Genomic DNA, 68,154 nt, shown 5'->3' with positions numbered 1-68,154 from the left:
CGTTCATGCTAGGCATGCTCCGAGACGTCATCACGGCTACTAGCATGGCTAACAGTATGAACGGGACTCACTACCCATTCTAAGAGACTCCAGGGTTAAATGCAGGGCCCAGCGACTCCTGCGTTGATTTGCTACTGACTGGAGGGAAAAGCACCACCTAGGAAACTGCCACCAACTGCAGTGGCTAGATTTTCCTTGGCGATCCCCCATCCAAACACCAGCCAAGCCCAGCTCTGCTCAGCACAAGGAACCCCTCTCTACTACCGCTGCCGCCGAAAAGGGCGACTCTCACTGTAGTTCCGCTGCACAGATACTTTCAGTGTAGAAGGGGCAAACCCCAGGCTCTGAGTCCTGCAGCAGTGCCTAGAACCAGGAGCCGCACCCTCCACAGACACACCTGGAAATCTGGGAGAACAGAAATCCCTCCTGCCCTGCCCCAAAATACATTACAAATCTCGCAGAAATGTTTTCATGAATTTCACTGGATTCTGGGACAAAATTCCCTTTTTGTGGAAAATTTCCTCCCCGTTCTCCATGCCGACCGTCTCCAGTCCCCATTCATTCCCTCCCTGGAGCTGTTCACAGTAGTTCAGTAGAGCTAAATGTTCTGTTCCTGTCTTATCCCTGACTGTCCCCATTACAGCTGTAATATGCCCCTGCTCACAAGATCTCCATGCCGGAGCAAGAGAGCAGAGAGCCACATTCCCAGCCCCAGCCTCTGCTTGCAGCACAGTCCCCTAACTAGGTTCAATAATGCTTTGTGCTTCCACAGCGTTTTCATCCCGGCATCTCAAAGCTCTTTCCAAAGGCAGGTAGGAATTAGTATCCTCCCCTTTTACAGGCAGGGAAAGTGAGTTTCCCTTTCATGTGCATATGGTGCATTTCATCCAACAGTATTTCATACCACTGTGTGCAGCATGATGGAAATGCAGCCACCTCTGGGGTATAGGGCAGCAGACAGACAGAGAGCTGGCATTCAGCCAGGGTTGGGGGGGAGTTCTGCTCAAGGAAACCATTGGAACAGTGCTGGGAATTCTTTCATGCCCACACAGAGCAGACGGGACCTTGGTTTTCAAAGTCTCTGATGAGCCTTTGCATTGCACCCACCACCAGCCTCCTTCCTATGGGGCAGAGGGTACGTTACAAGTGTCTCAAAGGAGCCAGACTGTACAGGGACCCAGCTGCCTCTAGTCTCCTCTCCTCTTTCTCTGGCACCATCCCCGAGACCTGCCTGAGCATCACAGCAGCCCAGGGCAGGGTCCCCCCATGCTTCTAGGAGACCAACAGACAGGAAACGAGGCTGCTGCTGTATGGTTCACGGAGACATCTGCTGGCCAGCGAGGGTAGCAGCTACTGACAGGACAGGCCGGTATCTTGGGGGACGGTAACAACCCTCCACCCAAGGAAAGGGGGGAGTGAAGAGGAAACTAGATCCTGAAGCAGGTCACAGGGCCCTTTATGTCCCAGAGGCTCTGATAGCGCCGCCACCCAACAGAATCACTTAAAACTCAACCCCTTGACCCCAAAGTCCCTCCACTCTTAACTGTGCCAGAACTCCGGGACATGCCCCGTTTTGAATATAGTGAAAAAGCTCGTTCTCCCCCTGAGACAATGTATGGGATTTGCTTCTCCCATGCTTTGCGGGGGAACTGAGAGAAGAATAAAGTGTGAGTTACCTTTAAAGGTGCGTACAGTCTGCGCGGTGTCCTCTGTGCGCTGGGTATGCACAGGCGGCTGGCAGGACTGTGTGTGTGGCAAACAGGACCTCAGTCACCAGGTCTGGCTCGAAGCTGAAATGAACACAGATGATTTTATCAAATCAGTCCCTTGAATAAAGCATGGTGCCCTGCCAAGGCATCCTTTGGGCCTCAGTGTCACTGGGGTCTGGGTCTAGCACTGGTTAGTTAGCAGCTGGCAGAGAGCCAGCAGAGGGCACAATACCTTAGTTATTGTGGGTCCCACAAATATAAACCTTTTTGGAAAGAAAAAGAAAGAGCTTAATCATGGAAAGGGACGAGGGTATATTTTACACACACCCCAAACGTTTAGACTCTGCTGGACTTCCCCTGCCCTGTTGTAACAATTTGAGGCCTAAAACTCACCCCCCTTTAAACGTCCGTGTCAAACCCCAGCCCAGCTGTTGTCAGTGACCCCTGAGTACTAGACACGAGCCCAGCCCCGCTCACCTGGTACACAAGAGAGGCTCCAGCACCTAGAGCCGTGGAGAGACGCCAAGGCTGGGAGCTGGGTTTGCCAGGGCAACCAGGTTAGAGCAGGCTGTGTTGTGCCAAGGGCAGTGAGTTAACCTCAGCCTCCTGGTGGCAGACTGTAGCACAAAGGGGCTTGAGGGACCCAGGAGACACATTGGACATACCAGGCAGCTGGGAGAGCAGTCCAGGGAAACAGGCAGCTCAGAGGCAGAGGGGTTGGAGCCTTTCCCTGGGTGCCGACTGAAATCAGCCCCGTGACAGCATGGATTGGAGGTCGCTTATGTTGCCATCGAGCACCCGTCTAGCAGCCGGTGTTCTCAGTCCACCCCTGCAGTTAGTTCTTGCTGGCAGAGAGGTCTGGATGGACTGGGCTGTGGGGAGGGCCCAGCTGTCCTGCTTCCCCGGTTCTCAGTGTCTCCTGCAGCATGCAGCCACTCTCCCAGAAAGCAGCAGATGGGGAGGGTAAGAGACTTACCCACGATCACACCATTGGAGCTTGGACTAGCATCGACCTCGTGGAGGCCATGGCTGAGATCCTGGTGTCACGGAGTCACCGGGCGATGCTCTGGAACTGCTCCCCACCAAGCCAGTCAGGACTTCGGGGAGCCTCCTCTCTCTTGGAGCAGACTTGTTCAGGGCAAGAAGCTCACACAGCTTCACCTCCTGGGTCTCTCCTTGGAGCATTCAGCATCCTCTGCCCCTCCGTGCGCTTCCCACAGCGAGTCCACCCCAGCGGGGTCCTGGGGAAGCCACCGGGTCCTGCACCCCCACTTTGCAGTCAGACGTGACTCTTAGCCAGCCAGTAAAACAGAGGTTTATTCGATGACAGGAACAGGGTCTAAAACAGAGCTTATAGGTACAGCGAACCGGACCCCTCGGCTGGGTCCATTCTGGGGGGGGGGTAGTGAGCCAGACCCCCAAGGTCTGCCCTCCACCCTTGACCCCAGCCAGCTCCAGACTAACAACCCCTCCCAGCCCCTCCTCTCTCCTCAGCCCCTTTCCCGGGCCAGGAGGTCACCTGATCCCTTTGTCTCCAACACCTTCAGCTGGCACCTTTGCAGGGGAGGGGCCCAGGCCATCAGTTGCTAGGAGACAGAGTGTCAGGCATTTAGGTGCACTGGCCCTTTGCTCTGCCAGATACTTAAGAACTGCCATGGGGACACTGAGGCACCAACACAGTATTCAGAGAAAACATTAAGAACATTCCCAGTTCATCACACCTGGCTAAACTGAAATCTATAGCAAAGTTCCTTCCCATTGACTGCAGTGGGGCCAGGACTTCACCCCAAGCCACTGAGTACCACACTCCCCTTCCTTGGCTAGCTAGTAGGGCAGCGTTGTTGTGCCTTCTGGGCTAAGCACTTCACTGAGAACTTCAACCGCTGTGATCCTTCTATGGGGACGTCTGACTTGACTGGTCAGGGTATCAGCAGATCAGGATGGGGGTAGCCTGGCACACCTGGCTGTGGTACAGGTCTGGGACTGGGATTCATGACACCTGGGTGGGGGCAAGTCAGCTAACCCCCAGCAGTAAACTCTTCATGTTTAATGTCCCCAAAGAGCACTGAGACCCATGAGGGGAAGACGCCGTAGGTTTAATGGGGTTATTTGCTCTCCTCCGAAGCATCGGCAGACCAGACCCGATGGCTTGAGCAGCTCCTTGCATGTTCATCCTTCCAAAGGGGCTCAGGACACCCCTAAATCCATTATCGTTGAGGTGGCAAGGGCCTCCCAGCTCCACCTTCCAGAACCAACGGCCTATGAATGTCAACTTCAGCATCCGGTGAAAGTTGTCTCCATGGCAACAGGGCGGTGGCGCCGGCCTATGACTCATGGTAAACGAGCCGTCCCCTGAGCCAACTGCAGAGAGGCTCCAGGAAGAATTGAAAAACTCGCCCCTGCTGCAGATAAAACCCATGTGGAAATAATAGAGCCATTCAAATCCCTTTAGAACTGCTCCGAAATTCATGGCTGGATTAGGCCGGGCAGCTGGTCTCTTGTCTGTATCCAGTATTAGAAAGTTATTACACCAGCTGGGGAATTACAGGATTGGGTGAACTGCAGGGCAGCTCACGCCTCTGAGCAACGTCCCCTAATCCCACTGCATTTACATAGTAAATAAATCTGAGCACAACAACAACAACGAGAGACTCGAGATCCAAATACACCCCTCTGCCCCGGAAGCCTTGTCTCCAAGGCGCCCGAAGGAATTAACACCCAATTTTCTTGTTTTCATCTTCTCCTCTGCTCTCCAAGCAGCTGTTACCAAGGTGACAGCAGGACCAAACACATAACCAGAGGGATGAAGGTCCCTGCTTGGTTGGATCTAACGTTTGCTAGGGATAGGTCCAGACCACATCCCCGCTACATTTTGAGGGAGCTTGGATCCAGATCAAGCCTCCAGCATCTGAATACTCCAAAACTTCATTTTTTTGGAGGGAGAAAGGGTAGATTCAAAATGTTGCATCCTGCTCCATGTTATAATAAGCCAACCCAAAGTTCTGTTTTTTTCTGTAGTGTCCCCAATTCAGTTATTTCCTCTTCCTTTTATATTTCTAGCCCCTCAGTTATTCCTTTCTCCTCATGTGCCTTGCATCTCCCCTGGACTTCACACAGATCCTTTCCCATCATCAATTCCTTCTGGGAGAAAGAAGAGAAACGGGTCTTTAGATACTTGGAATTAAATCAACCATTTCTCAAACTTCCACTCACCATGCTCTCCACAAAGCCCAGTTGAGCCCTGTGAGTTAGCCTCTTGATGGCTCAATTTCTGATCTCACACTGGATTAAATCCAGAGTGACTCCAGATTACACCATTCCAACCAAAAGCAGAACTTGCCCCTAAATTTGTAAGCAGCAAAGAGTCCTGTGGCACCTTATAGACTAACAGTCTGTTAGTCTATAAGGTGCCACAGGACTCTTTGCTGCTTTTACAGATCCAGACTAACATGGCTACCCCTCTGATAAATTTGGAAGGGTGCTAGTTAGGTCCAACCTACATTTTAGAGCTGATCCGCACCATGACAAAGCATAAGGCACATCTCTGTTCTGAACTCCTAGTGTGCTGGATGTTGGGCAACGACTGAAAACTGAGGCCCAAGTGATCCCGTCCGGTCAGTTTGAAAAAGCTTTTGTGCCATGATCAGCTGCAGAGATCTGCCAGCCAGAAGGGCCCATTAGGATCATCTCACCTGAGCTCCTGAAAAGCACAGGCCTGAGACTCTCCCCTAGGGATTCCTGCACCCAGCCCCTCATTGCTGGCTGAGCCGGACATGTCTTTTAGAGACATCCAGTCTCAGTGTAACAGCTCATATTAAAACTCTGTGATCGCCTTTGAGTGGAGAGAGATGGCCCAGCTATCAGTCACCAGCCTCAGGCGTGGAGGGCTGGGCACGGCCCCCCTGCTTCTGGAAGTGCTACAAACAAGCAAGTGGGCTGGATGCTGTAAGCAAGGCAGGGAGACGGGCAGGGAGTTGGTAAAGTGGGGAGACGGTGACAGGAGCAGCAGCTCCCTGGATCCCCTCCTGACATCCCCCCAGCTCCAGGTGTGCAGGGAGGGGGCACGCAGGCAGACACAGCAGGACCTACAGCCAGAGCCGATTGTACTATGACAGCAGGTTCCCGGAGCAGCGTGGCTGGGCGGCTTTGCATGGTGACTGAGCAGCAGGCTTTCGGCCTGGTTTTCAGCCCCAAAGGGCACTGGGTTACTCTCAGTGCAGCAGCCACCATGACTAAATCCCTCCCCTGCTCACTGCCCCATGAATGCTATGCTACCTCTCTGTGCCTATGATGTGCCCACTTTCCCAGTGGGCATCAGTGTCTCCGGGGTGCCCAGCCTCGTGCTCGGTCCCAGCTGCCATGGTCACATACAGCCCAGTATCCAGGATTGCTCAACCTCAGAGCAATGGGAGGTAGACTCCTGTGTGTGCCGTCCGCACCCCTGGGTTCACCTGAGCATCCTAGCAGCAGCTCAGTTTACTCCAGGTTTGTTAGCAACAGAAAGTTTCCAAGCCCACCTTAGGGATGTTGCTTTAGCAACCGCTGTGATCGGCTGAATGCAGGATCAGAATTCTGCCCCAGCAATGGAGCCTTTGAGAGGTCATGTGCTGCATGCTCACAGCTCCTTTGCTGCACCATCTCTGCGCAGCGCTGGCCCTGCCCCAGACGATCAGAGCACAGGGAAAGTAGCTGCAGATCACTCCTCTTTGCAGGGCACTCAGTCACCAGGCAGGAATATGGGGGGTGGAGGGGGGTTGGCAGGAAAGGAGGTGCAGGAGGGGAGCTGAAAGAGAAGGCTGGCAGGCTGGAAAGGCAGCGTAGAAGCGTAGGGAGAACAGAAGAGAAGGACTGAGGAGAGAGAAGGGGGTGGAGAAACACAGAGACGAGGCCTTCAGGAGAGAAAGCCATTGGGATCAAAAAGGCTCTCTGCGGCTCCAAACTTGGGGCCAGGCCCTGCTGTCACCCCACTATGCTGGGGCTTCCCTGCTCAGAGCTATGGGCCATCTGTCCCTGTGCAGGCTCCAGGAGCAATGAGCATCATGTGCCATTCAAGGGCAGGGAGCTGGGGAAGGTGCTACCAGCACCAAATCAGGCCAAAACGCAGCCCAGTACAGCCAGCAACCCTGCGGCCTGCCCTGGTTATGCTAGAACATTGCTTCTAAGGGAGGCCTGGAGAGCTAGCGAGCTAGAGCACGGGGCTGCAGGCAGGACTCCTGGTTCTAGTCTGAGCTCAGGGAGGGGAACGTTGCCTAGCAGTTGGGGGGGAAGGGGGACTGTGCATCAGGAGGCCTGGGTTCTATTCCCAGCTCTGCCCTTTGCAATGTGGTTCCTACGGAGAGGCTGTGCTTGGTCAGTAACTGCTGGGTCACCAGGCAAGCTCCAGGGGAAGGCTATGGATTTTGAGGGAGCTGCCTTTGATTTGACGGCACAACAGGAAGCTGCGGATGTGCCCGTGAAGCTACAAGCTGTCAGTGAAACTCCACGGCCAAGGGAGATTCTTATCCCTGTCAGCCTGGCTGGGCTCTCCGGAGAGAACTGGCCCTGGGAAGCCCAGCAAGGGGGCTGCCGGATGGCCTGGAGGCTGGACCAGCCATCACGCCCAGAAGCCTGGAGCTGGATTCTCCTCTCAGGGGCCCAAGCCTGAGTTTACACCAGTGTCTCCGAGGGGGCAGAGTCTGATGCTGCAGGCCTGCCCTGCCCATGAACCGCAGGAGACAGCGTCTCTCCGCTCTGCCCTGCCAGCCAAGATGGGCCCTTGCTGAACCGCCAGGCTGGGGTCATGCTCTGCCTGGCAGCCCCAGCACACCACACTCCCCAGCGCTGCGACTGACGGCTCCTCCACATGCTCCCATCTCCTCAGACCCGCTGACACACACAGCCACACATCCTCTCTCTTCCTCTGACTCAGACACTGCTCAGCTCCACGCTTATGCGGAGCCAGCCTCTCACAAGCTTCTGCTGGCTGGGAAACGCCAGGCAGATGCTGGGCTAGCTGGCCACTGCAACAGGTAAACAGCTCTCTCTCCATTGCCCCCTCCTCGCTGCCCTGCCTGCTCCCCGCAGCCCTGCTCCCTCCCATTTCACACCCTTCAATTCAGCGGGTGCTGCTAAGCACTTTGGAGAAGAAAAATAACTCCAGCTCCTGCCGGCAGCCAAACCCCGGCACGAGCTGGCACCCTCTGTGTCCCAGCCAGCCAGAGAGAAGAGGTGCCCATTCCAGTTTGGATACCGTCGGAGCAAGATCTGTCATCCCGCTACGGGTCTTGGTCTGGAGGGCGTCCCGCAAGCAAAGGGGCCATCCCCAGAGGCAGAACCCAGAGGGGAAAGGATGCGCTAGGAGCTCAGCCAGCGGTAAGGGCAGCGGGTGCAGCTCCATGAACTGCTGCAGGTCACACCATGGGGGAGGCAACTTGGCATGGCTCAGGGCCCCCGGCTCTGCCTCAGGGCCAAGCAGGGCACAAGGGGAAATCGATGTGCTAAAATCCTGGACATGTATGGAAGTGCAGGAAGGAAGGGGGGGGGAGCGATCGGCGGGGAGGGGGGTGTTGGGCGTGAGGGGGGAGAATGAGATGCAGCGTTGCAGACAGTGGCGTTTACTTGCCAGTGACTCACCAGCCAAGGAGTGGGGGAGATTTTCTGATGTCTGGTGCCAACAGGGCCCCCTCACAGAGCCCAGGTTTAGACACCTCTTGCCCAGACATGGGGCTTCTCGGTACAGGAGCGGGGAAGGAATGACAAATGCCCTAGTGCCAGTAACTGGGCCCCAAACCCAGCATCAGAGTGTAGCCCATGCAGGTAGGGATGGATCGACTGGCTGGAACTGGGGGCAGAGGGGTTATGCCCAGGCTGCTGCTCCTCAAGGATGGAAGGTGCCTTCTCAGATGACCCTGTGCTAACCACCATGGCCTGGCAGACAGGCCCTGTGGGTGCAGGCTCACCCTCTGCCATGCCAGGCCCCGCGGCATGTCTCTCTGGCTGGGTGTTGGTCGGTGCTGAGGTCAAGGCCCCAGCCAGGCCTGCGCTCCCTGAAATTAACACAGAGCACAGCCCCTCGGCACGACTCCACCAGGGTTACTCCAGTGAGGAATTTGGCCCCTAGATCCTTCCCAAACCCCTCCCCCCGGGACTGAAGGGGTCCCCCTTCTCCCCGGCCCCTTGTCCCCCGCAGGGAGGCTCTGCCATTTCCACCCCCTCCCCACACACAGTGGCTGCGGACCCAGCGAGGCAGTTCCCATGGCAATGCCCAATCAGCCCCGGGCTGCGCTGCTCAGCCCCACTGCAGGCGGACGGTGATTGGTGGGGAAAGGCAGGACAGGGTGGATGTGAGTGCTATAGGAAAAGTGTGGGGGGGATGGGGATTGCTTCAGCATGGGGAGGCAGAGCCAAGTGGTCCCAGCCCCTCCTCCTCCACTCACACTGCTGGGTAACTGGGGATACCCTGATATAGGGCCCGATTCTGCAAGCAGCTGAACACCTGCAGCCCCACTGCGCTCCTAGCGGGGGGCTGGGCCCATAGGAAGGATGGAGCCAGTCTCCATTCAGCGGCACGGCCGGCTGGTGTTTGGGACCCAGACAGGGTCCCGCGATGGGTGGGTGCACCAGAGGTGTCAATCAGCTCACACGAAAGCCAGTGACTCTGGAACTGATCGCCAGGGAGCGCAGGCACATGAAGGTCATGCTGCCCCCCCGGCTGCCCAAGGCTTGCAAAGCACAGGGCTGCAGTTTCTACCAACGTCCTGATGGGAGGTGACCCAACAATCATCTCCCTGGCCCTTCCCAGGTCCTGCAGGCTGACTCTGCCCATAGGACAATGGGCTCCGGTCCTGGCCAAACCCTCCTTGATATCAATGGGGCTGAGCAGGGGAGCTGTGGGAGCAGGGCCCTGGCTCAGCAAAGGCTATCCCTGCTCTGAAGGGCCCAGTCCAGCTCCTCATGGGCCTAGGATACTAAGCGTGACCCGCTGAGAATGCCCATGTCTCCTTGGTACCAGCAGGAGGCGCTCTCAGGAGGCCGAGGAGCTGTCACTCCTGTCCCCATGCCCGCCCCTTGGCTCCCCCCCTCCCCGGGTACTGTTATCCCATGCCCTGGCCATTAACCCCTCAGCCCTGGCTAACCAGATCCTCTCGGCCCCCAGCTTTCAAACATCACGTCCTGACTGAGATGAAGGTGAAGCTGCTCCCCAGCGGGAAGAGGGCTCTGGGAGCTCACCCTGCCATGGGAGGGAGGCGACACCCAGCTGGGGGTGTCCTGCCCCACAAGACGGGTGAGGGGCACGCTCAGAAAGAGCAGGGGGAACATTCTTGGCCTCTGGGTGAGAGCAGGGAAACGGAAAGCTGAGTCAGAGCTTTACAGACTGGCTCTGACTTTCCATAATCCCGTAGCCCCTCCCTCCCCATGGAACGTGAATGAACCAAAGTGCACTGCCCAGGCCTTTGTGACTGGCACAAGGGTCATCACCCCCATTTCACAGCTGGGGAAACTGAGTCACGCTGAGATTAAGTGACTGGCCCAAGACTACTTGGCTAGATCTCAGCACAGCTTGGAACTGAACCCAGGAGTCCTGGGTTCTGTCTGTCTTCTAACCACTAGGGGATGCCCTCTAGCCAGACACAGGGGACAGGCGCAGGGGTACGCTGTGCTCACACCGTGGGACATTCAGGAGCCAGCAGTGCACTCCTGGGTGCCCCCCCCAGTCACTCACCTCAGGAATGGACTGTGCTCAGCAGAAAATGAATGTCTGGCTGAGGTCATGTCCTAGCATCCGGCTGGGAGATGGGGCCCGGACGTGTCCCGTGGGTATCCCCGATGCGCCATGCCCACAGGGCTAGCTCCGCTCCTGGAAGTGTTCATGTCCCCGAGCTTGGCATCAGCAGCAAAGGGATGTCCTGACAGGCGTTGTCAATCCCCTCCCCAGGCTCCATGCCTGCCCACGACCAGTCATGTGGCTGCAGCCGGGGGCCCAATGTGGAGCACGGGAAGTGGTACGGAGTCCGCTCCTACCTGCACCTCTTCTATGAGGACTGCACCGGCGCCGGTCTGGCTGATGACGTGACCGAATCCCCAGTCTCCCGTGCCCATGGCGGATGGCCCTCCCTCGTCTGGAAGGTAAGAACCATGTCAGCATCATTAGCCCCTGCTGGGAGATGCTCTGCTCCCGAAGCCTGGGATCAAGGGACATTCACCCTCTCTGAGTGTCACCTCTGGGATGGTCACGTTCCTCCATCCCAGGATTCCCCCCCGAAACTCTCCAGCCCACAGTATGAGCCTGGGTTCCTTCCCCTCCTCCCCGGTTTGGATTGCCTGGCTTGTCCCTTTCAGGGACCCTCTCTGGCCCCGCAGTTAGGAGGCTAGAGACACTCCTCTGGGCCAGAGGAGGATGAGAGACAGCGTGCCGGAGATGCTGGGCTTTTCAGCCGTCAGTGATCACCCAGCTCTCTGGATCGCAGAGTCATCCGGCTGAGGCACTGTGCAGGCAGGTACGGCACCGGCCTCCCCCTCACAGCTCAGACGACGCAGCCTTGGCCTGCCCCTCCCCGGGACCTCTCCCCTCCCCTCCGTGCTGGCAAGCAGCAACTCCGTCTAGCCAGTCCCGGGCTCCTGCTGAACCCAGACTCCAGGGCCCCTGTGATCAGCTAGTCTGACCTGTCCAGCACAGGCCCCGGGACTTCCCCAAATAACCCCTGTTTGAACTAGAGCCGGTCTGGGAGAAACCATCCCATCTAGGGAGAATCCCCGCAGCCCTCGGTAAGCTGTTCCCATGCTGAGTTACAAGCTTGCGCCTGTCTGGCTTCAATGAGGCAGAGCCGAGCCGATGTCTGAACGCTGGTCACTAGGAACCGCTGGGGACTCGGAGGAGAAACCACCCCACACCCATGCTGTCCCAATCCCAACTCCCCTTTTATCGGAGGGTCTCAACTCACTTCCCAGCACAAATATTAACTCAGCCTCGCAGCCCTGGCAGGGAGGGATCCTTGACTCCGTTTTATAGAGGAAGAAACTGAGGCACACATAGGCGGAGACCTGCCTGTCTCAGGCCAGAGGGGGGTGCAACCCAGGAGTCTTGAATTCCTGCCCCCGATTCCTACCCCTTGCATGCAAGCTGCCCACCACGCTACGGCCCTAAGGTGCAACGTCTGGCTCTTTCCCAGCTAGTCAGAGAAGAGGAAGGAGCTCAGCACTCAGGAAGATTTCAAGCTGGGGCTTCCCCACCTGATCATGTGACAGTGCAGGGTCACCAGGTCAACTGTGCCTGTAGCCCAGAGATCAGCTGACACCTCTCCCAAATGAATCGGCCAGCAGCACTGGATGCAATGCAGCTGCTGTGCTGGCATGGTCCCGGCCCTCTCCTCCCCTCGATCGAGTCCTCATTGTGCCCCTGCAGAATCAGAGATGCCCCATCCCCCAGCCTGCAATGAAAGTGGGGGCCCTGGGCACAGAATCAGAGATGCCCCATTCCCCAGCCTGCAATGAAAGCGGGGGCCCTGGGTACAGAATCAGAAACGGCCCATCCCCCAGCCTGCAATGAAAGCGGGGGCCCTGGGCACAGAATCAGAGGGGTCCTCTCCATGGGGCTGGGGTTGTTAATTTGTCTTAGGTGCGCTGAGTGCCAGGCACTGCAAGAGACAGTCCCTGCCCCGAAGAGCAGACAGTCTATACGCAAGGGGTGGGGAAGGAAACAGAGGCCCAGAGAGGGGGAGGGAGTACCCAAGGGCCGGGCCAGGACTAGAAACCCAGCTCTCGGGGGTGCCAGGCCAGTGCCTAGGCCATTCTGTCCCCATCCCCCATGGTAGAGCCTTTCCTCTCGTTAGTACCACGCTGACTGAGCCCTTTGCATCCCGACCCCCAGGTGAGTCTCTCAGCTGGAATGCTGCTCTTGTTGATTGGAGCTGCAGCACTGGCCACAGGATACCTGGTGCCCCCGAAGCTGGAGGGCATCGGCGAGGAAGAGTTTATGGTGCTTGACCTGCAGGCGATGGCATATAACCATGCCCTGGTGACCTGCAGACTGGTGGGCACTGTCCTGTGCGCCGGGGCCGGGGCCCTGGGGGTGGTGGGCGTCCTGGCGTGCATGCTGGGCAGGGCTGCGCGAGGGGGCGAGGAAGAGGAGGAGCAGCAGCTATCGCCCATTCTGCGGCAGAGCCCCCTGAAGAAGCACAGCACCATTATTGTGCCGCCGGCAGCAGCAGGATCACCGGCTGTGCCCTTCGGCGCTTCACAGATACAAAACATACAGCCAAAGAGGGACACACAGCTCCCCCTCCTGCCTCCCTCCACCACCACACCCACTCCCTGAAGCTAAGACCTCTCCTGTCTCCCCCTGCGTTACTGCCACACCCGATTAACAGCCCCACTGCCCCAGCTCTAAAGAGTCCCGACATGTCACCATTCAGCGCTAGCAGGAGGAAGGTGTGTGCAGCACCTGCGCCCCTTCCCGCTGCTTCATCTGCAGAATCTGAGGGGGAGTGTGGAGGGAGGCTGTGGCCCGGCCCCCATGTGAGAAGATCTGAGAACTGCTGGAGGTGTCTTCTGGCCAGGACACCTGGCTCAAACCAGAACAGAAATGCCCCACCTGAGCTCAGGCTGACTCAGCCTTTAAGCCAACAGGATCATTTCATGCCGCATCATCTGGAGGCTGGGCTATAATTGCAACCTATCAGCAAGAAGGAAACTGTGTTCGGAGGTAGAGGTGGAGTGTGATTGGCCATCACCTAATGGACAAAGTCCCAACTTTTCTGTGGTCCACCTTCCTCTGCCCTGCTTCTTGGTCAGCTGTAACTGATGAAAATGTCTGCGTACCGGTCCAGCAATGTCCTTCCATGCTGGTTCAATAAAGATACAAAGAAACTCAAGTTCATCATCAGTCATTTCCGGCATGACTTTGTCACAATTCCATGAGTCTGGGTTTCACATGACAGCATCCTTCACCTTCCACCACTCCCACAACCTAATTCAATTCTAAGCTTAATCAGATCACAAAATCATTTGACACAGGTTCTACCCTTTAGACACTTTATACGAGTTATTGGCTAATCTGATCAATGGTTACAGAGGTCAAATGCCATTCAATTACTGTTTAGAATATGTTTTTAAATGAAAGGCAGATGCAGAATAAGGTTCCATTACTTACTAGAGAGGAGAATGAAACATGCGGAAGGTAGAAGAGCCCAAAGAAAACCCCACAACAATCCTGTGGGACTCCAGCACAAGTCCAAGCAGGGCTAGTTAGACACTGCTATTGACTTTGGCCACATTCTTTTCTCAGATATGGTGAGGCCACTCTACTGATGTCAGCTGTTTTGCACTGGTATAACTGGGAGTGGAATTTAGCCCTTTGTAAGTAGCAGCCATGACTTGGGCCTGGATATTCCTATTACCTTCAATGTGCATCATCTGTTATATACCCTGAGGGTTGGGTTTTTGAGCCAGGAAATTCCTCTGAATCAACCCACTTTCAGGAACAGTTTCAGTTTTAGCATAGAATCATTAAGGTTGGAAGGTTTTGACAAATGGTAAAAATGTTTCCTTGAAAAATTCTTGACCAGCTCTACCCAGGAGTTGAAAAAGCTTGACTCAGGGCCCCCAAGATGGGGAGAATGGCTCAAAGCGTGGAATTTTAAAAATAAAAAAGTTGTGTTCTTTTTATTTGCTTACTGGTTTCGGAGCCTTTAGGGGTCAGGTTTGCATGCTTTTCTCTGCAACCGTGGGATATAAATGTCCTTTTTTTTTCTTCAAGTGAAAGCTGAGAGTTTCATATAATCACATGACTCCATGAGCTGGGGATTGAAAGAAAAGACCAAATATCTTGAGACTTTCAATCAAATCACGAGAGTTGGCAGCAAGGTTAATTCAAGATATTTGTTAGGAGACTCCATCCCGTCCTGGTGGAAATGGACAATGATTTGACCTCAATGATTCAGGCCTTCGCCACCTCACAGCTGGACTACTGCAAAGTAATATACCTGGGCTTGAAGTATTTAAGAAAGTACTGAGTTTGCAGGGCCATGGGGCAGTTCAGACCTGTAGCCCATTCATCCAACTCCCCACCCTCATCGGGGACTTCTGGGTATATGGGCCAGGTTCAGCCCCTGTCTACCATGGATAAGCTGAGACGTTGAGTTCAGTCCAAATGACAAGAACAGACTCGAGCTGATGGCCCCATTCAGCACTTCCTGGATTGGGGCCGGCTTTTAAGATATTCCTGTGGAAGTTGCCAGTGCCCCAGTCATAGAGATCAGGGGAATCCATGGCCCGGGGCACATGACACACACCAGGGGAGGGTGTGAGCAGGCAGGAAAGCCCAGGGGCAGGGAGCCCTGGAGGGTTATGTGAGCACTCCCTGGTGAGCGCAGCCTGCACTGGGCACAGCCGCCCATGCCATGTCTGGCCCTGGAGGTGTTCATCTCCATCTGCCCCGCCCGACCCCAGACTGCCCAGCCCCATGTGCTGCTCTACCCCTGCATGTTCCCAGGCCTCCCTCGAGCAGAGGCAGGAATCTGGGCGGCCCCTTTTCCGCACATCACCGCCTGGTGGAGCTGTGTGCTCAGAGCTCAGGGCTGGAGGAATGGCAGTGCCAGGGCTCACTGACAGCAGGTTCCTGAGGACACAGAGCAGATTTCCAGTGAGCAGCAGAGATCATCTCTGCCCAATGCACCAAGCCTGAGCTCTGGGAGTGCCTCATACCTGCCCGGCTGGGCCCAGTACCTGCCCAGTTCTCGCTACCACGCTGGAGCAGGGGCTGTCTCAGTGCAGACCCCAGGGAGCAGCAAATCCCTCGGAGCTCAGGCTTCCCTGGCTCCCTGACCAGGGAACTGACCTGGGAGAAACATCTTGTTTCTGCTTCTTATCCCTTGTTCCCTGACCAGTCAGCTCAGCTCAGGCGCAGTATCGCTGTGACAGGGGACCCGACCTCCTGGGGCAATGGATTCAGTCCTGACTGCTATGCTGCCCGACCTGGATCCCTCCACCTCCAACCACCCCTGGCATCCCCCCTCTGATAGTGTCACTTTAATGCAGGTGGGTTTTATTCATTGCTAGTGAGTAAATATGGACACCTGGGGCAACCCTTTGCCTCTTGCTGTCCTGTTTGCCAGCCCTTGCAGCCCCTCCCCTCGGGCCCCAGGTAAGTACTTTGTACCATGCTAATGACTTGCTTCCACACCCCTTTCCATCCACAAGGATCCCATGGTGTGGGGCAGCTTTAAGGATGCTTACAACCTGGCTGGTGCTCATTGAGTCTGCACAGAGCCTAGAGAGACCACTTCCAGCAACCTGCACCCATGGGGTCCAGGCTTCACTGGGGGCAGGATCAGGGCCCTGCATCCCATTTTTGCCAAACTCTGCATCCTACAGAGGCCATGTGATACCCTGAAAGATCTGGGTCAAGCTCTCTGGAGATGGTTCGTGCAGCATGCAATGAATTGCAGCTTCTGCGAACAGCTGTGGGAGATGCTAGGAAAGTGGGGAGAACAGGCCTGATGAGGGGGAAGGGGAAGGGAGCCTTCCTAGAGGTCGAAAGGGACTGCTAATCTCAGATTTCCTGCCTTCAGCTCCCTTCCCTTATGCCTTGCCCCCAGGGTGCAGACAACACTGGCCTTGGCGAACCCCTGGGCGAGAAAGTGACAGCCTAGTCCCTGAGTGACTGCATGAGGGAGGAAACAAAAATGTGAATGAAGAAGGAAGTGGGAGAGGGCGGAGTGTGAGGGCGAGGGGAAGGTGACTTCCAGGGCATGGGAAAGAATGAATGAAGCAGCAAGTAACTGGAGGAGTGAATGAAATAGGGAAGGAAAGAAGAAACAGAGGTGACGTGGGGGCTGGGACAGATGCAGGGTCACGTGCCCTCCCCCTCCGCCCCTGATTTCTGCCAGGGTTTCTATGTCCAGCCCTGAACCCTCCTGCATCCCACCAGAATCTTTAAAATGTGCCCTCTCGCCCTGGTCATTTCTGGAAAAGAAAGAGCAGGGAAGGAGAAATCCAGAGCAGGGGCCATCCCCAAGCAGGCTGGGGTTCCTCACAGCTTCCCCTGGCATGTGCCAGCGCTGTACATGGGCACACAGGCCAGACAGGGCCCTCAGAAGAATGGGTGAGGGGGGCAGGCAGTTCCTGGGAACGGGGGCAGGAGGGTGAGGCAGCAGCAGTGACTGGCCATTCCCCTCCAGGGTCTGGCTCCCTCCTTGCAGACAGGATGTCCTGTGGCTCGGCCTGGATTCGGGGCGGGGGGGAGACCCGGAGAGCAGCCTGCGGAAGGAAGCTGAGCATTTCCTCCTACACCGGCAGCAGTAGGCAGTGGGAGAGGGAAAGGAACCAGCACTTACGGCTCCCAGGACTGCACGGCCCTGACAGCGGCCCTTCCAAAGGGTTTTCTGCCCTGGCACCCCCCAGTCTGTTACCCAGGGAGGAGCCAAAGAGGGCCCAATGCCGCTGCATCTCAGTTCCTGCACCAGCTCTCCCCAGGCTGCTTCCACAGCATGCAACAAACATGTTCACATGAACCCAGTCCCTCAGCTCCTCTGCAGCCAGCTCCCAGGTCCCATTCCCTACAGTGACCCCCATGGAGGCTGGGGGGGATGCATGCGGCTCTGCGCTCCCAAATTCAGCCATTGGGAGAGGCCAGGGTTGGAGCAGGGGTGAAATCTCCACACCACACCCTGTGCAGTGATGCCTGCTGGGAGGAGATAGGGCTAATGCAGCTGGGAGAGCCTTTGTAGCCAGTGCTCCTGCCCCATGTCCTGCAGTGCCACCCGCTGGGAGAGGCTGAGAATGCAGAAGGTGCAGCTCTCCCCTCCTCTCCACTCCCCAAGGGGCAGGAGTTCCCAGCTGTTCCCTTGAGCACACTCCTGGTTCCGCAGAGCTATGCCATCCTGGCCGTGTGCACGCTGCTCCCGGAGATGCGCACTGCCTTGGGCACCGGGGGCTTCTGGAGCATGCAGACGCAGAGCCTGGCCTGAGATGAATGGGAAAGATAAAAAGAGCTGCTGACCGAGAAGGCTGAGTCAGCCAGCAGCTCCCAGCAGCCTGGGTCATGGCAACAGCTGCACAAGCGGAAGCTGGGCATTAGCCCTGACGCTGACATAGGCTTGACTGCACCTCCTGCCACCAGAAGGAAAGTAGTTCTTTAACCCGGCTGGTTCTGTGAGAGCTGCATTCAGGGTCGGCAGAGCCACTGCCCAGGCCTGGCCTTGGGAATAAAGGGAGGCCAATGTGCTGCGGGGTTTGTAGGTTTATTTCATTTCCCCGGCGATACTTTGGCCACATGGTTTATTCTAACTCAGGGCACAGAGATGTACACCTGGGGCTGACGGGAAGCGCGATGGATTCCAAGCCCGCGAGGTGACAGTATGCAATGGCGACCTACTTTGTGCTCTGCTTGTAGCCGGTGATGGAAGCTGTGTGCAAACTGGCTTGAAAATCTGCCCTGTTTCTATGGGTAGGTAGAGATTGGCCAGAGCCGAACCCCCACATCTAAACAGCCCACAGCTGCAGGGAAACTTGGATCCAGATTTGTATCCTGTGATGAACTAGGAATGTTCTTAATGTTTTCTCTGAATACTGTGTTGGTGCCTCAGTGTCCCCATGGCAGTTCTTAAGTATCTGGCAGAGCAAAGGGCCAGTGCACCTAAATGCCTGGCACTCTGTCTCCTAGCAACTGATGGCCTGGGCCCCTCCCCTGCAAAGGTGCCAGCTGAAGGTGTTGGAGACAAAGAGATCAGGTGACCTCGTGGCCCGGGAAAGGGGCTGAGCAGAGAGGAGGGGCTGGAGGGGTTGTTAGTCGGGAGCTGGCTGGGGACGAGGAGTGAAGTGCAGACGTGGGGGGTCTGGCTCACTGCCCCCCAGAATGGACTCAGCCGAGGGGTCCGGTTTGCTGTACCTACAAGCTCTGTTTTAGACCCTGTTCCTGTCATCTAATAAACTTCTGTTTTACTGGCTGGCTGAGAGTCACGTCTGACTGCAAAGTGGGGGTGCAGGACCTAGTGGCTTCCCCAGGACCCCGCTGGGGCGGGCTCGCTGTGGGAAGCGCACGGAAGGGCAGAGGATGCTGAATGCTCCAAGGAGAGACCCAGGAGGTGAAGACGTGGGAGCTGCTTGCCCTGAACAAGTCTGCTCCAAGGGAGAGGAGGCTCCCCAAAGTCCTGCCTGGCTTGGTGGGGAGCTGTTCCAGAGCATCGCCCGGTGACTCCGTGACATATCCACATTTGGTGGGGGCCTCTTGTCTCTCTAATGGGCCAGACACAGGCCTGGGATCCAAGCCCTGAGCCCTGGGACGTCTGAGCTCGCACCCACTGCTAGTCCAAGGGGGTTAGGAAATGGGTCCAAGTGGAACAGAAGGTTGGGTTCCAGGCAATAGCTTCACCCCTTCTGCTACAGTCACTTTCCCAGCTATGTCTGGTTTGCCAGGCAGGGCCATGCTCCCTGTATCGGACACACCCTCAATGACAGACCTGCCAAGCTGAGTGCTCATAAGAGAGAGAAACCGACTGGCCCCCCCTCTCCCACCACCCTGCCATGTGCTGTCAAAGGCCCACCCATCTGAATGCAAACACTCCAGTTTGTCCCGCACCCCCCACCTTGGGCCATGCTGCTGTGCAGGGAACACATCTGACAGGCAGCAGGGAGCTATTTCTGGGTCACCCACAGCATGGGGTGAGGTCCTTTCTTTGGAGAGATTCTGTTCCCCTCCTCCAGCCCCAAAGAGGTGCTGTTCCTCATGTGATTCCATTGCCTGGGCCCTTCTCACAGTCTCTCCAGCATTACAGACAGGTTGTGGCCTAGCTTGGCTGCAGCAGTGAGGAAGGGAGCTCTGAGTGCTGGGACAAGAGAGGGGCTCATCCCCTGGGCAGGCCTCCCCATTTCTGGAAAATAGGGTCTCTGGGAATCACGCCTCAGGCAGGCACCTTGGGGAAGGAGGGGACCCGCTCTGGTAAATGGAGCCAAGAACCTGTCTGAAGACGCATGGCGAAAGCCAGTGGACTGAAGGGGGGCAGTGGCTCAGCGCCACAGCCCAGCTCCAGATCCACCATTGTCTCCCATGTGCAAATATGGGTGTGGCTTCCCACGTGTGTGACTGGAGGATGGAGGCGCCATGCTCTGTAATGCACGGCAAGCACACCCCACAGTGCGCCAGGGTCAGCGTCGGGTGGGCACGGCGGAGAGTTAGCGCGTGTGCACACACTCGCTCCTGGTGGGGTTTCTCTCCCAGGCAGGAGCTGCGTTTCCCCAGGAGACAGCGAGCAGCCTGCAGGGCTCACGGGAGCCCTTAGTCAAGGACACTTGCAAAAATGCATCAACTTTCATCGCCTTGTGTCCACCCTGGTCCCTCCGCACTCCCTGAGCTGCACGCCTTCTACTGGCCTCAGCTGTGCATTGCATTCGCTCATGCCCGCTCTGTTCAGCGCCCTGGGGTTCCCATCCCCTGTCCCGTCCCTGGGCCTGAGTCACTCGCTCATGACTCCTCAGCAGCCTAGGCTGGATCAGGGTCACTGCCAGCACATCAGCCCGTTTCCTGCCCCTTGCCCCAGCGCAGGCACACTGCAAAGCACTGCATAGCTCAGCTTCTCCCTATGCCGCTGCAGCACCCCCACACCCCTCCGAGCCACACACGGGGGGCAGGGCGGGACCGCTGACACCCTGACAGGCCCAGCTTCCTGGTGCCAGAAGGATCCTGTCCCACCAACTTGGCAGACGACCAGGCGCTCTCGGAGAACAGCCAGGGGATTGCATAACCCTAGACGAACTTGCATGGTGTAATCACACTGGCAGTTTTGCAATGCCTCCGGTGTGCCACAGGGCAGAGGTGTCAGGCCCGGTGGAGTCAGGCCCCAGCCCTGTCGAGGCTGGGCACTGGGCAGCTGGGCGAGCTGGCATTTGGGTACCACTTGCCATCCCTGTAATGCCTGGGCACAATAAGAAACTCCTCCCAGGCCGTGCTGGGGACTGGCAGGCCCCACCCCCATCAGCCAGTTACAGGGATGGCAGCGTGAGGCATCTGGCTCCCAGCCCACCTATGCACAAACATCTGGCTCCAGACCATGGCTGCCTGAGTCAAAACCGTCACCCCAGCGGCTACAGCCCCAGCCCCTGCCCCACAGTCGGGTCCGATTCCAGCCCCGTGGCACCACAGCCAAGGCTTTGGGCATTGCACCCTGATGGTGCCCGTGTCTGAGTTTAGAAACCAGTGGTTCTGACAACTGCAGCATCAGCACCAGCAGTGCAGGCCTGATGCCAGCACTACTGTTCCCTGCTTGGTCCGTCCTTCCAACAGCAGGGTGCTTCCAGACCCACCTCCATCAGCAGGGTGCTTCCAGACCCACTGCCATCTAACCTCGCAGCACCCCCGAGACAGCCCCCATCACAGCCACTGCCCAGGTCCCCTGGGGCCAGCATGTCAGCCCCTTGGGGAATAGTTGGGAGGGGGAGTGGTGGTCCCTCGGAGGGGGGAAAACAGAAGCTGCTGCTGCTACCCTGAGCCTGGAGTGAGCTCCTGACCCCAAGTGCGTGGGAACGCGGCAGCCCCAGGGGCTGCGTTGGGAAGCGGATGTAGGAGGCTGGGCGGGCGGCGTGGGAGCCAAATTCCCGGAGCAGGGAGGGGGCATTCCAGCCGCAGTGAGGAAGGCGCCTGAGGAATGTGCTCCCTGTCCTGGGGCCCCACCAGGCCGGCTCACATTCCCCTCAGCTCTGCCCCTCGCTGGCTCCTGGATCGAGGAGTGCCTCCTGGGAGCCACTGCCAGGGGCCGGCTTCCCTCCCACCCTCTCTCTGGTGCTGTAAGGCCAGTTGTAGTGGGCCCTGGGCCACACCCTGCGTATCCAGCACCGTCAGCCTCCTCCCCACTGGCCCTGCCGCCTGGGCCGCATGCCCATGGAGTCCATCCAGAACGCATGGCTCAGATCTCCCCCTAGACCCTGCCCTAGGACCATGTCCCCCGCCCCCAAGCCCACCCCTGGCTCTTCCTCCTCTACCAGGAACTTCTGAGCCTCCTCTTCAAAGCCCTCCACAGCTCAGCCCTGCCCACCCTGCCTGCCCCACGGCTGCAGGGTGAGTTCCCCATTCACTCTGCCCACCGTGCCAGCCTGGCTCACCCGCTCCTTCATGCTTTGTCCCGTGCCGCCCCACGTGCATGGGGATTTGGGGAACCTCCCTCCCTCAAGCCATCCCCTCCCCCTCATGCCTGCAGAGCTCTGGGCACTGCAGGGCCAGGGAAGAGAGCTGCTGGGACCACGGCTGCTGCTGCTCGTTGGTTAATTACACCAAGCCTCTGGGCTTGCAGCCCCCCTGGGTTTAATCATTCTGTGGTCACTCTTACCCCACCCTCCTGCTCCCCCTTCCCTGCATGTTGGTTTCACCCACCTGTTAGGTCTTATTGTGAGCTCTTTGGGGCACAGGTTATCATTCAGCACCTGCATGGTCTGTGCCTGGCACGATGGGCCTTGATCCGGGGCTGCTGGCAGAACAGCAGAGCCATGGAGCCCCTTGGGGTTTGTGTACAGCGTCCCAGGGGGACCCCTTAGAAAAGTGGGCTCTGGCCAGCTGCACCCCACAGCTCAGGATGGGCGCCCTAGAAAAGCCATGGGGGGAATCCCAGGTGAGACTCACAGCAAAGGAGAGTTTGCCCTCCACCTGCGTGGGGATGTTGGGGGTAAGATCACACCTATGCAGATGGCTGGCAGGAAATGTCTGAGTTTGTTCTTGTGGCTGGGAGTGCACGTGGCTGTGACTAAAGGTGCAGTAATATGTGAAGGCCGATGGTGCAAATAACGGCACGTGGATCTGCTCAGAATTGTCTATAGACGTGGGCGCAGGGCTCTCCTGGTGCGTGTGTATTAGTTAAGGCTGTGTGTATTAGCCAGAGAAAGAGGAAGACTCGTGTGTGTATGTGCACATGCGTGTGTAAACACAGGGCTGGGTGCATTAGCTGGTGTTACATGTACTGGCACATGTGTGATGAGCTCATTCCCCTGAGGATACGTGTGTGTTTTGAATGTGTCCACGGCAACGAGTGCTCCCCTGAGGGGAGTTGGTGTTTGGCAGCAGCTGTTTGCCACCAGGTAAGCGCCTGAGATTAGGAGTCGGTGCAGCCTGGCGCACAGAACGGGGAAGCACTGAATGAAATGAGCCGGACCACGTGCCAGAACCGCGGTTGTATAATCCGCCAACCAGGCCACAATCCTGAGAGGTTCTGGTGCAGCACAGGGGGCTTGGCTTTTCGGCTTCCCTGCTTAAACAGTGCTGCCTGCTGAGCTCAAGTTACATCCAGAAAGGGCGACGCAAGCTGCTTCCTGCTCTAGCAGAGAAGGCACGGGCCTGCAGGTTCTAGTCCTGCATCCAGCTGTGACCAGCTGTGACCTCAGGCAAGTCACTGCGCTTCAGTTTTGCCATCTGCAAAATGGGCACAACAGCCACTGTGTCACCAGGGCCTGGTGAAGGACCATTTGGGAAGCTCTGAGATCCTGCGATGGGAAGGACTCTAGAAGCCTTCCCTTTGCTGTCTCTCTTCACTTAGCTGCTTGTTCAGCACACAGTGCAGGCCCAGACGGATGTCCCCCTGGCTCAGTGTCCAGGGCCTTGGCTCCTCCTAGCGCTGCAGCTCCAGCAGAGTCAGGCCGGGGGGCCAAGCCAGGCACTCTCCGGAGCAGCTGGGGTTTCCTCGGTGGCTTTGCAGCATCCATGGACAGCCCTGGTTGTCGGGGAGTGAGGGAGGAGCCCGGGGCTGCCTTTAGGGCTGGCTCCCAAAGGCGCCAGCACCGCACCCAGGCCGCAGTGGGGAGCGTGGGTTCGGAGGGCAGCAGAGGCCATGCAGCGCTCTGTGCCCCATGCAGTATGGTCTCACCTGGCCCTGGAGCTGAGCAGAGCTATACGGGTCGAGGCTCAGAGAGATGCCTTCCAAGAACGAGCCAGGTGCAGCCAGAAGTGGTGGTAGTGACTCCGGGGGGGGGTCTCTCCCCCCTGAACCAATGCCCAGCCTGGTGCCAGGAAGCGCTGTCTTACCTAGGGCCCAGCCCCTCACTCGTTCCCAGAGATCCTGGTCCCTTCTGAGGAGGGATAGGAGCCCTGGACTCCAGTGCAGGTGAATCTCTGCCTAGCTTCATCGCTGCTGCACGCTCCATGTGACAAGTGATTCTTCACTGCTCCTCCCAGCCCCCGCTCCGCCACCGCCATGGGGCAGGGCCGCTACTGCCCCCCAGGCCTGACGAGGCCTGCACATGCAGGGCAACATCCCCTTCCCATGGAAACCAGCACAGCATCCATTGCGGGGATGGGACCTGGCCCCTGTACGAGAGGGACACACGCTTGCCATTCAGCCTCTTTGCAATCCCAAGGCTGGCACTATTGGCACCGTGCCCTGGGAGGCAGTGGGGGGCTGAAGGAGGGGGAGGGGGCTCAGACTTGCCTGTCCCCAGGGATGGGGCATTTTCGGAGGAGCTGCTTCTGACAGGTTGGATCACAGAAACCCCTCTGGGAACTGCCAACTGATGTGCTGAGTCTGCCCCTGAGCCTGTTTCCCCTGGCAGCTTGGGACTCCAGAATCTCGCCAGACACGCCAGCCTGTTACAAACCCAGACCTAGGTCTGAACAACGTCCCCCAACAGCTGAAGGCTTAACTGAAACCAGCTTAAGAAGTGTTCCTGTCTGCAACACTCAGGTGCCCAGCTCCCAACGGGGTTCAAACCCCAAATAAATCCGTTTTACCCTGCATAAAGCTTATGCAGGGTAAACTCATAAATTGTTCACCCTCTATAACACTGACAGATATGCACAGCTGGTTTCCCCCCCCCCCTGGTATTAATACATAGTCTGGGTTAATTAATAAGTAAACAGTGACTGTATTAAATACAGAAAGTAGGATTTAAGTAGTTCCAAGTAATAACAGACAGAATAAAGTAAATTAGCAAACAAAACAAAATAAAACATGCAAGTCTATGCCTAATACAGTACGAAAGTGATTACAGATGAAATCTCACCCTGAGAGATGTCCCAGGAAGCTTCTTTTACAGACTAGCCTCCTTCTAGTCTGGGTCCAGCAATCACTCACACACCTGTGGTTACTGTCCTTTGTCCCAGGCTCTTTCAGGTAGCCTTGGGGGTGGAGAGGCTAACTCTTGAGCCAGCTGAATACAAAATGGAGGGGTCTCTCAGGGGTTTAAATAGACTTTCTCTTGTGGATGGAGACCCCCGCCTTATCCAGAATGTAGTTCCAAGATGGAGTTTTGGAGTTACATGGGCAGGTCACATGTTCATGCATGACTGAGTTCCTTACCAGCCAGGCCACATTTCTGGGAAAGCTCGGACGTGGATTGGTGACCCCATGTTCATTGTTAGCTTAAGTGTTTCTTGATTGGGCACTTACTGAGAAGAGTGTTTTCTCAGGAACCCGACCAACTGCTTCACTACAGCCTACTTAAAATCAAACAAGTCCACAGCCAATATTCATAACTTCGACTCCAATAGTGATACACGCCTACAAATAGGATGAAGATGTTCAGTAGCTCATAACCTTCACAGAGACATGTTAAGTGGCATACATAGCATAAAACACATTCCAGTTATGTCATATATACATTCATAAGCATATTTCCATCAAGCATTATGGGGGGCACCAGCACACTGCTCATGGGCAGAACAGGGCCCAGCAGCACCAGCAAAGCCTTCCTGTCGTCTAGGCATCCGCCATTGGGTTGTGGGGCCTCCCCCCATGCAGTGCGGCGGGGCAGGCGCGAGTGAGGGTGCAGCTGGCCCATTGGCCTGTGTGCGAGAGACCGAGCTGCTCCTTGCAGAGTTGGCGCGAGGCAGAAGCAGACTAAGCAACAGCTTAGGGCCCTGAGCAGCTCAAGGGAGCCGCCATTTGCTTTATATTATGGCGGGGGAGGCGCATCCAATGTGCTAGCACAGCCTCTGGCTCCTTGCATAACCCTCCTGACGGAAAACGCATACCTCTGGCAGAGGCTTGGCTGCTCTCCCGAGAAGAGGAGGGGCTGCTCCAGGAGGAGCTCAGGAGAGCGAGGCCCAGACTTTAAAAGGGCAGGCACCACGCAGAGAGGAGAAGGGAAAGCACAGGGAGGGTGGGGGAGCGGAAAGCAAAGGGAAACTCAGGGACGGAAGTGGGGAGTCCTACCCTGGAAAAGGCAGAGGGGTTTCCGCCCCTAGCAGACTTCTCCATTCCCCACCCCGTGCACCCACTCTGCTCCTTGTCTTTCCTGTCCAAGCCACAGAGCAAAGGTAACATTGCCTCTCTGGCGTGCCGGACTACCGGACTTCACCGGTAGGAGAGGCAGCAGGAGTAGGTACCTGAGCAACGAGACCCAGGAGTTCTGACTCCTAATCCCAGCTGCTCCCCTGCGGCCCTGTGCCAGTCCCTAGATGTGGGCAAGGGCTCTGCGCAGGAGCTAGGGTTAGCGCAGCGCTTTGCAGGCGTGAGAGCAGAACCTCAGCCCCCTGCGGCACAAACATGGCCACAACTCCACGCTGACCCTGGATGTGCAATTCAAGTGGCTGTGCGTGGAAGTGACCAGCTAGAGGTTTAACTGGCTGCTTGCACTTGCCATTGTCTAGACCCTGAGCTGAGCAGGAAACATGCGAGTGGCTTAGGGGTGCACAGGAAGGGATCGGAAAACGCGTCCCCCAGATGCACTAGAGGACTGGTGTGAACATCCTGTGGTGCCGTGCTCTTCTCCAGGTGAGGTCTGCTAAGGGCACAGTGAAATGAAGGCTCCCAGCCAGGGGGCTGGGCTGGCTGGACATAGACACAAGCGTGCCCTGGGTGCACCCTGGGGGCTACCTTCCTTGTTCCATTTCTGGTTACGCCACTCCCCTGCCATAATAAGGGACTCAGAGCCTGGATACCTGACACCCACAGAGCCTGAACTGCACCGTCCAGGAGCCTCGGGCACAGAGCAGTCCTCCCAGCAGGGCGGGGCAGTGGCTTGTCTTTTTGATAGTTGCATCTAAATTGTGTGGCCCGCCAGGCCAAAATACAGGCTGCTTGCCAGACGGGCAGGGCTGTAGGTATGTCCACATCGTGTTTGTTCCCTGCTCTTGGGGGGCAGAGAGGGCACAGGATCTCTCATACCCACCGCTTGTGCCCGATGGTTCGCAGGGAGAAGGGGGAGTTTATCTCATGCCCATTATCTGGTGCTATGACGGATCCCAAGCTCTGGCCAGCAGAAGGTGGTATCTGAGAACAGAGTGTGTCACACTTTACTAGAGCAGCTCAGCAGGGGTCCCCGATGGTCCCCAGGCCCTTCCAAGTGCAGCCAGGGCTAGTGGCATGACTGAGCCCACGGCAGGGCCTCTGCGGGGTGGTTCGGGCTCTGGTGCCGTGCTGGGGTTCCCTGCAGGGACAGGGCTCTTCGGGAGTCTCGTGGGATCATTGTGGCATTTGGAGGGAGAGGCGGCTGGGGCGAGGGGCAGCAGCACCCATCCAGACTCAGGCGCTGTCTGCATTGAAGACACGCTTGGGCTGCACGAACTCCGGTGGGGAGAGCTCTCTGCTGTAATGTCCTAAGTGGAGACCGGGGCCTGGTGTTTTTACTGTGTGCTAGTTTGAGGTGGTTGGCCTATTCCTGGCAATGCTACAGGGCTGTCGCTCAGGCATCTGCCAGCCCGTGGGATAAGCACCAGTGCGTGTGTCGGTGCAGACAGCTGTGGGGTGGCTCTGGGGGGAGTGTTCAGTCAGGGAAGGGAACTGGCTGAGGAGCTGGAAAAGCAGAAGGCTCACCAGGGTACTGACAAGGCTCCATGGTGCAGAGCATTGCCCTTCCCCTGGAGCCTGCCTCACTCCGTCTCCCATCTGTGCTCCGAACAGCCACTGGCCCATCTGTGCTCCTGCACTGTCAGGCCCCTAACCCCTAGCTCACCCTCCCTGCCATAAGGCCAGGCAGGCAATCTACTCAGTACGGAGGAGACATGCGGTGTCCTGGACTCTGCTGACCCCCTGCTGGTGCTCAGGAATAGACATCAGTGCAGCTGATTCTGGGGGACAGCTGTTTGCGCTTGCCTTCGGGCCTGCGTTTCATGTGCTTTGCACAAGTGATGGCGACATATGGTCCCTCCTGGGGGGCTCTCCATGGAATGTGCAGAATCAAAGGCCGGGGCTGAAAATCTGACCCACACGTTTTTTATCCTTTCATTAAGGGGCCATTAGATTTGCAACGTTACAGCCTGAGCTGGACAGTGCACAGGGCTGGGGTTTGGGCCCCTGTCATGGTATAATTCCCCACTCTGAACCTTAGCGTCCAAAAGATGGGGTACCAGCATGAATTCCTCTAAGCTCAATTACCAGCTTAGTACTTGTAGCGCTGCCACCAACCAGGAATTCCAGTGCCTGGTACACTCTGGTCCCCCAAAAACCTTGCCCTGGGACCCCCAAGACCCAGTCCCTCTGGATCTTAACACAAGGAAAGTAAACCCTTTCCCTCACCGTTGCCTCTCCCAGGCTTCCCCTCCCTGGGTTACCCTGGAAGATCACTGTGATTCAAACTCCTTGAACCTTAAAACAGGGAGGAAAATTCACCTTCCCCTCTCCTTATCTCTCTCCCTCTCAGACTCTCCCTGAGAGAGAAAGTAATCCTAACACAGAGAGAAATTAACCTCTCTCTCCCCCTTCCCTCCTTTTTCCCCACCAAGTCCCTGGTGAATCCAGACCCAGTCCCCTGGGGTCTCACCAGAATAAAAAAACAATCAGGTTCTTAAACAAGAAAAGCTTTTAATTAAAGAGAGAAAAACAGTAAAAATTATCTTTGTAAATTTAAGATGGAATGTGTTACAGGGTCTTTCAGCTATAGACACTGGGAATACCCTCCCAGCCTAAGTATTCAAGTACAAATAAAAATCCTTTCAGCAAAATATAAATTTGAACTCCTTCCAACCAAATACACATTTGCAAATAAAGAAAACAAACATAAGCTTAGCTCGCCTTATCGATCCAGTATCAGAGGGGTAGCCGTGTTAGTCTGGATCTGTAAAAGCAGCAAAGAATCCCGTGGCACCTTATAGACTAACAGACGTTTCGGAGCATGAGCTATCGTGGGTGAATACCCACTTCGTCAGATGCATGTCATGCATGCATCTGACGAAGTGGGTATTCACCCACGATAGCTCATGCTCCGAAATATCTGTTAGTCTATAAGGTGCCACGGGATTCTTTGCTGCTTTTATCTATCCAGTACTCACTGTTTTAAACTTATAAGAGCCTGTATCAGGGAGACTGGAGAGAAACCTGGTTGCATGTCTGGTCACTCTCAGAATCCAGAGAGAACAACCGCCAAACACTAACAGCACACACACAAACGTCCCTCCCTCAAGATTTGAAAGTCTCCTGTCCCCTGATTGCTCCTCTGGTCAGGTGACAGCCAGGCTCACTGATCTTGTTAACCCTTCACAGGCAAAAGAGACATGAAGTACTTCTGTTCCATTAACTCTTAACTATCCGTTTATGACAGCCCCATTGTCTGACCAGAATGCGACTGTTTTACTGTTCTGGCACCATTGGCTGCTCCGTTGTGGCTGCGTGAACTGGTCATTGTGCTGCCGGGCTGCAGAGTGGAGACAGAATGTTCCCCGGGGCACAACTCCTGAGCCCTCCTGTGGGCCAAACACTCACTGACCCCACTGGAGTTTGCCTGAGCATGTGGGGAGTCGTGTTGCAGGGGGAGTTGGACAAGGAGGGACTTCCCGGGCAGGGAGCTGTCTAGCTACTGCTGGAGGCCTGGCTCCTTGGGTTCATCTCCTCACTCCACAGTAAGGATGGATTCAAAACTACCTGAGAGCTTTTGACCCAGTCGGTAAATTGCTCTGTGCTACCAGCCACCTACCACTGAGCACATGGTATGGCCATGCTAACTCCTCGTGCTCACGCAGTCCCGACTCCCGCTGCATAACACAGTGACTGCAGTGTGCCACTGCAACCCTGGAGGTGCTCCCACTGCTGGGAAGCACAGCAGAACAGCCGCCAAGGTAACGCGAAGAACGCCGCCTGCCATTCCAGCACTGACCAGGAGGGGAAGGAGCATTGTCCTTGCTTTGAAGAAGAGACACAGAGGTCAGGTGACTTGCCCAAGGACTCCCAGCGCGCCAGTGGCAGAGTTGGGATTAGAAGCCAGGCCTAGGATCTCAGCCAGTGCCTGCTCCTCCTGAGTGGCCGAGGGATAGTTCTCCAGAAGCCAGGCCTTTCTGTTCTCTCTCACAGGCTGCTGGTGATTATGGGAGAATCTTTTGAAATCAGCCCATCCTGAACCCCAGCATCAGACTGCCGGGGACTGAGAATCCTCCCCTGGTGGGAAGTCAGAGGCAGTTCCCTTCGGCCCTCCAAGCCAGCCCTATCTCACCTCCCTCCCCTTCCTTCCGTGGGCGTTTCCAGGACTTACTGAGGCAGATACAAGTGTTTCTATTATACGTGGGAGCCAGAGACAGGAACAGGAGCTACCGTCCTGGGGCCTGTCCTGATGCTCAGGTTCTGCTTTCCCCACTGCAGAACTTCAAAGGCTGGGGACTCTGGAGGGATGTAGGGTGAGAACAGGGCATGAGGGTCTGAGCCATCACTCGTTGCATGAACCAAGCAGGTGTTTGAGGTTCTCCAGGGTCCAGAGGGTTCTGTAGGTCCCTTTGCATGTTCAGATTTGAGGCTGGGTTGGGCAGTGCCAGGGGGGCACCAGGAGAAAGGCAGGTCTCTCTGTCTGTCCACTGACACTCCACTTCTCACAGTAGTGCCTGGATTTGTGACATTTCTGTTCCCAGCTCCGGCAGCAGGAGCTCTCCCTGGGATGGGTCTGGCCCAGCTTTCCAAGGTTGAGAGTAGCAGAGGGACCCCTGAACAGCCCCCTGCCAACCCAAACACTCCCAAAGCCTGGACGCATTTAGAACCAAGCTCTGCAGCTGAGCCCTGGCTCAGTAACAGGCTGAACCAAACCTCAGGCTTCCGCCACGGCTCTGGAGCTGAACATTAGAATCATTTGCTCTGCCCAGAATTAGGAGGCCAGACGCCCTGCACCATGACTGTGTCCGAAGCTACCTTAAGGGGATTCTGGAATAGGGTGCTCAGCTAGTGCAAGCAGTTACTAGGCACCCAAGCCTTGGGCTGGCAGTGGGCATTGCCCGTACATGGAGGTCTGAAGGCTTGTGATGGGGCAGCAGGCACTGCCAGCAGCCTGATCTCTGGTGCCCCTTAGGCAGGCGTTTCCCCCAACCCCCCTGCAATGGGAGATGGAAAAGCCTGAGGTTTGCTCTGTGCCCCTGTGGCGAGGTGATGGCTCACCCGGTGGCACCTCCTGCTGGTCATCCAGGGAATTAGCTCTCCAGCCTCTGGAGCGCCCTCTGCTGGCCTGCGTCTTGACTTGCCACTGGCCCCCATGTCCCTCCCAGACTCCAGTGCCCCTTCTCTCTGGGTTCTGCCCCCTGCAGTACTCCACAGTCTCGCTGGGTCTCTCCTCCCCAGGGAACCCCCAACCCCCTATCTCCACCTCAGTCTTTGGCAACTGCCAGTCACAATCTAGCCCCTGCTCACTGGGGCGGACTGCAGTGTAAGTGCCACACATCATCGGCAAGGGGGTTTTGAACCTGCTGCCTCTGCCTACCCTTGGGCTGCCTCTCTGCAACCCCAGTACCCTTTTCGGCCTTTAAGGAGGCCTGCAGCCTGGGGGTTTTCCAGGCCAGGGCTCCTCAGCGCCTCTGGCCTTTCCCCAGCCCTGCTCCCAGCTAGGTGCCCTGCTGAGCTCCCAGCAGCCAAGCCCATCCCTCTCAACCGCTAGAGAGAGTCTGGCTTCTGGCCCACAACCCTCTTATAAGGGCCAGCTGGGCCCTCATTAAGCCGGTCACAGCTGTGGTCAGCTACCCACTCAGCTTCCCCAGCCGTTCTTAATCCCTCTTACCCTGCTGCACCCTCTCCAGGGCTGCTTTCACCCTTCCAAGGCTCGAGCGGGGTGCTCACCCCGCTACAGCCCGGTTGCCATTTCAGAATGGACACGGCACCACATCAAGGGGAACTCGTCAGCCCATGGGTGGGTGAGTGTGAGCAGAGCGGGCGTTCAGGAATCAGCTGATGGGCCCAAGGCCTCTCCTCTGGTGTATTGAGTGTCGCTTCCAGGCCCTCATGGCTGCAGCTATGGGAGCAGCTGAGCTGCTGAAACTGCAAAGGTTGTGTTTTCCCATCTGCACCAGGCGCTCAGATGCTATGCTGATAGGGCCTGTATACAGCTGTGACAGGAGAGACGAGGCCATTGTCAGTGTCACTGGTTCTGCCCCACCTGAGCTAGAGACCTCGTCCCCCTGCAGAACAATGGGGATGGCAGACGGGTGGGCACCTGGCGCCAGGCAGGAGCTGCAAGCTGAAGGCACTGCAGCCAGCAGTTTGTGGCAGTGGCTTGTCTCCTGGGCCCTGGCTACACCGAGAGAGTGTGGCCCAAACCAGAGCCTGCAGGAGACGCCCCGGACAGAGCACACTCCCTGGGAGGCCACATTGCGACAGTGGCAGAGAGACACTTCCTTGGCGAGTGTCACAGAGTCACCGGGTGATGCTCTGGAACTGCTCCCCACCAAGCCAGTCAGGACTTTGGGGAGCCTCCTCTCCCCTGGAGCAGACTTGTTCAGGGCAAGAAGCTCACACGTCTTCACCTCCTGGGTCTCTCCTTGGAGCATTCAGCATCCTCTGCCCCTCCGTGCGCTTCCCACAGTAAGCCCACCCCAGCGGGGTCCTGGGGAAGCCACAGGGTCCTGCACCCCCACTTCGCAGTCAGATGTGACTCTCAGCCAGCCAGTAAAACAGAGGTTTATTTGATGACAGGAACAGGGTCTAAAACAGAGCTTGTAGATACAGCGAACCGGACCCCTCAGACGGGTCCATTCTGGGGGTCAGTGAGCCAGACACCCAGGTCTGCACTTCACTCCTCGACCCCAGCCAGCTCCAGACTAACAGCCTCCCCCCCAACCCCTCCTCTCTGGTCAGCTCCTTTCCTGGGACATGAGGTCACTTGATCTCTTTGTCTCCAACACCTTCAGCTGGCACCTTTGCAGGGGAGGGGCCCAGGCCATCAGTTGCTTGGAGACAGAGGGTCAGGCATTTAGGTGCACTGGCCCTTTGCTCTGCCAGATACTTAAGAACTGCCATGGGGACACTGAGGCATCAACACAGTATTCAGAGAAAACATTAAGAACATTCCTAGTTCATCACAGCGAGCACGGGCTGCATTCCAGACACAGGATGGGGTGGAAGGGAGCCAAGCATCTGGACTTTCTATTTCACCAGAAACGAGACGGGAGCCTGCATTTCCCCAGGTTTTAAGAAGCTGCATAGCTTTGGATGCCATTTGTGGCAAAACCTGGCAGTGGGCCAGCCTAGACAGGGTTTGAGGAAGTTGCGGGGTTTCTCAGCTGCACCCCCGCCCTCCCTGGCGGGCAGTCACTGCTTCCCCGGACGGGATTGGGAAAGGAGAAATCACATCTCAGGCAGAACTCGCCCGCCACTGGGAACACCCCAGGTCGGAGGTGTCTAGTGTCCAGCCTCAGCTCTTCTACCGCTCCCTGGCTGCCTTCCACTGTCAGCCCCAGCCCTCTGCACTGGCCTGCACTGAGCTGGGACTCCCCAGACCCCCTTGTGAGCCCAGACCTTAGATGCATCATCTCCCACAGCAGCTAAAACAAGCAACGCTTCTGCACTTTCCTGGAATCCAACTGCTCAGAGCCCATCTCAGTCACTTCCAGCTGCCCAGCCAGGATGGGACTGGAGGCGCCTGCCCCAATGTTACCTTTGGCTAGAACGCTGGGCCCTGGCAAGCCAGAGACCCAGAGCAGAGCAGGCAGACATGCGCCCAGTGTCTGCCTGGGGCCACTGGGAACCACATAGAAATACCATGCAATGCACCATCCCTGCGGGCCCAGCACTATGCCTTCCGCACACAGATTCGGACAGGGGGAGGAGTCCGGAAATCCCATGCCAAACCCCCCAGGACAGGCAAACGCTGAGCAAGGTCTGTGGTTTAGGAGGGGGAGGAGGCAGCCAGCCCAGCTCTGTCTCTCCTTTGTCGGGAAGGAGCCATCTGCTGCCTCCTGCCACCCCTCCCCAGTGGGATTCCCCTCCTGGAGGAATGATGATTTTCCCACTGACAGCTCAGTTCCTGGTAACAGCCCCAATGATGAGGCCATTTTCCAGTAAGAGCCAGAGGCGGCAAAAACACTTTCTCCGATGGAAGTGGCAAAGAGAGCGAGAAATCAGGAGAGATCCCAGGCACCTGCGAGAGACTCACTACCTGAGACACTCACTTTCCTGCCACATCCACCTGCCCCTTAGCAGAGTCTCGGGGAAGGGCCCAGACCAAAACCCCAAATCAATGCACCCTGAATCCTGGAGAAGATCCACATCTTGGCCCCTTGTCTGTTTGTAAAGGTCTAGCGTGCACTGGAAGGCAGTAGAAAGACAGCAGGGGTGGTGGTGGTGGAGGGAACCTGAAGGAAACCAGTTGGTTTGGAGTGTTCTGAGTTTGACTTCCTGAGACCCAGCATCCTTGTGCACCGTCAGTGAGCACTGGCTTGGCACCGCAAGCTGGCTTCCTGCTGATCTCACCCACTGCCCCACCTGACCTCTGCCTGAGCGCCCTGCCCCTGTGCTCCCCCAGCCCTCCTGGGTTCACAATGAGCCCGCAGCAGCTCCAGCCCTTCCAGCAGGTCCCTGGGCAACATAATGGGACTTGACTGATAAAGAGTTAAAGGAGAGTAATGTAATTAACGCCAATCAATGGGGGGTTCTGGAAAACTGCCTGTCCCACTCACTTCATATCTGTTCTGGTGGAGATTGCAAATTTGGCTGACAAAGGTCATTGATGTAACAGACACGTTTGACTTGGGATCACACAACGTTTGGATAAAAAAAACCCAAGTGTGATATAAAAACCAGCGTGGTGTACATGGAATGGATTACAGGCCGGCTCACTCATGGGTCTCAAAATGTAACTGTAAATGGAGACTCATAGCAATGCCAGGCTGGAAGGGACCTTGCGAAATCATCAAATCCAGCCCCTGTGCTGCGGCAGGACCAAGGAAACCTAGACCAGCCCTGACAGGGGTTTGTCCAGCTTGTCTTTAAAAGCACCAATGACAGGAATTGCATAGCCTCACGTGGAAGCCTGGTCCAGAGCTTAACTGCGCTAAGAGTTGGAAAGTTTCCCCCAATATCTCACCTGAAACTCCCTTGCTGCAGATTAAGCCAATTACTTCTTGTCCTGCCTTCAGTGGATGAGGAGAACAATTCATCCTCCTCCTCTTTATAACAGCCCTTAACAGATTGGACAGTTATGATCAGTATCCCCTCGATCGTCTTTTCTCAAGACTAAACAGGCCCAGTTTTTTTTAACCTTTCCTCGTCGGTCAGGTTCTCTAAACCTTTGATCATTTTTGTCGCTCTCCTCTGGATTTTTCCCAATTTGTCCACAACTTTCGTATAGTGCAGTGCCCAGGATTGGATACAGGACTCCAGCTGCCGAGCAGAGCTGGACAATTACCTCCCGTGTCTTATGTACAACACTGCTGTTAACACACCCCAGAATCATATTAGCCCTTTTGTGCAGCTGCATCACATTGACAATTTCTATTCAGTTTGTGGTCCAGTATAACCCCCAGATCCTTTTCCACAGCACGACCTCCTAGCCAGTCAGTCCCCACTTCGTAGTTATGCAGTTGATTTTTCCTTCCTAAGCGAAGTACTTCACACTTTATTGAATTTCTTCTTGCTGATTTCAAGCCATTTCTTTAATTTGTCAGGGTCATCAAGCGGGTGACAAAACCATCACTGATAAAGTTTGCAATTGATACAAAAACTGGGGGCGTGATAAATATCAAAGAAGATAGGCCACTGATTCAGATCTGGATGGCTTGGTAAGCTGGGTGCAAGCAAACAATATGCTTTTTGATGTGACTAAATGTAAATACGCACACCTAGGAACAAAGATTGCCGGCCCCACTTACATGATGGGGGACTCTATCCTGGGAAGCAGGGACTGGAAAAGATTTGGGAGTCCTGGTGGATAATCAGCTGAACATGAGTTCCCAGTGCGACACTGGGACCAAAAGGGCTAATGCAAACCTGGGATGCGGAAACAGGGGAATCTCAAGTGGGAATAGAGAAGTTATTGCCCCTCTGTGCAATAACAGCGGCTGGAATCTTGTGTCCAGTTCAGGTGCCCACAATTCAGGGAGGCTGTTGATAAACTGAAGCGCGTTCAGAGAAGAGCCACAAGAATGATTAAAGGGTTAGAAAACCTGCCTAACGGGGATAGATTCAAGGAGCTCTGTCGATTTAGCTTAAGAAAGAGACAATTAAGGGGTGACTTGATGCCAGTCTAAATACCGACATGGGGAACAAATATTTAATAATGGGCTCTCCGATCTAGCAGAGAAAGTTATAACACGATGAACTGGCTGCAGGCGGAAGCTTGACACATTCTGATGGGAAAGCAGGTGTAACATTTTTAACCTTGGAACAATTTACCAAGGGCCGTAGTAACAGCAGACTGGATGTTTTTCTAACAGATTTTCTCTAGGAATTATTCTGAGGAAGTTCTCTGGCTTAAGGTCCCTACTGGCTTTGTAAATGCTGCTCCTGTTGTTACGTGGTGGCTCTCCCTCATCTAGGGTGACCAGTTCCGATTTTTGGGGCTTTTTCTTATATAGACTCCTATTACCCCCCACCCCCGTCCCAATTTTTCACACTTGCTGTCTGGTCACCCTACCCTCATCTCCAGTTCCCTCTGTCCTACAGCCTGCAGGCCTTAACCAGGAAGCTGGTAGCAAGCCCTGATAGACTGCCCTTCTGGGGGGGAAATCCCCTCCCTGCTGCACTGTGTGATTCCAAGCCTAGGGTTTGACTAGTTATCAGCTGAGTGCAGCCATGAGACACCAACCACAAGCGGCTGGTCCCCAGGGCTCTCTGCTGCTGTTCTGCAGTCAAGTCACCATTTTTGCTGTGAAGTCACCAGCACCGTCCCCTGCCCAACCTGCTTTCAAGCCTCTGCTGAAGCTTCTCTCTGCCTCACAACATTTGTTTGTTCTTCACCTGCAATACAGTGTCCCCCTCACCCATCACATGAGAGTAGGGATGGGTCCCAAACGCCCCTGAAGCCTGGAGAGTCCAACCCCAAATTGGGAGGTGCTCAAATGCCAGCTCTGCGTCCGTGTCTGGCAGCTTGGGTCCCACCACTGTGAAATTCCAGCCCTGCCATAGTGTGGCAAGAACCTGCCAAAGCAGGGCCTGCCGAAGCCTCTACAGCACCAGGCATCTACTGGCTTCTCCACATCCACAGTAACTCGAGCACTTAACAAAAGCTCCAAGGAAACCAGGCCTTCCACTGGCATATCCAGCAAACTGGGCAGGCAGGAGACCAGGCTTATCACAGGCTCCACCACTGACCCACAGGGAGGCCTGGGGCAAGTGGCTGCGTTTATCTGTGCCTCAGTTTCCCCATCTGGACATAGGGCTAGTCATACACTTAGCGAGCCACCTTCATAAAGCGCTCTGAGTCTACGGACGGAGAGCGTGAGCCCAGTACCATACTATTACCTGAGCAGGACCCCTCCAGGAACAGCCCTGCTGAGACAGGGGATTTGGCTGCTGGGCCAGCTGGGATGGCTCAGAAGCTCCCACGGGCTATGTAGTGAAATGCAGCTGACTTCTCAGGGCTTGAATCCTGGCGGGAGTTTTGCACCAGTAGAGGCTGGAAGCCAGGGTGAGGCGCACAGGCACAAGCCCTGTTTGAGACCAAGGCAATATATCTATACGGGGGAAGTGCCGCGGCATAACTATCCCGCTCCAAGCCCCCGCAGGTCCCTGGGGCTGGGGGAGCAGCTGGGAGCAACTATGTTACTGGGCTCTGCTACCTTTCCATTCAAGCGCTTTGGCCAGAGATGGTAGGTCTGGAGCTGAACAACCACCCTCCCGGAATTTAAAATACCCTGGCTGGAGCAGGCGCCTTTGACGACTCTGCAGTGGGAAGACAGAGGAAGAAGCCATCCTCCCTCCCACTCCCCTTCCCCAGAAGGCCTGCCAGCCATGCTGCGGCACCTGCCCTCAGGATCAAGGTGGAGGCGAAGTCCAGCCAGTGATGGCAGGAAGGGGCCGGGCTCCGTTTCTCAAGTTGCAGGGTGTGGCAGGTAGCCAGAGCCTGTCGGAGCAGGACGCTTTCCTCTCATGAAGATGAACTGTCCGAGTTTCCCGACAGTGCAGGCTCCCAGTCCCTGCCCAATCCCAGCTGCAGCTGGGCTAATCACGCAGACAGCCCAAACCTAGAGGGTCTGACCCAGGGCTGCTCACTGCATCTCTGCCTCCAGCTCATCTTCCTGGTGGAGTCCCTCTCGGAGGAGACTTCCTGGCCGTGCCAGATGGGATGTGCCCCGAGAACAGCCTGCAAAGGGCAGCCTCGCGCGGACACTGCGCCAGCTGAAAGGGGCATAGGCACATGGCATCCGGGGTCAGAGACACCTGGTGACCCCTGGGTGGTAGGGGAAAGTGAGGTAACACGGCATCGTACACAGCTGGGAAACTGGCTCCTGAAGCCTCATGACCAACCCAGTGGGCATTGGTTCGTGCTGGGAGCGTGAGCCCTTGAGCGCTGGAACAACTGTGTCCTTAGGCCTGTTATTCCACCGGGTTGTAGTGGGGGCAGGTGATGGAGAATGGCCCTGCTCTTCCCATGGCCAGCACCATGGCCTAGTGGACTGAATATGGGTCTGGGAGCCAGGCATTTGCATATCTCATCCCAGCTCAGCTACCAACCGGGCTGGTGACACGGCTCCTGGGTTCTTTTCCTGTCTCTGTGCTTCTGTTTCCCCAGCTGTCCCATGGGCAAAGTGTCACTCCCCTTCTTCAAGGAGTACTTCAGTTATGCATTGTGCCGAGTGTTGCTATTCTGATCCCGGGATGTGTTCGACTCATTTGTCTTGGAGACTGAGCCAGATTGTTACTTATGGCATTGCCTAGTGGTTAGAGTGGGTGACAAGAAGACATGGGTTTTATTCCTCACTCTGCTGCTGACCAGCTGTGTGAGCTTGGGCAAGTCTCTTTCTCACGAAATGCCTCAGTTTACCTAGCTGTAAAATGGGGATAGAAACATCCTTGATTTGTTGAGATCCTCCAAAGCCAGGAGAATGGCAAATGGTAGTAAGGGATTGTGCTAAAATATCCCCAAAGCTCCCACTGTAAGTATGTTCAGCTTTAGCTGGTGACCAGCTCTGGCCGGCAGATAATTTCTCTTGTCCCTAGGAGAACTGCTTGAGAGATTTCACCTTAGTTAGTGGTCACGAGCTATTCTCTGTGTCACACCTTGCTTGACTCAAGGAGGACATTTTCCCTCTGACTTTAGTGCTAATATCTCCCTCCTGCTTCTCCCCCAAGGCTGGGGGCTGCATTACAGCTCGATGCCCCTTGGAACCCCACAGCAACTGCCCCGAGATAAGACCTAAATCCACACGTCATTGGTTAACAGCTGGTGTCAGTCATTTACAGCGATAACTACTGGAATCTTGCCAAGCCTGGCAAACAGGGGCCTAACGGGACCGGCGGTGCTTACAGGGAGGGACAGGTGGGGGCCAGAGCACCAGTGGCACTGGCAGTGCCAGAGGAGGGGGTGGGCATGGGTGCCAGGTTTGTATAATTGTTGGTGGTGCCCAGAATGGATCCAAGCAGAGCCATCCAGTCCATAGGAAGGACCAGGGCAACCGCCCCATCCCCGTGCTTTAGGGGGCCCTGCGCTTTGGGGGCTTCACATTTCAGGGGATGCAGGGGCCAGAGCAGCCTGGGGGGTTAGCAGGGGGCCTGGTGCCAGCAGCAGAGAGTGATCTGGCCCCAGCCCGCTCCTGCCCACCCTGCCGGCATTTGGAGGGTGCAGAAGCTGGAGAGAGGTAGGGTGGGGGCTTAGGGGAAGGGGTGGAATGGGGGCAGGGGCACAGCAGAGGCGGGAAGAGGTGGGACGGGGACTTGGAGGAAGGGTGGCGTGGGGGCGGGGCAGAGCAGGGACAGAAAGAGGCAGGGCAGAGCAGAGCCGGTCACTCGCTGCTGCCAGCACACACCCCCCGCTAACTCCTCAGGCCACCCTGCACCCTGTGTCCCCGTGAAGCGTGGGGCCCCCCAAAGCGTGGGACCCAGGGCGGTTGCCCCAGTCTATCCTATGGATGGGGCGGCTCTGAAAATATCAGCCCAAACATTGGTGGAGCTGGGCCCAAATTTCTGAATATTGGTGGAGCCCATATAATTCACTGCCTATGAGTGTGGGCACAGCAATAGGCATCTTAGCAGCAGCAGATGGGCACTTTCAGGTTGTTGGGGTGGCACCTGGTGCCAAGGCCCCCAAAGCACTCATCTGTCAGCCAAACCCAGCAGAACCTGGAATCTGCTCAGAGACCCCAATGATGGGCACAACATAAGACAGACAGACACTGCTGAGGTGCCTCTCAGAAACACCCAACGATTACCCCCCGCCCCCAAAGCGAGTTCCCCCAGGTGCCTGACCAGCCTCCAGCACCCACAGGCCGAGCCATCCACCCTCCCCTCGAGACACCCCTGAACAGAGCAGGCTGCCTTTTGTATCGCAGGGCTGTGGTCATATGCTGCCCTGCTCCTTACAGGCACATGTGGCATCTGTTGCTCTTTGCACAACCAAATCAACCTGGAGAACCCACCAGGGCACAGCTGGGTCCCAAATAACTAGGTTCACTAAATATACGCAGACAGGTGTCCTGCTGTCTGCCTGGTTTCTGGAGGCTCTAAAACAAAGAACACAGCGAAGGCCACTAGAAGGCTCACCAAGTATTTCAAGGGATACTGCCCGATTCTTACACACTGCAGTGTGGGCCCTCTCTTTTAAAGATGAATCTCCCTCAGTTCTTTCCTACCTCCCTGGGAATACGCTGGCTCTTTCTCTGTTCCTCTGGAACTCACTACCATCTTGGATCTTGTCTAAGCTAAATAATCTGCATATGTTGCCACCGCCCTGCTCTCCCCTTTCCCGCTTCATTAACAAACAACATAACCAACGCCAGTCGTGGTAGGAAACCTTGTGGCACTTTGATCACAATGGAAACTGACCCCTGCGCTGACACTGTCTAAGGGTCTGCTGCCCAATGGAGCGTTTGCAACCAGGGCTCGGGGATCTCCAAAGCCCTGACTCCAGGCTCAGCTCAGCCCTTGCTATTTTTCAGCGTGTATTCACGGGAACATTTCCGGAAGGAAACAAAGCCATTTGCTGCAGCTCATCACAACAAACTGTTCAGGATGGAGGCAAAATTCCTCTGAAAGGAACTGCACGATACAGGAAACGCTCAAAGAGCACATGGCCCCCATGGCAGGGAAGTGCCTTGCACAGCTCTTCCAATGTGCATATTTTAAATCTAACCTGGGAGGTTTTTCCATAAAGTTGGCAGGGATTTGCGGATCCCCAAACACGCACTGCATTCCCCTGCTTTGCACCCTCCGCTTTATGTGCACAGCGCCACAGCTCCCAAAGCCAGGAGCACTGGATGGGGCTTCCTTGGGAACCCAGCTGTGTCATGCTGTAATCGGCTGGCGTGGTTGCTGAGATGTGCTCTCTCTCCCTATCTGCCCCGAGCTCCTGCTGTCCCAGGGAATAAGTGAATGGGACTGGGAAACAGATGGGGGTCTCCCCTCCCATTGTGGCACAGTCGGAATGAACCCTACAAAGATCTGCTCTGCGAGATGAAAGGAAATGCTTCCTCTGCCTCCCCATCCGCAGGGCTGACTGGGTAGGTCTCGTCCTGCTCCGTCTGTGAGTCCAAGATCATAGCAAACTCTTTCCACCAGATTCCAGCAGGTGTCCCGGGCCTGCTGACACTCAACCACAGCGTTCCCCACAGTGCTTGGAGGGGCTGGTCAGCTCTGGGCTGGGTCAAAGTGCCCTGTGTTGACCTGGCATTCTACAAATAAAGATCACGACAAAGCACACGCTTTGAGGTAGGTGCAGCAGCCTCTGAGAACTAGCTGCCAGTTCCTCCCCTGGGAGTGACTTCTGCACCTCTCATGGCAGGGTGCCTGGGAACACAGAACAGCTTCGCCTTGGCATGAGATATCAAAGGAGAAACAAGGCTGCTGTCAGCAGAGGATAGGAGTCTCTCCTTCCGCCAGTTCAGTTTGATCTTGCCTTGACATGAGATGTAAACCCAAGGCGCTGAGCATTTAGGGTTCCCTCCCAACAAGACTCGGAGGGTTTGCCCTGGCGTTCTGGCCGGATTCCAATCCGGGTCGATGCCTTCTGCCTCAGCTGGAATCCTGCCTGCAATCCTTGGCCCCCATGTTCAAGCAAGATGATTTCAGACTGGAGCAGGTGCAGAGAAGGGCTCCTGGGATGGTCAGGGGATTGGGGGCCTATGGTCTGAGCTTGGCAAGACAAAGGCTGAGCGGGGATCTGACTGCTCTCTACAAACACATCCGGGCTAAACACCAGGAGGGAGAAGAGCCATTTAAGCTAAAGGGCAATGCTGGCACAAGAACCACCGGGATAAACTGGCCATGAACAAATTTCAGCAACCTATGTCCTAGCGTAGTGCCAGAAGCAGGGATCTGCACTGCTGCTCGGCCGGCTCACCACGGGGGTTACGACGTGTCAGCACAGCTAAAGCGGAAGGCTGGGATCTGGGACGCTGGCTGGGAGCGGAAGCTCAGGGGGCTTTGCCGGGTGGCAAGCATGGAAAATAATTCGAAAGAGAACGACAAAGACAGGGGGACGTGCCTGTTCTATTCACCTTCAGCTGCTCTGTGCCGTGGCACTAATTGTGCAGCCACGGAGCCAGCTTCCCCTTCACCTTCCACCCTGCCCAGTGCGCTGCTGCCTGGATAACGCCGCTGCTCACACCCTTCCGTTTCACCTGCGGGGGGTGGCATGAGCGGCCCGGGAGTCCGCCCTGCCGACATCCAGTGCCTAGGACAGTGGTTCCCAAACTTTAACAACCTGTGAACCCGTCACTAAACTGTCAAGTCTCGCGAGCCCCCTCCTAAAAATGGATCTTTCCAGGGATTTTCTCCTTTACCTGAGTATAAATGAGAAAAGCCGTGAGCTTGGGAATGTAACGTGGTTTTATGACTTGCTCATTACTATTTATTATTTATCATTACCGTATTATTATATTACGAAAACGGCAACACTTTGCCAAGATCTCACTTTTGTAGCTTGTATCACTGTGAATAAGCCTGTTATAAGACAAGGCTCCTAGGTTTCACCAAGGAGTATCAGATGTGAAAGAGCAGGAAGGTATCTAAAAAGCCAACTCAAAGAGTTCCTCCTACACAAGCATTCAGGGCTTGAGCAGGTGTCACGGAGTCCCCGGGCGATGCTCTGGACCTGCTCCCCACAAAGCCAGTCAGGACTTTGGGGAGCCTCCTCTCCCTTGGAGCAGACTTGTTCAGGGCAAGAAGCTCACACGGCTTCACCTTCTGGGTCTCTTCTTGGAGCATTCAGCATCCTCTGCCCCTCTGTGCGCTTCCCACAGCGAGTCCACCCCAGCGGGGTCCTGGGGAAGCCACAGGGTCCTGCACCCCCACTTTGCAGTCAGACATGACTCTCAGCCAGCCAGTAAAACAGAGGTTTATTCGATGACAGGAACAGGGTCTAAAACAGAGCTTGTAGGAACAGAGAACCGGACCCCTCGGCTGGGTCCATTCTGGGGGGCAGTGAGCCAGACCCCCACGTCTGCATTTCACTCCTCATCCCCAGCCAGCTCCACACCAACCACCCCCTCCAGCCCGTCCTCTCTGCTCAGTTCCTTTCCTGGGCCAGGAGGTCACCTGATCCCTTTGTCTCCAACACCTTCAGCTGGCACCTTTGCAGAGGAGGGGCCCAGGCCATCAGTTGCTAGGAGACAGAGTGCCAGGCATTTAGGTGCACTGGCCCCTTCCTCTGCAGCAATCACACACCCTTATTCCACCACCTAGATACTAAGAACTGCCATGGGGACACTGAGGCACCAACACAGTATTCAGAGCAAACATTAAGAACATTCCCAGTTCGTCACAGCAGGCCAGGCAAACAACACACATTACAACAAAGCTTCAACTTGTTCTTCATCATAATTTTAAAATCAAGACTAGCTGCCTATTTAACTTTAAAAACAGCAAAAAATGTCCACCTCCCTTTCCATTCCTTATAAGGAGTCTTGAAGTGTGATAGAGACGCTTGCTTTGATCTGCTTAGCTCTTGGAAGTCCAGGGGCTCCGGGCTGCTGGCCCCGGGCTACCTAGGGACAGCTCTGTCCGCCATTAGGGAATTTTCGCTGAGAACCTCCTGTAACATTTCACGAACCCCAATTTGGGAACCACTGGGGTAGGGAGAGGAGGTGGCAAGGGCAGGGGCAGGCCAGTATGCTCCCTCCAGGGGCAGAGGACCTGCTTTCCCCGTTGCAGTTGCAGAATTGCAGGCCCAATTTTGTGCGCGCTTTTAGCGCAGCGGTGAGGGAGGCGCGAAAGGGATAATCGGATGGGCAAATGGACTCAGAGACCTCTCAGGAGCAGGACAGTTATGTGTGCTGCGTGGAAGCGTCTCCCCAGACCCCTCTCCTCACTGTCCTCTGCTTTGGGGAGTCAGTTCCACAAGTGGTGCAGACAGAGCAGCAGTCCGTCACAGCGGCCTTGCACCAGTGCAAACAGCAGTGCAAGGTGCAGGACAATGGGGAAGCAGGCCGGGCGCGGGGGGGGGGCAGTCACATTCCAGCTCATTTTGCACAGGTGCAAGACAAAGTGCAGGAGGAGGGGCAGAGCGGAATTTCTGGACTGCAATGTCCTGACTCTGCCTGTATATAGGGCAGTGCTGTTGGCAGACATGGGCCTGTCTCTCCGGCACAGTTTTCTCGCATCCACCCCAGATATTTTGCTTTGAAACTAGTCACCAACCCGCTGGGGACCGGGCAGCGGGCGTGTGCACGCGGTGCTGGAGACACGAACCAGAAGGCCGGGGGCGCCCCCGATTCTCGGAGCCGGGGGTGGGGCTGTGTCATCGCTGTAACCCGACCCGGGAGTGGCGCAATCCCGCTCGGCGGAGGGTGAACCCCCGCGTGTCGTCACGGCGGGGAAAGCGCAGGGGGCGGCGCTGCAGCCGCGCATGTTGCAATCCGGAGTGAGTCCAGCGTCAGCCGCCCCGGGCGCCGGGCGGGGAGGGGAGGCGAGCGGCGCTGCAGTGCTGATTAGCTCCGGTTTACATCATCCGCCGGGATCTGGGACTCGGAGCCAGGGGGCTGGGCGATGTGAGCCAGCCCCGCGAACAAAGCGCCCGCCGCGCCGCAGCCCCGCGCTGCCCATCGATCGCCCCCGGTCCGGGGCAATGGCGAGTCGGGGCGTCTGAGGCTCCGGGAGCAGGATCCTCCGGGATCGGCCCGCGGGGATCGCCAGCCCCGCGCCTTTCCCCCGCCGGCCGCCCCTCGAAGGTAGGGCTCCCTGCTCCCCGGCGCGGGGTCCCCTCGGGGCGCGCTCCGGTTCCACCCTGCCGGGCTCAGGGGGAGCCGCCTTTACCGCCCCGGCCCCCCGGGATCGGTCCGGCAACCGGGGCCACTCTGCGGGCGGCCGAAGGCGAGCGCCGCCCTTGGGTGCCCCTGGCCTCGGGGCAGCGCGCACTGGGTAGGAGCGAGGGTGTGTTGGCTGGCCTGGCCCAGGCTGGCACTGGGAGGGCGGCGGGATGGGATGCCCAGTGCTGCGGGGGAGGGGGGGTCCCCAGTGCTGCGGGGGGGTCCCCAGGTTCGGGGTGCCCAGTGCTGCGGGGGGGTCCCCAGGTTCGGGGTGCCCGGTGCTGCGGGGGGAGGGGAGGGGTCCCCAGGTTCGGGGTGCCCGGTGCTGCGGGGGTGCCCGGCTCGGGGTGCCCGGTGCTGCGGGGGTCCCCAGGTTCGGGGTGCCTGGTGCTGGGGGGGGGGAGGGGTGCCCGGTGCTGCGGGGGAGGGGTGTGTGCCCGGCTCGGGGTGCCTGGTGCTGCGGGGGGGGGAGGGGAGGAGTGTGTGCCTGGTGCTGCGGGGGGAGGGGGGGTGCCCGGCTCGGGGTGCCCGGTGCTGCGGGGGGATGGGAGGGGTCCCCAGGTTCGGGGTGCCCGGTGCTGCAGGGGAGGGGGGGTGCCCGGTGCTGCGGGGGTCCCCAGGTTCGGGGTGCCCGGTGCTGCGGGGGGGGTGTCCGGTGCTGCAGGGGAGGGGTGTGTGCCCGGTGCTGCAGGGGAGGGGGGTACCCCCCTCCGTTGGCAGCCGTTGTGTAGCGGTGACTCAGCGGCAGCCGCAGCAGGATGGTGCAGCGCTGGCTGGGAGGGTGGAGAACAGCACCAGGCTGCCCCCTAGAGCAGGCAAGGCCTGGTGCAGGCTGCCGGCCTCACCTGGCTGCTGGAGGGGCTCACAGCTGGGCAGGGGGATCTGTTCTGTACCTGTCCTGCAGGCTCACCCCCCACCATCAGCAGACACACACTCACCGCCATTGTTACACTATGAGACACACTCACTGTCATGACATTGACACACATACTCACCACCATTATCACATGGAGACACACACATTCACTTATCCCCCTTATTGCCCTATTAAATACACACACACACACTCATCCTCGTTACACACAGACACACACTGTCATGACACTGACACACACACACTCACCCATCATTCTTACACTATGAGACACACATGCACTCACTATGGGAGAGACAAACCCATGCTATCATGACACACACTCACCATTATTACACTATGAGACAGTATCATTACATCATCAGACGTGAATGCACACACACATCCTCCTCAGACACGTACCCGCTGGCGCTGGCTGGCTGGAGCCTTTACTACTTTGGACAGGACGTCAGTGGGTGGCAAGTTTTCGACAGAAATACTTCTCAGCTGGCTTTGGATGAACTCCTGTTTAACTTGGGGCTTCCTTCCCTTCACTGTAATCATTCTAGTTAATCAGAAGCAGCTGTTCTGAGTGCCTAGGTCTTCCTTGGTAGCAGGGTGGCACAAATCTTCTTCTCGGGGCATTGAAGCAGGTGCTTTTGGCCCAGGTTTGTGCAGACTGACATATTAATACTGCATCTGATACCCACGGAATACTTAAGGCTGTACAATTGGATATTGAGAGCTAAACACAGCGCATGGCAGGTTGTTGCCCCATCCAGTATATGTCTGTATGGACCAGGCGCTGGGGATGCTCGCAGCATGCTAGAAAACAAACCCGCGTTTCCAGAATGGCTCTGTATGAAGGAGATAGAAGACCCGGCAGAGCTGGGATTTTCTGGGTTTTCTTTCTTGCAGCTGCAGAGTGAAACTAGTCGCTTCATCTTGATGTGACCCTTCCATCGTCTTGTTTTGCAGATGAGTCTAAACGTACAGGTGATCCCTGTAGTGTCTCCACTGAAGAAGAAACGGCTGGACTTCGAGGATACCCCTGACTCCGAGCCCTCAAAACCCAAGCGCCCACGGTTGGGTCCAGTGTCAGGACTCACCCCATGCCTGCAGCCCCTTGCGCAGTCCCCTCGTGCCGTGGAACAGGACTCCAGGGTCTTGCAGATTGGACCGTACATCCTTCTGGAGCCCAGGGAAGAGGGCCACTCCTACAGGGCTGTGCACAGGCACACAGAGATGGAGTACAGCTGCAAGGTACAGCAGGGTTTCTGGTGCCATTCTCTGCTCCCCCCTACAAGGAAATCAGAGCCTGGTGTTACTGGAGATTACGTGCCCTGGGGAAGTCTATGGACTTCAGATTGTTTATGGGAAAATGCCATGGCACTTCATGCCCTGGTGGAGATGCCCCTGGGGGCAGCTCTCTGAGGACACCTGTGCTAGCCCCCCAGCACTGTTCTGTTAGACTGGCAAAGAGGGCAGGTGGGCCTCAGGGCCAGTGTGAGCTCTGGCTGCAGAGAACAGCACTGGCAAGGGGTTTGTTTGGAAAGTTTCTCCATTCCCAGCTGGGGTCCCTCTCAGGTTTATCAGCTCCCCTTTCCAGCCTGTTGGACGTGGGCGAGAATTGTCCTTCCATGAGTGGACAGGGGATGGACGGACATGCGTTCTCTGATGCTGGGCAGGGAAGAAACGAGACTCACACTGGGGCTAGTGGGCTCCTGGTCCAGGGGTCCCCTCTCCTTGCTCCTCGCATTCCTCCTAAGCAGTGCTGCCCCCTGGTGGCTACCCTTGAACAGCATGGCACACATGAGCGAGATACAATACTGCAGCTCCGCTGGGCAGATCGGAGACCCCCTGCCCCCACTTAAACAGAGCCCTAGATCCCTTGCGGCAGCAGGACTGTAGACAAGAGGGAACGATTGCCTTGAGGCCTGTGCACCATCCCCCTGCCTCTCTTTCTGGGGGGCTTTTCCTCATGCCCAGCGTTGTTTCTCTTTTAGGTTTATCCGGCAAGGAGTTACCCAGAGACGATGGCCCCTTATGGGAACCTCTCGCCCCACCCCAACGTGGCCCAGGTTGCCGAGGTGATCCAAGGGGACCAGAACATCTACGTCTTCTTCCAGTCCGGCAGAGGTGACATGCACAGCCATGTCCGCCGGTGCAAGCGCCTGCCTGAGAGAGAGGCCGCTGGGCTCTTCCGGCAGATGGCCGAGGCGGTCGCCCACTGCCACGACCACGGGGTCATCCTCCGAGACCTCAAACTCCGCAAGTTCCTCTTCGTGGACAGGGAGAGGTGAGGGCTGGCGTCCAGCTGAACCCTTCAGCATCAGGGGCCCCACAGTGGGCTGGATGGGGAGCAGGACTCCTGGGTCTAGGGCATGGGAGCCCAGTACCATTTTCCTCATCAAGACAATTGTTGTGCAGAGCCCAGCCGAGGCTCTGGAATGAGCTCTCCCTGCGTGCGGCTGCAGCAGCCTTGCTGGGACACAGGCTGTCTGACCTCAGGAAAGCCGGGGAAGAGAGAGACAGCAGCTTATCAGTGCTAGCGGAGGGAGCGGTTCCTGGGCCTAGCAGGAGCCTCGCTTCCATTTGAAACCTGCTTCTCCGGCCAGGCTGAGCCCACGTGCCCCCTGCGTGTTGCAGATGCTCCTGGGGCCTCATGTTTTGTGTCCACGGCGCCACTGATCACAGTGCCATGGCAGTGAGCTAGCAGAGCCCCAGGGCATAGCTCAGGGTCATTCTGGCTTCAGCTTTCGCTCTGGGCCCGATTCTTTGCACAGCTCACAGAGGTCTGCTTGTGCTGCAGGGAATTCAGACTTTTGTGTCCTTCCAGAGCCGCCAGGGCCCAGCTCTAAAGCCACCTTCGATGGCGCCTCCCTCCAATCCCTGTCTTGGTCACTTGAATTAGTTCCCACCTAGTTTTCTGGGGCGGTGCCATTGTCTCATGCTGAGAGCTGCCGTCTGGCAGTCGGGACTCCTGGGGTCTAGCTCTGTGGCCTGCCTACCTAGTGTGGTTGGACTGCAGCAGCTGTTGACAGGCTGATTTATCTGGTGCTTTCCCTCTTTCTCTGCAGGACGAAGCTGGTGCTGGAGAACCTGGAGGACGCCTGTCTTCTGAGCGGCCCAGATGACTCTCTGTCAGACAAGCACGGCTGCCCAGCGTATGTGAGCCCGGAGATCCTCAGCTCCAAGAACTCGTACTCAGGGAAGGCGGCTGACGTGTGGAGCCTGGGCGTGGTGCTCTACACCATGCTGGTGGGGCGATACCCCTTCCAGGACACTGAGCCTGCCACGCTCTTCAGCAAGATCCGCCGAGGGGTCTTCTCCATCCCGGACGGCCTCTCCCCCAAGACCAGGTGCCTCATCCAATGCCTCCTGCGCAAGACCCCCTCTGAGCGACTGACGGCCCGGGAGATTTTGCTCCACCCCTGGCTAGCGAATGGTGATGCTGCCTCCGAGGACTCCTGCATAAACCCCTCTGGGGAGCAGGGCATGGAGCAAGTTGTGCCAGACACTTGGAGCCAGAAGGACGAGGAGGAGGAGGAGGAGGAGGAAGATCTGCACAGTTAAGCATTCAGAGGATCCCCAAGGATGCATTACCGAAGAGGCCCTCCATGCCTCCAGGGAACCTTAGACTGTCGGCAGCTCCAGGAGAGCTGGGGCTGGTGACTGTTTGTCTAAGGGGGGGGCTGCTGCTCGGATCGGGATAACACTGTGGCTGTGTCGGCCCCAGCAGGGCCCAGAGCCAGGACTTGCAAACCCAAGTGCCTCAGAGGGGGAGCTGTGGTTGTCCAGGCGTGTGTCTGAATCCTGCAGAGCGGGAAAGTGCCTTAGCCTCGTACACGGCAATTCAGGGCAGATGTGACTAAATAGGAGTGAGCCCCCAGCGAGCCCTGGTCTAGGGGGCTCCCACTTACTCGTGCCAAAGGACTTGTTCAAACTCTGATCACCAGCAGCGCCCTCCCAGAGGGAAGGTGCGTTTCCCATTCCCAGACATGGGGATCCAGAGGCAGGGAGTGGCCAGGGAACCGAGGCAGGCCCTGGCATCTCCGGGTTCTGCACCAGTCCCTGTGGCCGTGTAGAAGCAGGATGGGTGCAGAGGGGGCTGAGCTCTGATACCAGCTTCCTGAAGTGGGGGGGCCCTTTCCCAGAGGGCACAGGATAGCAGGCATGGGAGGGTGTTTGAGGAACTCCTTGTCTTGTCACCTGGGAACTGAGCTTTGCTGCAGCCAGGGCAGTGGCTCCGTGGGGCTTGGAGGGTAGAGACGTTAATGGGCAGAGCAGAGAAGGGAGAGGGGGATGCAGCTGGGTGGGAGTGTGAACAGGGCAGGGGGTGGGGTGTTCCAAGGTCATGTCAAAGCAGAGCCCAAGAGCTGGATGCAGCCTGTGGAGCCCTGTGGGGTGCCCGCGGCCACCTCCCCTTCCTTTGTAGCTGTAGCCCGTACAGACTCCAAGTCCCAGCGTGCAGTGCTCACCCTGAAGCAGAGGGGAAGGGGACACACCATGCTGGGGTGAGGCACAGGTCTATGCTAGTAGGGATGGCGACTACAGCCTGCCCCATTTACCAGGCTTGGCCCTTGGGCTTCTGGCAACAAGCAAATAAAGCCCCTGCCCGAGCTGTTCCCGGTGGGGGGGCAGAGAGTGAGCCCTGGCTGGGGTCGGGGCACTATGAGGTCTCTGCACTATCGTGCCATGTAGGGGCCTCCCCCCATCTTGTGCTGTGACCGCAGCAAGCTGCCTTGGCTCTCTAACCTCCCCACTGGGGACCCTGCCCTCTGCTGCACCCCAGGAGCCCTGTGCCAGCCCTGCGCCATCCCCTCAGGCCAGGGGGCGGGGGGCCGGCAGCAGCCCAGAAGAACTTTGACCATATATATCTCAGGGAGTTGTGAGGCAGCTGGTTTCTGGGGAGCAGCCGGCGTGCGCAGAATGGACCTGCCTGCTCCATCCCACTTAGCTCGAGCGGGCACCCGCCGCTCTCCCAGTGCAGGCCCGGGGCCTTGCCTCTCCCGGAGCTGTGCCTTCGTAGCGTGCGTTTTATCCCCACCATGTGTTGACACTACAGGGCCCAGGCCAGGACACCATGTGTCTATTCTTCTGTCCTTTGACAAATAAAAGGTTTGTAATGCTGGCTCCTCGCCTGTGCGCTGCTTGGAACTTCTGCGCCGGGCCTGGGTGCAGCAGAGATGGGCTCTGGTTTGGCTTTGCAAAGGCTCCTGATTCCATGTGAATCCAGCCCGTGCAGCTCAAGGGGATTTGGATAAAGTGTTCCTGGTCTGGCACCACCTCTAGGACTTGTATTCAGATTAAGTCATGCACATTGCCAGGATCTGAATTAACTGTAGCTGCTCAGAAGAAAGGCCTGGCCATCACTGTGATCAGGTCAGTAAAAACATCTGCTCAATGCCTAGGAAGGGCCAAAAAATCAAACATGATGTTCGGATGTAAGTAGGGATTAAGAATAATCCTGCAAATAGTCTGTCATTGTCCAACTCCTCCTGTCCAGGGATAGCGTGTGCCATTCAGATCACCTACTATCACAGAGTCTGGGGAAGTCAGGGCCCTGCACCCCTCTTCCTAAGATTCACCGGGACTCTCAGCCAGCCAGGAAAACAGAAGATTTATTAGACGACAAGAACACAGTCCCAAGCAGAGCGGATAGGTACAACCAGGACCCCTCAATCAAGTCCGGGGGGTGGGGGAGTGAGGGAGCTTAGATCCCAACTTTGGGGTTCCCTGCGTTTCACTATCCAGCCCAAAACTGAAAGCAAAACCCCCTCTAGCCATCTCTCTTCCCCTTCCCCCCAGCTCCTCCCCTCCCCTTGTCCAGTTTCCCGGGCAAAGGTGTCACCTGGCACACACACACACACACACCCCCACTCAGGTAACTCAAGTCAAATCATCCCCTGCTCTCCTCTCCCCAATGCAGACAGTCCCACTAAAACTAGACAACATTCCCAGGTCAATCCGCCCCGCTTTCTACTGCGTCACACCTACCTGCCTCTATATCTCACACGCTGTGTGGGCACATGTCTAGCAGCTAGAGAAGGGCAGCAGGAACAGTCGGAAAGCTGCCTAAGGGAGTAGAAATTAGGAGTGTGTCATTTGAGAGAGGAGTTGAATGAGAAAGGAAATATCCAATAATGAACGAGGTTGAGAAGAGAAAGTGGATGCTTTTAGTTATCCTGTAGCACAACCCATGAACGGGGCTATCTGAATAAATAAGGTAATGTATTTCAAATGGCTAAAAGGAAATATTTTAAATACTATGTATGATTTAGCATGTGGAACTCACTGCTACTAGACAATTACTGAGTCCAAGGATTTCTCAGGACTGGAAAAGGGATTAAGCATTGATACTGAGAGCAGAAACAGCTGCAGTTACATCAGAGTGGATAGCTATTCATAGGGACATAAACCCATGTGTTACAGGGCGTGTCAGCCCCAAAGTGGCAGAGCTCTGAAAGAAGCTCCCCCAGGGCCAGGTTGGTCTGTAGCTATCCACCCTTCCTCTAGTAACTAGGCCTGGCTGCTTCTGGAGAAAGGACACAATGGACCATTGGCCTGATCCTGTGGCAATTCCAGTGTTCACAGTACGAGAGAGCATGTTCCTTCCATCGCCAGTCTACCACTCCCTCTTCAGTAGCAACAGCGCCAGCTGCTCTCCACCCAAGGTGGATCTATGTGGATGACTAGCCAGCTGCCTCCCCGTGGAGCCAGGAGGAGAGGAATGCCCCACTCCGGAAGAGACCTCTGTGTGAGTCTAACAACCTGCCCCCTGCCAGCACCAGGTCTGACTGCTTCAGCAGGATAGCCAGGCTCCCCTGCACCCTGGCACGTCTGTTCAGGCAGAGCTGGTTCCGGGGCCAGGCAAAGGAGAGTGCGGGGGGCTGTGCTTAGACCCCTCTGCCCTGGAGAGTGGTTTTCCCCAGTCTGCAGCAGGCAGCTCAGTCAGTTGCTCACACGATCTCCGGTGGGGAGGGGCAGGCTGTGAAAGCTGCAGAAGGGAATTCCACTCAGCCCTTGGATGGTCTAATCCTTTTCCCAGAGAGCTGAGGAGAAGCCGCTTCTTTTCGTGCCACGCCAGGGCCTGGGTGCATGGGGGTTGGAGAGGAGGCTGGGGATCATTTCCAAGCCAAGCTTTGCAGCGCTGAGGAGCACAAGCAGAGCTGCTGGGACTCAGCCAGGCAGAGGTGCTAGAGGAGAGGTGCTAGCGTGGGATGTACCTTGCATGGGGGCTAGTGCAGGACTGAACCACATCCTGCTCTCAGCGGTGCCAGGAACAGACCCTGGTTGGTGCTGCAGGACAGCAGTTTGGCCTGTGGGATGGGGTGAGGGATGAAGGTTCAGAGGGTGGCCATGCAGCTGAGCAGGACAGGGAAATGGGCCGGTCCTCAGCCCAACCCTGCCGGTGCAGGAGGACAGCAGAGCCCCCCTCGGAATCGCTCACTGCTGACCCATAACCTCTTGCGTTAGGTGAGGGACAACATCTCCACCTGCTGCCCGGCTTCCCTGGGGCTGGTCCTGGGTTCGACCCTCTCCCCTTGCCTCACACACTTCCCTTTGTTCGCTGATAAGTACGCAGCCCTGGGGCTCCCTCTAGCAGTCAGCCAGTCCACCCTGCGTCCCTTGGGGCTGCCCCTCATGCAGACAGACCCAGCCCTACCAGCAGGCAGTGTTGTCTTGCTACCCACGTCCCTGGGAGCTGGGACTGAACACACCATGACTCAGTCAGGGCTTCTCCATCTGCCTGTCCCATCTGGCTCAGTGGGTGCGGGGCCCGGTACGGGAAATGGGGAGAAGCCCTGATGTGATGCCTAGCGTAGAATCACAGAAACGGGGGACTGGAAGGGACCCTGAGAGCTCAGGCCATCCAGCCCCCGTGCTGCGGCAGGACCAAGTAAACCCAGAGCAGTCCTGGCGGGTTTGTCCCTAGAAACTTCCAAGGAAAGCGATTCCACAGCCTCTCTCGGCTGTCTGTTCCAGAGCTTCACTGCCCTTACAGTCAGAAAGCTCCAACCATTCAACCTAAACCTCCCTGGCTGCAGATTTCGCCCATTCCTTCTTGTCCTGCCTTCAGGGGACATGGAGAACAACTGATCCGGCCTCTCTAACGGCCCTTAACACATCTGAAGACTGATACCGGGTCCCTCATTCAGGTTCTTATCTCTAGACGAAACATGCCCAGTGCATTTAACCTGTCTGCACAGGTCAGGTTTTCTAAACCTTTTACCATTTGTATTGCTCTTCTCTGGCCTCTCTCCAGTTTGTCCACATCTCTCCCGAAGTGGGATGCTGGAGGCCTCCCCGGTGCTGCGTAGAGCAGGACAGTGACCTCCTGTGCCTTACGTACAACACTCCTGCTAACACCCCAGAAGGTTATAGCCCTTTTCACAACTGCATCACATGGACTCACGCTCAGCTGGTGAGCCTTAGTGACCCCCAGGGGGTGAGCCTCGCTGACCCCAGCACCACCACCTAGGCCCCATTTTGTAGCTGGGCATTTGATTTTCCTTCCTAAGTGTCAGACTTGGCATCTGTCTTCGCTGAATTTCCTCTTGTTGAGCTCCACGGAAGGCGACCCTGGGGCTGGATGGTGCCGCAGCTCTCACTAGCCCCCCGCGAGTCCTGTCCCAGCCTGCCTCAACTCCCCACCAACCCCTGGGATGGCGTCTTCAAGGCAGGCCTCCCCTCCCTTGCTTCAAAGCCCAGCACGGCCGTCCCCGGGCAGCTCGCCAGTGAATGGGAATCCCCGGGAGGCCAAGCGGGTCAGAGCCCCGGCTCCGCAGCCTGTGGGTGGGGGGAGCACCTAGCGATTCCTCTCAGCTGGCCAGTGGGCCGTGCTGTGCCGTGGGAGGGCTGGGGAGCTGCACTTTCAGTTTGAGTCCCCTGCAGCTGCTTCTGCGGTTTTGTTCCTGTTGCTCTCAGCCCTGCCCTGTTTCAAGGCCTTGGCTCCACTTCCTCATCTCTCTGCTTCTGCTTTCGGTTTTCACTTCAGTCAGTGGCGAGCTCTCAGCTGGCCCTGCCCTTGCCCAGCATCGAGCCCCTCGGGGCAGGGCTCCGGGAGGTAAGTGAGCCAGGCAGGTCAGACACTCGGGCTGGCTTTTGCTCTCCAGCCTGGCGGTGTGGGGTTTTTTGTGCCTGCCGGGCTTCCCTGCTGCCGAGTTCCTCTTCCTGCTGCCGTGTGCTTGGGGGAGAGGTCTGCCAGGCCTGTGCGGAGCCACATGCAGGGATCGCTCGCTCGCTCGCTCGTGTAGCCTCGGCTTGGAGTCCAGGTTCCCGCTCCATGGGCCAGTGGGGGCTGCCATCCGGGCAGAGCCCCAGCTCAGCGAACTGCAGGGCCTGCCAGTGCTGACCTAGCTCGATCCCAGGGCAGCTGGCAAACGTGGCTGGGGTTGGAAGGTCAGCAGGGCAGGGAACGTACCTGCTGGGTGATGCGCAGCGCCCAGCTCGCTGTCAGCGCTTTTCTGGACTTGTCCGTCCAGCCTCCGGCAGTACCGGGAATCTGTGTCTGAGGCATGCAGGGCAGGGACTCACCCCAGCACAGGTGGGGCCTGCAAGACCCAGCATGGCCTGGCTGGAGGCACAATATCCTGAAAGCGCAGCCTGCACCTGGGCTGATTCAGGGATGGGCTAACTCCTGCAGGGAAACAAACAGGCCCACACGCCCCCTGGGAAAGCACTTTTAAAAAGAGAGCGAGGCAGCCACCGGGCCTCTACGTCCTCCGCGCCGGACAGGCCTGCTGGGGTCCGTCCGCCCTCGGTTTGGGAGCAGGGGGTTGCTGGGCTCAGGGCAGCCTAGAGTTGGACGGGGCAGGCATAATGCACACTGGAGAACGCAAGAGGGAGCTCTGGGACATGGGTGGGGAGAGCTAAGCGGGTGCATGGCTAGTGGGAAGGGAGGGTGCATGTGACCCTACCCGGCTCGCTTGCCCTGGCCACGCCTAGCCCAGGACTCTCCTGCTGCCTTTGGGGGAGGTTGGCAGCACTGTGCCCTCGCCCTGGCGGCTGGACTCTGGGGTCCCTGCATCGGGCTCCCAGCACCCCCGCCATTCAGCCCTGCTCCCCCAGCCCGGGTTTGACATGCTTGTTTGCTTTAAACAGCCCCGGGAGTCTGCTACGATGGGGACAAAATACGTGGAGGAGACGATGAAGAAAGGTGGGGTCACTGGGGTGTCTGAGGAAGCCCCTCTGTGTGGGGGTCTTGGGAAACGCTCACAGGTGCACGGAGGTTTGGCCTGTACATCCCTAAGCGGGCATGCTGCTGGACACGCTGGCGGAGATGGGGGGCAGAGAAAGCAGATGTCTGTTGGGAGGGGGATTCATTGTTCTGCGAAGCAGCTCAGTGTGGGGCTGCAGTTTGTTAACGGGAGCCCCCAGAGCCGTGGAGGGACCGCTCTTTATCTTTGCATAAATCTAAATAATTATATTCATCTATGGTAATTAGCAACTTAAGCAGCAAACAGCTCCCAGCAGCTCCCCTGCCAGGCCCTAGATGGAGCCCACATGGCTCTCTGAGCAGGTCCTGCCCTGGCCCTGAACCAGGAGACCCCCCCCCCAGTAGGACCCAGGCCAGCCTGGTCTCTTGTCTGTAGCAGAGGAGCTGGCCCTGAAGCTGGCTGAGGCCATCGAGGGAGGGGACAAGGAGCTGGCACTGGAGTGTGCTGGCTGGCTGGCTGAGCAGCGGGCGCCCGTCATGGTGCAGGTGAAGCCGGAGGCCTACCCCAAAAAGGAAATCAGGTGGGTGCCACCCGTGGGCCTCGGGGCAATGGGAATGGTGGCCAACCGTGGTCGCTGTCCCTTGAAAGGGCGTGTTAGGCCACTGCTCCGAGAGACTTGACAGCAGCAGATTCAGGGGGCTGGGGTGGGGCTACTCACTCCCCAGAGTGGGGGGGATCCTCACTGCAGCTCTTGGGTCTCCCGCCTGTGGCCCTGGCCCCCTTCACTCCGTACCCCGGGAGCAGCTCCAGGGCCCCCCTCTAGTGACTAGTCCACAAGAGACATGAAGGACCTAGGGCAGTGGTCCCCAACCTTTTTGTGGCCAGGAGCACATTCATGTTTTCAGAAGAGTGTGGCGGGCGCCAACAATTTTTCAAGGCTTAATTTGTATCTGTACGTTAAATAATACAAAAAACCATATTTAATATTACGCAATATATGAATCCAGAGAGAAGTCAGAGAAAAGCCATGAGGACAGAGAACACCGGTGCCCGCAGCCCTGGAGTACTCTGTCCCCGGCAGGCACGAGGCCCCAGATTCTCTTCTCTGCTGGGCACTAGGTGGGCCCCGCACCTCCTGGGGACCAAGAACATCAGCGCCTGCAGCCCGAGTTCTCTGTCCCTGGCAGGCATGAGGCCACAGTTTCTCTCCCCTGCAGGGCACTAGGCAGGCCCCGCACCTGCCGGGAACAGAGAACACCGCGCCCGCAGCCTGAGTTCTCTATCCCCGGCAGGTCCCCTGCTGAGCACTAGGCGGGCGCACATAAATGCCCTGGTGGGTGCCATGGCACCCATGGGCACCACGTTGGGGACCACTGACCTAGGGCATCCAGCCTGCAGGACCCTCCTGCCTGGCCCCTGAACTCCTGGCCTGGGAAGCTGCCCCTGGCCCCTCCCCTGCTGTTCCCCCTCCCCTGCAGCCTCAGCTGGTGCAATGCTCTGGGCGGCAGGGCTGTGAGCTCCCGGGGCAGCGCAGCTGCAGAACCCGGCCTGAGCCGGTGCTCTGTGCTGCACAGTGGCGCGGCTGCCTGGCCTGGAGGGAGCGGGGGGGGGTTGGATAGAGGGCAGGGGAGTTCGGAGTGGTGGTTGGGGCTGGGGGTGTGGATGGGGGTGGCACAGTCAGAGGGCAGGGAACAGGGGGGTTGAATGGGGGCAGTCAGGAAGGAGAGGGGGTGTTGGATGGGGCGGCAGGGGGCAGTCAGGGGTGGGAAGTCCTGGGGCGGTCAGAGGAGAGGAAGCAGCGGGGTTGGATGGGGCAGGAGTCCCAGGTGGGCCGTCAGGGGGCGAGAAGCAGGGGGTGTCAGATAGGGGGCAGGGGCCGGGCCACGCCTGGCTGTTTGGAGAGGCACAGCCTCCCTTAACCAGCCCTCCATACAATTTCGGAAACCCGATGTGGCCCTCAGGCAGGGGTGAAAGTAAGTTACAGGACTTACCGGTCCTGCTGGAGTCCTGCAGGGGGTGTGGCCTCAACTGGAAGAGGCGGGGCCTCTCAAGATTTAAAGGCCCTGGGGCAGCGGCTGTGGCTGGGAGCCCCAGGGCCTTTAAATCAACCCGGAGCTCACAGCTGCAGAGGTGGCTGGGAGCCCCCGGGGCTCACAGGCAAATTAAAGGGCCCGGGGCTCCGGCCACTGTGGAGCTTCAGGCCCCTCAAATTCTCACCGCAGCTCCAGCTTGGATTTAAAGGCAGCTGTGGGAGCCCCAAGCCTTGCCGGGCTGGGGCTGGGATTTAAAGGGCCTGGAGCTCCTGCGGATGTGGGGAGCTCCGAGCCCTTTAAATCCCGGCCCCAGCCCAGCCCCCGGAGCTGTGAGCGGGATTTAAAGGGCTCTGGGCTCTCCATGGTGACAGGGAGCTGCTGCGGGGAGCCCAGAGCCCTTTTAATCCTGGCTGTGGAAGCTGGTGTGGTCCGGCACAGCATACTGGCTCTTGCCGGTACTCCGTACCAGACCGTACCAGCTTACTTTCACCTCTGCCCTCAGGCCAAAAAGTTTGCCCACCCCTGACCTAGGGCTTTGGCTCCAGTGGGAGAGGCTGCACCTGTTGCTCTGATGGTCCCTGGGTCAAAGCCCCTTGTCAGGTCTGCAGCTGTGTGGAACCAAGAGGGGCCAGCCCTGGGCTCAGTAGGGAAGGATGAGGTGATGGTGTTTTCCTTCCCAGCTCCTTCCCCAGACCAGCAGTCAGGAGGAGGCGACTTGGACTGCGTGAGCAGGAGGACGGGAATGACAAAAAGCAGGAGCACGTGAGCTGGAGGCTGAGTGACTGAGGCAGGCGCCGGGAGCCAGGCACACACCTTGTGGTGGGACCTCAGGGAGGGCAGGAGGGACACCAGAGCCGCTCTCACTGCCTCTCTTCTTTCAGCTTGTGGGTGGGAGTGGAGGATGCCCAGATGACCACAGTCCCCATCTACCTGCAAGTCAATCCTCATATGACTGTGGCTTCTCTGAAGGACATGGTACGGGCCTGTGGGCTGGTGCTGGGGGCACTGATGGCACAGAGTGGGGTGAGCCCTGCGGCCTCGCACAGGGGCCCCTGCAGAGTGTGAGCAAGACAGCCCCATGTGTCGCCGCCTCCAGGCTACACAACGGAGCAGCAGGGTGAGCCTGGCGGTGGGTCCAGGCTTAGGGAGGGAGCTCCTGAGAGCAGGTGTGAATGCCAGGGCTGGTGGTCTCTCTCTACATGCCAGTCCACAGGCTGCTAGTGCGGTCCTGCAGCCCTCTGCTCTGTTTGTCTTGAATGATGCCAGCTGCAGGGGTGTGTGTGTGTGATCACCAACCTTGCAGGCAGCAGCCGCCTCGTGGGCAGCAAGTGGCCTGCCAGCTGACTGCAGTATCTGTCCTTTTACTGACACCCCCTTCCTGGGCTGCCCTCTGCTTGCCTTGGTTTGTGCGGCGTGATCTGCTGGCACCTGCTGCCGGTGGGCAACAGCGTAAGGTCACTGAGCGACTGCCCTCAACAGCACCCGGTGGCCAACTGGTTCTGAACGAGGCCCTCGGTGTCTCTTCATGTCTTCTGGCCCAGGTATTCCTCCACTACGGCTTCCCACCCAGCGTTCAGCAGTGGGTGGTGGGCAAGAGGCTCCCCGGAGACCAGGAGACCCTGCACTACAACGGCATCCAGCGAGATGGTGACATGGCCTATCTCTACCTCCGGTCTGCCAAAGAGGCCAAGCTCAGCAAAGAGACATTCCAGAGGGAGCAGCAGCGCCGAGTCCTGGCAGGTGAGGCTGGGGGAGCGGCCGAGGGGAGCCCCAAAGGCAGAGCCTGGCACTGGGGAATTCCAGCGGGCAGGAAGCAGAGGGGACTGCTGGACTTGCGGCTGAGGATTGCTCCCCAGGGCAGAGGGCCAGCGCTGGTCTCAGGAGGAGACGGGGCGACGGCAAGAAACAGGCGCTGAAATCCGGGGCTGCACCGAGTGCTGGCTCTGGAGAGACGGCTAAAGCGTGTGGGAGCAGCAGGGAGATCTGTCTCTTGTCTGCAACTCCCTCCCTCTCTCCTCCCTCTAGAACTGGGCTTCGGAGACATTAGCCTGCAGCCTCGTGGGAGCCAGGAATCGGCGGACACAGGGCTCGGAGGGGCGCAGGACAGCCTGTGCATGGAGGAGCTGAGGCATGAGCTCTCACAGGTGGAAGCTGCCCTGCCCCCTGAACCCCCCAAGGTAAGAGAGCCGCAGATGCAGGGCACCAACGCCCCACTCTGGCTTGTTTCTTTCACCTCCCATGTTCTCACCGGGGCTGTTCCTAGGTCGGCTGGGTCTGTCCGAGCTGCACCTATGTCAACAAGCCCACCCGCCCCGGCTGCGAGATCTGCTGCAAGGAGCGGCCTGAGGACTACGCGGTGCCTGCGGCTTACCAGCCGGACGAGGAGGAGCTGGCGAGGATGAGGAATGAGGAGGAAGCCATGTGGCAGTACCAACAGGTTGGAGGCCGAGATGCTGGGGAGTCGCGGCTGCCAAGTGCTGCCACTGGCTGCCGGGGCAGATCCTGCCTTGTGCACTGTCGCCGTAAGCAACTGTTGTAATGCGGCTCCTGGTGCAGGGCCCTGCCCTGGCTCCACTAGGCTGGTCCCTTGGAGTGTCTCTTTGCACAGGGGTCCCTGCACAGAGACTGACCAGGAGGCGCGGATGGGGGTCACCGGTTCTTCCCCTCTTCCTCTAGGCTCAGCTGCACAGGGCCCCGGGGGCGCTTGACAGGGGCACCGGTTCTCTCCGAGGCTGACGGGGCTTGTCTAGCCTGTGGCAGGAGGACTCAGGAGCACAGAGTTACGCTAGCCTCACCCCCGCTGATCTCGGAGGCACGGGGTGGCTAGCACCGGCCTCCGTATGAGCTGGGAACGGAGAGTCACACTGGCTCGAGAGTGAGAGCGGGGCCTGCCTGGGGGGCCCATCGCTCTGAGGCTGCTCCGGCAAGGCAGGGGCCCCAACCCCTCTCCTGGCCCCAGGCAGGTCCAACCTCTCGTGGTGCCTGATCTCCAGCAGTGGGGCCTGTAGCCCAGACCTCGCCAGGGCCAGGCGCGATTTGCACCAGAGCCAGAAGAGCCTCATTTCTGGGTTCTTTCCAGCCTTCATGCCATGCTGTGGAGGGGCCTGCTCCAGCTGGGCCCTGCCGCGGGCCATCCCCTCAGCAACAGTGCGGGGCAGGGAGGTGCAGCCTGCATTGGCCAGCTGCAGTGGACCTAGAAGGCTGCAGCTGCGTGTTGCTCCTGGTTTTAACGAAGCAGCATGGGGCGCGGTGGGCTGGGAAAGCTCTCATCACAGGATGGGCACCCAAGGGAGAGCTGTGGGCACCTGGTGTTTCCCTCCCTGAACCCCTTCTCCCTCTGTTTATTTGTATGAAGCTTTTGCAGTGGCTCCAAAGGAGCAGGCCTGAGTGGAGGAAGGAGGGTCCAGGCTCTGCAACAGCCTCCCTGGGGGCAAGTCACTTACTGATTGGTTGAGGTGCCCAAATCGTTTGGGAGATCTGGGCCTTAGTTCCCCCCTGGACAGCTCTGAACTCCATCAGTGGCTGGAAGTCGCTGCTGGGATACTAATTACTTCCCCTCTCCCATCCCGCTGGCCAGGCTGTGGTGGGGCTGACCTTGGGCACGATTTACCAGAGACAGACAGAGAGGGAGGGAGGGAGGCTGAGAGGACACTCTGAAAACAAGCCCAGGTTTGAGATGGGTGGAGGAAGTAGTAGCCCCCCTGCCGCTGAATGGGGCTCTCCACCTAGCAGGTGAGCACTGGCTTATTGTGGCTTTGTTCTCATAGCACCAAACCTTCCAGCGTCGTGGGATGGCCAAGGGGCTGGCTTGGTTCCTGGGGTAAGTCAGAGCAGCCCAGGGACTGCTCTAACTTACACCCAGGGTGTAACCATCCCTAGGGGACAGACTGGCAGCCCAGAACAGCTGGAGCACAAAGCATGCTGGGGTCAGGTCCCTTCCCTTCCCTGGCCACTGCTCTGGGAGGCCCTTTCACTGTCCCTGCAACCCGGGGGAATCCCCACGGCACAGAGCATTCAGCAGTGGGGGATCCAGCTGGGGTGGTGTAGAGAGGCGAGGGCACAGCCCTGTAGGGGTCAAGGTTCCTGATAGGAAATGTAAGTGAGTGCCCCACCCACCAGACCCTCCTGTTGACACTGGTTGGTTTGTCTGCCAAGGTGAGAGAGCAGCAGAAGATTGAGAACTACCAGCACCTCCTGCAGGTGGATGGGCAGAGCCTGGTGCCTGCCGATGAAGTGATTGAATGTCCCATCTGCTTTGTGACCCTGCAGCCTGGAGAGGGGGTGACCCTCCGGGAGTGCCTGCACTCCTTCTGTAGGTGAGTCTGCCCCTAACCCTGGCCCCTTTCCCACCCAGCTGACCAGCCTCTGCCCCAACACCTCTCCCACCCAGCCGGCCTCTGCCCCGGTTCCCTCTCCTGTCTGGCTTCTGCCCTGGGAGCCTCCACCCCCCTCCCGCCCAGCCAATCAGCCTCTGTCCCAGCCTCTCTCCTGCCCAGCCAGTCTGCACCCAAGAGCCCCGGCCCCACCCCTGTCTGGCCTCCAACCTGGAGCCTTACCTGCCTCAGACCCGCCTAGGCTTTGCCAGCTGGTTTGTGTCTCTAGGCTAGAGCACCTGGTTGCACGCCCCTGGCTGGAAGAGTTGCTCAGCTGGGCTGCGCAAAGACAGACAGAGCATTCCCCCGGCTCGCTTGCCAACAGGGAGGACATCGGCAAGGTGCCCCATATGGCCAAAGATCGGTAGCACAACAGGGAATTAGCCTGGTTGAATCATGTTAACAGTCTATGCTCCTGCTCTAGCCGCCTTACCCTGGCCCCGCTGTGTAGGGTGGATGGACTGGTCTGGGCTACCCAAAAATCTGTGGGGAGCGGGGGCTCTGCCAGACAGGAACCACTCGCAGGAAGGGAAAAGCAGTATGTCCGGGCCCCTCCCCCATCATGGCATTCCTCACATCTTAACCCACCCCCGTGGGCCCAGGCCCAGGTGGGATTTTGCTCTCGCTCAACCCAAAGGCTTCAAACCGGCCCCTGAGTAGGAGAAAATGGGACTGGAGACGGTGTGCTGGGTGCTGACGGGCCCCTGTGCCGGAGCAGGGATGCAATCATCATCACCCTGCTCCATCCTCTCTGCTACCCCCCTTCCAAGCCCTCAGCCCTCCTCCTTTATGGGCACCTACCATCAATTAGCCACCTACCTGCAGGGGCTTTAACTCCAGCCCTGTGCCCTGCAGCCGCTAAGCCGCCTCCAGTGCTGTGTACCAGGGGAAGCTGATTGCTGGGGTGCCTGCTTATGTACCAGTTAGTCCCACTTGGGGTGCCAGTCTGCAGGTAGGTGGAAAGGAGCTAATCGCTCTGTCCCCACCCAGGGACTGGGGCCCCAGGCAGGCTGTGGCCGCTCCCCTGGGTTATCCAGGGGCCTGGTCTGCTGCTGGGATTCCTCTCCTTACCTGAGGCCTGGCTCTGCTGCTGCCTCGGTTGGCCCCTAGGTGACCCCGTCCAGCTCAGTCTTCAAGCAGCTTATGCCTTGCTGGTGTCTCCTCTGACCCCTGGCTCCCTCCAGGGACTGTCTGAAGGGGACGATACTGAACAGCCCGGAGCCCGAGGTGCCCTGCCCGTACATCGACGAGAAGTACTCCTGCACAGGACAGCTGCTGGAGCGTGAGATCAGAGCGGTAGGGGCCAGGGCCCATGGAGCAGGAGCAGGAGGGGTCAGAGCCAGGGGTGAGGGGGGGAGCTGCAGGCACAGCTGAGGCTGGATACAACCCAAGACAGCGATGGCGTGCCAGCGTGGCCGGGTCTTGTAGGCTGGGCTAGAGCAGGGGAACTGGGGCAGCTACTTTGTGAGGGAGCAGGGGGATGTGGGGCAGAGGATGGGGCTGTTACAAGTCTCCGCCAGGGGATGGGCGAGAGTCTCGGTGCTGATGGAAAGGGTTGGGTCCCTCACAGCTCCTGAGCTCTGCCGAATACCAGCACTTCCTGGACCTGGGCGTCTCCATCGCTGAGAACCGCAGCCGGTCCAGCTACCACTGCAAGACCATGGATTGCCGGGGCTGGTGCATCTTCGAGGATGACGTGAACGAGTTTGCCTGCCCGGTGTGCCAGAAGGTGAACTGCCTGCTCTGCAAGGTGAGATGCTACCTGCGTCCTCCCCAGCATCTTTGCAGCTTCCCAGGCTGAGGGGCCAGAATGGCTGGAGGGGAGTTCAAAGGCCGCTGGGCTCTGCGAAACCAGGTGCCATGGGGCACGGCTGTATTTGGGGAAGGGGTGGGGGGATCCTGGCACCAACAGGAGGGGGATCCAGCTTTAAAGCAGCTGGTGGCCTTTGAACTGTGGGGCAACAGTGACCAAGCCCACGAGCCTGCTCTGCCCTAGTGCAGCATGGCTGCCCCGGAACTGGCGAAGGCCCCGCCCAGGGCTTTAGATGAGCCTGGAAGGAGCAGCATGTTCAAGGCACGTCCTAGAGCCATGGTGTCACATGCTGCCTGCCATGGCCCCTCAGCCTCCCCTGGGACAGTTCAGCACAAGGGACAGAGGTCGATGGGAAAGAGAACAGCATTCCTAGAGGTGCTAGCAGGCCCATCGCCACTGCCCTGTGCTCCATCCCTCTCCTGGAGCCAGCCCCAGCTCACTCTGATCTGCCCCTCAACTCTGGTCACTTCTCCTTGCCCCACAAAAGAGGCATGGAATGTGTATGCTGGCCCTGCCCTGCAGTGTGAGGGGGTACCTGGGGTCCCACTCCATCTCCGTGACCCCAGGCTTGTGTTGGAGAAGATGCGTTCCCCTAGTTACAGTTGCTGTAGCTGTCGGGAGGGGACCTGTTCTGGCCCCTGAGCTGGGGAGCAGCAGCTGGGACACACGGCCAGGCTGTAGCACCTGCTGGAGGAGGCGTGTTAGAACCTGGTGAACTACCTGCATGCTCTCCCCAGGCCATTCACGAGAACATGAACTGCAAGGAATATCAGGACGACCTCAAGCACCGGGCTGAGAACGACCAGGCTGCCAGGCAGACCACCGAGATGCTGACGGTAAAAGCCTGCTCTGGCCTGGCGCTTTTGTGGGAAGCCAATGAAACAGGGGGGGGGGGGAGGGAGGACAGGAAGGAAGGGGCTGCAGGCCAGCACTGACCGCATGGCCAGGGAGGCACAGCAGATTTAATGGTAAATAAAGTCCTGTGACCATTCTCAGCCCTTGCTGCTGCTTTAGGAAATGCACTGACCAGACAGGAGGCCTTGATCCAGGCAGATGGGGAGGGTGTTGTAGAGAGTGGGAGATAGATGAACGCCCCGGCTTGCCACTGCCAGACCAGGGGAATGTGACTGCACCAACAGGGGCTTGCATGGCTCGACTCCTGGGCATTCTGCTACCTGGTGGGTGCAATAGTCCAAAATGGGGGGAGTATCGGCTTTAGAGAGCCAGGTAAAGCGACCAGTCCAATGATTCTGAGCTTGGGGTAGCCCAGCCGCTAGCCCCATCAGCTGCAAAGGGCAGATCCCACTGAGCGTCTTAGGTGGCACTGCCTGGGATCCAGGGTAGGAATGGGAAGCCAGGACCATCAGCTCCCTCCTCTCCTTTCAGACAATGGTCCAGAGAGGGGAGGCCATGTACTGTCCCACCTGTAAGATCATTGTCCAGAAGAAGGACGGCTGTGACTGGATCCGCTGCACTGTCTGTCACACGGAGATCTGCTGGGTGACCAAGGGGCCGCGCTGGGGGCCAGCGGTAGGTTTGGAGCATGAACCAGCGTTCGACCTGGGGAATCCTGCCGTTCTGCGGAGTCGCTTGCCCCAGAATTTAAAAAAACCTGCCCAACACAAGCTCCTGTGGCTCTGCCTTCTCCAGTCTGCAACCAGCCCACCCCACATGCTCAGAGAGGCATGAACCACTGGACGCAGCAGGGCTGTTCACTCTGAAGCCTAACTGTGACCATTTAAATGACTAACTGCTGCTGCACACAGCTGGCCCCCAGGATGCTAGAGTGGCTGGCGGGTGCAGGAGCCATGGCTCACAGCTCAGCTGGCTGCAGGAGTGGGGAGTTGCATCCAGTGCTCCTCCCATTACGTTTTCCTTCCTCTCCCACCTCACAAAGGGAAGGGAAATGTGATTCCCTGCTCCCCACCTCCAGTGCCAAGAGCCTTGCCTGCCTCCAGCCTGCCCAAAACTCAGCCCTGCCAGCAGCCTAGCATGCATGCATACCTCGCTCCCAGTCCCACGTCCTGACTGCCTCTTACCCCTCCCTCCATCGCCTGCGTGTGCATCATCTCTCCTCTGCTCTCCTCTCCCCAGGGCCCGGGCGATACCAGCGGTGGCTGCCGCTGCAGACTGAACGGCGTTGCTTGCCATCCCCACTGTCAGAACTGCCACTGAGCACACGACCCAAGAGGAAGGAGGGGGCGGTCGCTCCCTACACATTGCTCCAGCCCCGTTGGGGGCGGGGGGGCACACAGCTCCCCTCGAGCCCCTGGCTACTCTCCCTACCATGCCTTCATAGCCTGGGGCCAGGCCTCTAGGTTTCTGGCTCCCTGAGCCCACCACAGACCCATGGAAGGACTGCACAGGTCAGCAGCCATGGGGCGAGCGGAGCGTTCCCGTTTCATGGATTGGAGGCGGACTTAGGAGAAGACTGGGTGCTGGCCACCCCCTGCTGGGAACCGTGTGCCCTGTGAGAGTCGAGGGGGGCCTGCCTCACAAGCTGGTCCCTTCAGGTGTCCCGCCGCAGCAGCTGTGTAGAAAATGACGGGGACGGGTTGGAACAGCAGGAACCTTGGGAACATTCAGGCTCCTCTAGTTGATGGAGATGGCAGGTACATTGGTTGCCCTCAGGCCTGAAGGAGCCCTTCCTCATCCCTTAGGGAAAACATGGCTCCGCCTTGCCTACAGGTCAGCAGTGCAACCTGAGCCATTTTGCCAGCCACAGTGAAAAAGGTTTTTGGTGCCCCTCATCTCCCGAAGTGGCCAAGCAGAAAAATGGGCCACCCCATCAGAGAGGAGCAAAACTGCTGAGCAGTGCAGGGGACTGCCAGGGCAACCCCAAACCCCTACACCTGGCTCCAGTTACAGCTTCCAGCCGGTCCGCTGCAGCCCATGGGCACTTCTCAGTCAGCTGGTGCAGCAGGACCCAGCAGCCTCCCAGCCAGCTGGCATGCACAGTACGCTCCAGGGCACTGGAGACAGACTGGGCAGTGTTAGTTCTTAGCAGGCAGCTTTCATTGCCCTCCACCTGGATTTACAATAAAGAGCTGCAACTTTTGGCCCAGAAGTTTGTGTGTCAATGTTGGTGCTGTGCCTGGTTATGCAGATATGGCATCTACTGAGAGGCAGGGTTAGCCTGCCTCGACGCATCAGTGGGTTGTAGACATAGATCCCAAACTAGGCCAAACGATTCCTGCTTTGGGGAATAAAAGCGGCTCCATACTGGGAGGGGCTGGTGTTTGTCAGCAATTAGTCTCAATGTGATTGAATCCCCACCCCCAAGCTGCCAAATCAGCATCGCTCCATTGCCGTCCATGCTGATTTACCCCAGTCGAGGATCCAGTCTGCTGGCTACTCCCTGAGCTGTGCACGAGACCCCCTGGGCTCCTGGTTATTCACGAATAAATCCCACTTCCCTTTACAAGATCTGGCTACCTGGCTTCTCCTTCGGCGTGAAGTCCAACTCCCTTCCTGGCCTGTGCTGCTGGATAAGAACACTGGTAACCTGTTATAAAATTGGATGGGTGGGGTTCTGTGGCCTGCCTTGTGCAGGAGGTCAGACTAGATGATCAGATTGGTCCCTTCTGACCTATGAGTCTATAACTAGCTGCTGTTGTGTGGGGGTGGGCTGCGTTTCACCAGCAGCTGAAGTAACACGTCCAATTTAACATTCCTACAAGATAAACTTTAAATGCTATTATGAAAATTACTTCTTGAGAGGAAGTCACAGCATGCTGAAAATAGCACC

The 68,154-nt window shown here is 57.6% G+C and overlaps 3 protein-coding genes across 10 annotated transcripts; all 3 read left to right on the top strand.

Moving 5' to 3' along the window:
* Positions 1-7,629: 7,629 nt before the first annotated feature.
* On the top strand, positions 7,630-13,546 carry NRSN2 (neurensin 2). 2 transcript variants are annotated; one of them, XM_050918410.1, is made up of 3 exons: positions 7,630-8,060; positions 10,624-10,814; positions 12,556-13,546. In XM_050918410.1, the coding sequence occupies exons 2-3, from the start codon at positions 10,629-10,631 to the stop codon at positions 13,000-13,002; spliced, it is 633 nt and encodes a 210-aa protein (XP_050774367.1). In that variant the 5' UTR covers positions 7,630-8,060; positions 10,624-10,628; the 3' UTR covers positions 13,003-13,546. The 2 variants fall into 2 exon arrangements, with proteins under 2 accessions (XP_050774367.1, XP_050774366.1); XM_050918409.1 differs by lacking the exon at positions 7,630-8,060 and adding an exon at positions 8,329-8,504.
* A 31,319-nt stretch (positions 13,547-44,865) lies between these two features.
* Positions 44,866-51,158, top strand: TRIB3 (tribbles pseudokinase 3). The gene is made up of 4 exons (XM_050918376.1): positions 44,866-45,093; positions 47,003-47,287; positions 48,031-48,323; positions 49,105-51,158. The coding sequence occupies exons 2-4, from the start codon at positions 47,003-47,005 to the stop codon at positions 49,598-49,600; spliced, it is 1,074 nt and encodes a 357-aa protein (XP_050774333.1). The 5' UTR covers positions 44,866-45,093; the 3' UTR covers positions 49,601-51,158.
* Positions 51,159-54,676: 3,518 nt separating this feature from the next.
* Positions 54,677-67,473, top strand: RBCK1 (RANBP2-type and C3HC4-type zinc finger containing 1). Of its 7 annotated transcripts, XM_050918298.1 has the most exons (13): positions 55,006-55,094; positions 56,132-56,186; positions 56,623-56,767; positions 59,102-59,195; positions 59,762-59,960; positions 60,246-60,397; positions 60,484-60,657; positions 62,376-62,536; positions 63,778-63,889; positions 64,164-64,343; positions 65,144-65,242; positions 65,793-65,936; positions 66,501-67,473. In XM_050918298.1, exons 2-13 carry the CDS (start codon positions 56,150-56,152, stop codon positions 66,579-66,581), a joined length of 1,578 nt encoding a protein of 525 aa, XP_050774255.1. In that variant the 5' UTR covers positions 55,006-55,094; positions 56,132-56,149; the 3' UTR covers positions 66,582-67,473. The 7 variants fall into 7 exon arrangements, with proteins under 7 accessions (XP_050774249.1, XP_050774248.1, XP_050774252.1 ...); XM_050918292.1 differs by lacking the exon at positions 56,623-56,767 and having other exon boundaries at positions 54,677-55,094; XM_050918293.1 differs by having other exon boundaries at positions 65,793-66,592.
* The last annotated feature ends 681 nt before the right edge of the window (positions 67,474-68,154 follow it).

Source organism: Gopherus flavomarginatus, chromosome 11, assembly GCF_025201925.1.
Source record: "Gopherus flavomarginatus isolate rGopFla2 chromosome 11, rGopFla2.mat.asm, whole genome shotgun sequence".
In the NCBI taxonomy this organism is placed as follows: domain Eukaryota; kingdom Metazoa; phylum Chordata; order Testudines; family Testudinidae; genus Gopherus; species Gopherus flavomarginatus.
This window is presented reverse-complemented; position numbering and strand designations above follow the sequence as displayed.

What these genes read in the sequence shown, in the direction of transcription:
- NRSN2 (XM_050918409.1), top strand. Translation starts at nt 8,441, where the DNA reads ATGACAAATGCCCTAGTGCCAGTAACTGGGCCCCAAACCCAGCATCAG. An exon ending in TCAGAGTGTAGCCCATGCAG is followed by an intron (nt 8,505 to 10,623) that starts GTAGGGATGGAT and finishes TCCCCTCCCCAG; the next exon opens with GCTCCATGCCTGCCCACGAC. An exon ending in GGCCCTCCCTCGTCTGGAAG is followed by an intron (nt 10,815 to 12,555) that starts GTAAGAACCATG and finishes CCCGACCCCCAG; the next exon opens with GTGAGTCTCTCAGCTGGAAT.
- TRIB3 (XM_050918376.1), top strand. Translation starts at nt 47,003, where the DNA reads ATGAGTCTAAACGTACAGGTGATCCCTGTAGTGTCTCCACTGAAGAAG. An exon ending in AGATGGAGTACAGCTGCAAG is followed by an intron (nt 47,288 to 48,030) that starts GTACAGCAGGGT and finishes TTTCTCTTTTAG; the next exon opens with GTTTATCCGGCAAGGAGTTA. An exon ending in CTCTTCGTGGACAGGGAGAG is followed by an intron (nt 48,324 to 49,104) that starts GTGAGGGCTGGC and finishes CTTTCTCTGCAG; the next exon opens with GACGAAGCTGGTGCTGGAGA.
- RBCK1 (XM_050918291.1), top strand. Translation starts at nt 54,770, where the DNA reads ATGGGAATCCCCGGGAGGCCAAGCGGGTCAGAGCCCCGGCTCCGCAGC. An exon ending in TGGCTTCTCTGAAGGACATG is followed by an intron (nt 59,196 to 59,761) that starts GTACGGGCCTGT and finishes CTTCTGGCCCAG; the next exon opens with GTATTCCTCCACTACGGCTT. An exon ending in GCAGCGCCGAGTCCTGGCAG is followed by an intron (nt 59,961 to 60,245) that starts GTGAGGCTGGGG and finishes TCCTCCCTCTAG; the next exon opens with AACTGGGCTTCGGAGACATT.